The sequence below is a fragment of the Oncorhynchus gorbuscha genome, linkage group LG18 (assembly GCF_021184085.1).
Source record: "Oncorhynchus gorbuscha isolate QuinsamMale2020 ecotype Even-year linkage group LG18, OgorEven_v1.0, whole genome shotgun sequence".
Classification (NCBI taxonomy): Eukaryota; Metazoa; Chordata; class Actinopteri; order Salmoniformes; family Salmonidae; genus Oncorhynchus; species Oncorhynchus gorbuscha.
Window position 1 is genome coordinate 1,512,376 of NC_060190.1, and position 60,948 is coordinate 1,573,323.

Genomic DNA, 60,948 nt, shown 5'->3' on the forward strand with positions numbered 1-60,948 from the left:
TCTAATGGATCTGGTCCAATCACAACCAACACAAACAGATTCTAATGGATCTGGTCCAATCACAACCAACACAAACAGATTCTAATGGATCTGGTCCAATCACAACCAACACAAACAGATTCTAATATGAATGTAGATATTTGGGTCCCAATAATAGTAAATAAATTCCAACATGATATCGATATGGACGTTTCATATTGATGTCCATCACTAGTTACATCACATAGTTCCATAGTTATATAAATAATAAATACATAATATTACAATACAAATATAAATGTACAGATGACAATATCAACATAATCAAATATAAATATAAAACATGTTTACAGTTGAGTTCCCAGAGTCACGTCCAGATTTGATCTTCGCCAGCGAGGCGTAAAAGAAGTCCAAAACCGCAGTCGGGAAGAAAGAAAACTTCATCTTCTCCAAGATCGGACCAGTGAAGGGAAACAAAACTGGAGAAGGAGAGGAGAGGAGGGGAGGAGGAGGGGAGGAGGGGAGGACAGGAGAGTAGATGAGGAGAGGAGAGGAGGACAGGAGAGGAGAAGAGGAGGAGGGGAGAGGAGAAGAGGAGGGGAGGGGAGGAGAAGAGGAGAGGAGGGGAGGAGGAGGGGAGGAGGGGAGGAGGGGAGGGGAGGGGAGGAGGAGGGGAGAGGAGAAGAGGAGGGGAGGGGAGGAGAAGAGGAGAGGAGGGGAGGAGGAGGGGGAGGAGGGGAGGAGGGGAGGGGAGGAGGAGGGGAGGAGGGGAGAGGAGATGAGGGGAGGAGTGGAGGACAGGAGAGGAGAAGAGGAGAGGAGCAGAGGGGAGAGGAGAGAAGGAGAGGAGTGGAGGACCAGAGAGGAGAAGAGGAGGGGAGTAGAGGTCGGGAGAGGAGAGGAGATGAGGAGAGGTGGAGAGGAAAGTTTTATAGAAAGGTAAACATCTTCATGTGATTAAAAATTACAACTTTGTGTCTGTGTGTGTATGTACATATACAGTCTCACAGATTAGTAGCAACAGTGGGTTGAACAGGTCAAACTTGAGCATCTTCTTGACGTTGGAGACAAAGGGGTCTGAAGGGTTGTTCAGAGAGTCAATGTCCACACTGAAAGCTGTGCTGGTGACCACGTCCATACTGTAGGGCCCAAAGAACCTGCAACACAACCACAATTACACACCACACAGCTTTTTTATTTTTATTTCACCTTTATATAACCAGGTAGGCTAGTTGAGAACAAGTTCTCATTTGCAACTGCGACCTGGCCAAGATAAAGCATAGCAGTGTGAACAGACAACACAGAGTTACACATGGAGTAAACAATTAACAAGTCAATAACACAGTAGAAAAAAAAGGGGAGTCTATATACAATGTGTGCAAAAGGCATGAGGAGGTAGGCGAATAATTACAATTTTGCAGATTAACACTGGAGTGATAAATGATCAGATGGTCATGTACAGGTAGAGATATTGGTGTGCAAAAAAGCAGAAAAGAAAATAAATAAAAACAGTATGGGAATGAGGTAGGTGAAAATGGGTGGGCTATTTACCAATAGACTATGTACAGCTGCAGCGATCGGTTAGCTGCTAAGATAGCTGATGTTTGAAGTTGGTGAGGGAGATGAAAGTCTCCAACTTCAGCGATTTTTGCAATTCGTTCCAGTCACAGGCAGCAGAGTACTGGAACGAAAAGCGGCCAAATGAGGTGTTGGCTTTAGGGATGATCAGTGAGATACACCTGCTGGAGCGCGTGCTACGGATGGGTGTTGCCATCGTGACCAGTGAACTGAGATAAGGCGGAGCTTTACCTAGCATGGACTTGTAGATGACCTGGAGCCAGTGGGTCTGGCGACGAATATGGCACTGTGATAAACTGCATCCAGTTTGCTGAGTAGAGTGTTGGAAGCAATTTTGTAGATGACATCGCCGAAGTCGAGGATCGGTAGGATAGTCAAGTTTTACTAGGGTAAGCTTGGCGGCGTGAGTGAAGGAGGCTTTGTTGCGGAATAGAAAGCCGACTCTTGATTTGATTTTCGATTGGAGATGTTTGATATGAGGCTGGAAGGAGAGTTTGCAGTCTTGCCAGACACCTAGGTACTTATAGATGTCCACATATTCAAGGTCGGAACCATCCAGGGTGGTGATGCTAGTCGGGCATGCGGGCGCAGGCAGCGATCGGTTGAAAAGCATGCATTTGGTTTTACTAGCGTTTAAGAGCAGTTGGAGGCCACGGAAGGAGTGTTGTATGGCATTGAAGCTCGTTTGGAGGTTAGTTAACACAGTGTCCAATGACGGGCCGAAAGTATATAGAATGGTGTCGTCAGCGTAGAGGTGGATCAGGGAATCACCTGCAGCAAGAGCAACATCATTGATATATACAGAGAAAAGAGTCGGGCCGAGAAATGAACCCTGTGGCACCCCCATAGAGACTGCCAGAGGACCGGACAGCATGCCGTCCGATTTGACACACTGAACTCTGTCTGCAAAGTAATTGGTGAACCAGGCAAGGCAGTCATCCGAAAAACCGAGGCTACTGAGTCTGCCGATAAGAATATGATGATTGACAGAGTCAAAAGCCTTGGCAAGGTCGATGAAGACGGCTGCACAGTACTGTCTTTTATCGATGGCGGTTACTGACCACACAACTACTGACCACACAACTACTGACCACAACCACAAAACTACTGACCACATAACCACCGACCACACAATCATCAACAACACAACTACTGACCACAACTACAAACCACACAACTACTAACCACAACTACAGACCACAACTGCCGACCACAACTACTGACCACACAACTACACAACTACTGACCGCAACTACTGACCACACAACTACTCACCACACAACTACTGCCAACAACTACTTGTCCACACAACTACTGACCACAACCACTGACCACACATCTACTGTCCACACAACTACTGACCACAACTAAATGAAATCAAATGTATTTGTCACATGCGCCGAATATTACAAATTACAACCTAACTGTGCTTACAAGCCCTTAAGTTAACCAAGAATGCAGTTCAAGAAGAGAGTTAAGAAAATATTTACTAAATAAACTGAAGTAAGAAATATGTAAACAGTTTGGGTGGCAATTTGATTAATTGTTCAGCAGTCTCATGGCTTGCGGCTACAACAGAGCCTGGACTCGAACCAGGATCTCAAGTGGCACAAGGTGAATAGCCAGAGGTTAGGAATCAGGACTCACTCCTTCACTTCGATGGTCTGGTCTTTATCTGCCTGCTTCTTCATTCCGTTCAGCAGGTTAGCAGAGTGCTGCTTCATGATACCAAACATCTAGAGGAGAGAGAAGTAGAGAGAGAGAGGTAGAGAGAGAAAGAGAGAGAGAGAGAGAGGGTGGAGGTAGAGAGGTAGAGAGAGAGGTAGAGAGGGAGAGAGGGTAGAGGTAGAGAGGTAGAGACAGAGAGAGAGAGAGAGAGGTATAGATAGAGAGGTGGAGAAAGAGGTAGAGAGAGAGGTAGAGAGGTAGAGAGAGAGATGGAAAGAATTAATAAAAAACAGAGCAAACTAGAATGCTATTTGGCCCTAAATAGAGACTACACAGTGGCAGAATACCTGACCACTGTGACTGCCCCAAACTTAAGGATGGCTTTGACTATGTACAGACTCAGTGAGCATAGCCTTGCTATTGAGAAAGGCCGTCGTAGGCAGACCTGGCTCTCAAGAGAAGTTTTAACTTCACTGGGGGGCAGTATTTTGACATCCGCATGCAAAGCGAGGCCAAAGTAGCCTTGCTATTGAGAAAGGCCGTCGTAGGCAGACCTGCCTCTCAAGAGAAGTCAGGCTATGTGCTCACTGCCCACAAAATGAGGTGGAAACTGAGCTGCACTTCCTAAGCTCCTGCACAATATATGACCATATTAGAGACACATATTTCCCTTAGATTACACAGATACACAAAGAATTTGAAAACAAGCCCGATTTTGATCTACTGTGTGAAATACCACAGTGTGCCATCACAGCAGCAAGATTTGAGACAGAGAGAGAGAGAGAGAGAGAGAGAGAGAGAGAGAGAGAGAGAGAGAGAGAGAGAGAGAGAGAGAGAGAGAGAGAGAGAGAGAGAGAGAGAGAGAGTGAATACTTTCCGAATGCACTGTATATACTGTTTCTAGTCAAGGCTAGCTATTGCTGTATATACATTTAAACTCAGTTTTTCACAATTCCTAACATTTAATCCAAGTAAAACATTCCCTGTCTTAAGTCAGTTAGGATCACCACTTCATTTTAAGAATGTGAAATGTCACAATAATAGTAAAAAAAAACTAGTTTTAACTTCACCGGGGGGCAGTATTTTGACATCCGCATGCAAAGCGAGGCCAAAGTAAACTGCCTGTTACTCAGGCACAGAAGCTAGGACAAGCATATAATTGGAAGATTTGGATAGAAAACACGCTAAAGTTTCCAAAACATAATGTCTGTGAGTATAAAATAACTGATATGGCCGGTGAAAACCAGAGAAATATCCATCCAGGATTTGTTTAATGTAATGACTGCTGGTTTGATGATTGTCTTGTGTTTGTTTGATTTGGTGCTGTCCTCAGATAATTGCATGGTTTGCTTTCGCCGTAAAGCCTTTTTTGAAATCTGACACAGTGGTTGGATTAACAAGAAGTTCATCTTTAAACCAATGTATAAAACTTGTATGTTTCAATTTCACTGGATGTTGATAATCTCTACCATCTCTATCTTCGTCTACCATCCAACGTTAAAGATAGGGCTGTCCACTGCCCCCTTTGGAGGAATTGCGTGCCCATAGTAAACAAAAAATACATCTGTCAAAAATTAATAATATATGAATATAATAATTATTATTGAATAGAAAACACTCTAAAGCTTCTAAAACCGTTTAAATTATGTCTGTATGTAAAGCAGAACTCTCAGGGCAGTCATTCTCCCAAACTCTCTCTTGTCATCATAAAAGTTGGCCCAACTTTGACGTCATCACTCCCACCCTTCCCAAGCACTTACAGACCTGGGAACAGTCTCTCGGTCTTCAGCGTGATGTCTGCTTTCAATGGGGCTTCTCATTGTGAGAATCTCGCGCTCACAAGAGTTTTGGCAGGCCGAAACCTTTCGGTCACGCGAAAAAACAGGTCACTCTCATGCGCGCTCTCCTCAGGTCCTGTCTTTTTTCCAAGATTGATTAAACGATGCATGTGTTTCTGTTCGTCCTCAGGATTGCTGTGTACCTTTATAGCTAAAGCTTGATTCTGAACATAGTTTGACAAGTTTAGTCGACATATAATATGTAATTTCGACGTTTTGGTGCGCATCCACTTGACTTTTGGCTGCATTTCAACCGAGATATGTCGTGTTTGATAACCGAAAGACACAGACTTCAAAACTAAACGCTGTTTTTGGTAAGTATAATTCCTTCCAGGTCTTCTGATGGAAGAACAGCAAAGGTAAGGGAATATTTATGTGGTAAATTTGGGTTTCTGTGGACTCCAAGATAGAGGAGCCATAATGCTAATTTCTGAGCGCCGTAACGTTAAAAATAAACTTCACTGGATGTTGGTCATCTCTACCATCTCTATCATCGTCTACCATCCAACGTCCCCCAGAGATGTTCATGACTCCAACCTAAGTGCATGTAAACTTCAAACTTCAACTGTATACAATTCTATCCATGTATTCTACAGATTTGCTATATATTCTATCAACATAATGTCCATAATGTCTATACATCACATCACATTAGTGGAGGCAGGTAACCTAGTGGTTAGGTCGTTGGACTAGTAACCGGAAGGTTGCTAGATCGAATCCCCGATCTGACAAGGTACAAATCAGTTGTTCCACTAAAAACAAGACAGTTAACCCACTGTTCCTACGCCGTCATTGTAAATAAGAATTTGTTCATAACTAACTTGCCATGTTAAATAAAGGTAAAATCAATAAAAAATATATGTACTTATATTTATAATTTTATACTCCAGACTTCGACATTGCTCATCCTAATATTTCTATGTTTCATAATTCCATTATTTTACTTTTAGACTTGTGTGTTTTGTTGTGTCTTGTTAGAAATTACTGCACTGTAGGAGCCAGGAACACAAACATTTCACTACACCCATAACTGCTAAATATGTGTTTGTGACTAATACAATTAGATTTGATTTAGGTTTGAGTTTATAACAAGAGATAATGAGTTTATAACAAGCTATAATGAGTTAATTAAGTGTTTATAACAAGAGATAATGAGTTTATAACAAGCTATAATGAGTTTATAGAGTTTATAACGAGCTATAATGAGTTTATAGAGTTTATAACGAGCTATAATGAGTTTATAGTGTTTATAACAATCTATAATGAGTTTATAGTGTTTATAACAATCTATATTGAGTGTATAGAGTTTATAACAAGCTATAATGAGTTTATAGAGGTTATAACAAGCTATAATGAGTTTATAGTGTTTATAACAATCTATAATGAGTTTCTAGAGTTTATAACAAGCTATATTGAGTTTATAGAGTTTATAACAAGCTATAATGAGTTTATAGAGGTTATAACAAGCTATAAAGAGTTTATAACAAGTTGATAAAACACAGAAAGGGAGAGATGGAGGGATGGTTCTACCTCTTTCAGTCGTCCAGAGGTAAAGGAAGGTGAGAGGACACTGCGGATCCGCCTCCATGTATCGTCCTCGGCAACGAACAACGAATCAAACATCTCGCCGTTCAGACGTAAGTTCTAAAACATGGAGGTCAGTTATAATGATAACACCTGTTAATTATATGATTGAATATTGATAACCGTATTTACATAATATTCACCCTACTTTAAAATGTATGAATAATGAATGCTACAAATAATGTATTAATAATATCAGTCACAATGTTAGGATTATTAGTATTCAGATTATTATTAGGGGGATATGTGTGTGTGTGTGTGTGTGTGCGCGTGCGTGCGTGTGTGTGTGTGTGTGTGTGTGTGTGTGTGTGTGTGTGTGTGTGTGTGTGTGTGTGTGTGTGTGTGTGTGTGTGTGTGTGTGTGTGTGTGTGTGTGTGTGTGTGTGTGTGTGTGTGTGTGTGTGTGTGTGTGTGTGTGTCTCACCCTGCGGTTGGTGAAGATGTTGTAACACTCTTTAATCAGGACGGTCTTGATCATGCTTTTGTCCATGATACACAGAATAGGCTGCCTCCCATCATAGATCCTTCACAGAGGAGAAACACACCTGGCTTTAACCACTATATATACACCTACATGTTACACAGAACAGACTGCCTCCCACCATAGATCCTTCACCAGAGGAGAAACACACCTGGCTTTAACCACTATATATACACACTTACATGGTACAGACTGCCTCCCACCATAGATCCTTCACCAGAGGAGAAACACACCTGGCTTTAACCACTATATATACACACCTACATGGTACACAGAACAGACTGCCTCTATATACACAAATACATGGTACACAGAACAGACTGCCTCCCATCATAGATCCTTCACAGAGGAGAAACACACCTGCAGCAGCCAACTAGTAACTGAATGTAATCAGATTACGGTACTGAGTTTGGGGTAATGTTGGACAGGTAAACTAGTAACTGAATGTAATCAGATTACTGAGTTTGGGGTAATGTTGGAAGGTAAACTAGTAACTGAATGTAATCAGATTACGGTACTGAGTTTGGGGTAATGTTGGACAGGTAAACTAGTAACTGAATGTAATCAGATTACAGGTAAACTGAACTGTTTGGGGAGTTTGGGGTAATGTTGGACAGGTAAACTAGTAACTGAATGGGTAAATCAGATTACAGTACTGAGTTTGGGGTAATGTTGGACAGGTAAACTAGTAACTGAATGTAATCAGATTACAGTACTGAGTTTGGGGTAATGTTGGACAGGTAAACTAGTAACTGAATGTAATCAGATTACGGTACTGAGTTTGGGGTAATGTTGGACAGGTAAACTAGTAACTGAATGTAATCAGATTACGGTACTGAGTTTGGGGTAATGTTGAACAGGTAAAATTAGTAACTGATTACATTTAGAAAGTAACCATGGAAACCGACACATTTAACTCTTATAAAACTCTTATAAAACTACATAGAAAACATTGTTCTGGTCGTGGTTGATATTATTACTATTTTTCATGGTCACATCAGCAGGTGATGAACTGAAAGGAAAATGCATAGTAATTGAAAGAGCATAGTACAGTTGTGAGTCATCCTAGTACGGTACAGTCAACTGAACTCACCCCCAGATTCTCCCGTACTTCTGAAAGCACTCTGTGTCAAAGTTAGTGAAGCCCTGCAGAGAGACAGAGAGAGAGAGAGAGAGAGATGGAGGAAGAGAGAGAGAGAGAGAGAGAGAGAGAGAGAGAGAGATGGAGGAAGAGAGAGAGAGAGAGAGAGAGAGAGAGAGAGAGAGAGAGAGAGAGAGATGGAGAGAGAGAGAGAGAGAGAGAGAGATGGAATGAGAGCGAGCGAGAAAAAAAAACATGCCCTAGGAGGTCACGTAGGTGTGTCCAACAGCTGAACAGAGAACACACCTGAAATAGGTGAGGGCTGAGGAGGGTTTGTTATTTTATATTCATGACATATCGTACCAGCCTTATGGGTCTGGGTTCATGACATATCGTACCAGCCTTATGGGTCTGGGTTCATGACATATCGTACCAGCCTTATGGGTCTGGGTTCATGACATATCGTACCAGCCTTATGGATCCTGGGATCATGACATATCGTACCAGCCTTACCCCAGGGTCAAGGAACACAACTTCTAAACTGATCAGGTCTCAAATGACCTTGTATTTATCTATTGTTAAAACAATCGTCTAGTCCTCTTTTTCCTTCTCAATGTATTGTTTTACATGGAGGGAAATAACACTGTTGTTTAAAAGATGAGAGATATGTTTATTCTGAATGGGTACTAACCTTTCTATACTCCATCATTGTGCCAAAGTAAGGTAGGGGTTTGGGACCAGGGATTCCCATCTTAGTGAATACACCATAGGGCCAGTACCCGTACCTACACACACACACACACACACACACACACACACACACACACACACACACACACACACACACACACACACACACACACACACACACACACACACACACACACACACACACACACACACACACACACACACACACACACACACGTTTACTATTAGTATGTTCTAGAGAACTATACAATATATATATATCTTATCTTGCATTGTTGGAAAAGGACCCCTAACTAAGCATTTCACTGTTAGTCTACACCGGTTAACTACGATAAATGTGACAAATAACATTTGACTTGATGTAAGTCCTTACACTACAATGAGGGTGATGAGGAGGGCCAGGAGGGTCCAGGTCTCAGCGGAGAAGTATGGCAGAAAACTCATCATCTTTCCTCCGGTTCGCCTCCCTGCTGCTTCCGAAAACAAAGGCTCCGTTTTCTCTCAGACTCGTTCAAGTTCACTTCTCCGATGGTCTGACAGATTTTGAGTTGAGTTTTTTTTCTGTCCGGTTCTAGTGTGGTTCTTCTGTGACACGGCAGATCTCGAATACCGACCGCTGCTCTTCTCCGTACTCTGTAATACCGACCGTTGCTCTTCTCCGTATTCTGTAATACCGACCGCTGCTCTTCTCCGTACTCTGTAATACCGACCGCTGCTCTTCTCTGTACTCTGTTTGAGACAGTGCAAGTTAACAAGTTGTTATTGTACTCCGTCGGAAAAGCACCTGTGTGATGCTAGCTAGAATAAGGTTGCGCCACAATGGAATTTGCGGTTCGACTTCAAAATAAAAGTCCATTACTGAAACTGATGCAAACGGATAAAAATGGTGGAATAATGCCATATTTGCATTAGATAATGCTAAACAAGGTTTGAATGTTGTTACATTAATTCAACAAAAGACAGTAAGTAGTTCATTTGACACACAACAAATAGTTGAAGTCCCACTGTGGCTGTATTAGAATTGCATTGGGGCAGACTTCTACTGAACTGTACAGCGTTACCTCTGGATCTTGGGTCCATGAAATGTGAAGAGATTACGCAATAATTGTGATCCATAAGGCTGGTACGATGTGTCATGAACCCAGGATCCATAAGGCTGGTACCCCATGTCATGAACCCAGGATGCATAAGGCTGGTACGATATGTCATGAACCCAGGATCCATAAGGCTGGTACGATATGTCATGAACCCAGACCCATAAGGCTGGTACGATATGTCATGAACCCAGGATCTATAAGGCTGGTACGATATGTCATGAACCCAGGACCCATAAGGCTGGTACGATATGTCATGAACCCAGACCCATAAGGCTGGTACGATATGTCATGAACCCAGGATCCATAAGGCTGTTACGATATGTTATGAACCCAGGATCCATAAGGCTGGTACCCCCTGTCATGAACCCAAGACCCATAAGGCTGCACGTTGAAGGTATGTTGCAGTCCTGAATACTAAACATCCACAGAGCAATTTTAACAGATTTTATTTGGTGTCAAATTAACTAATTATTGTATTTTGTTGAATGTATTATATATGTTTAGCAACATAAAGGCCCTCCAGGATTGTTGCATGATTCCACAATTTATTTCCGTTTGCATCCGATTTAATGGGTAACTTTTATTTTGAAAACCGAACCACCGATTCTACTATTGTTGCTCAGGCAAATGTTCACGACACAAACACAATCAGGAGATTATAGGGAGACTGTGTGAGAGGTGAAAAGCGAAACAGGGAGGGATGGTGAATGATTGACAGAGAGATCAGAGGGCAGATTCATTACGCAAACAGTTTAACGTTTAAGAACTAAAAGGAATCAACAAAGTGAGAGTTTCTACTGGGATAAATTCAGGTTTGTCTCTCCATGTTTCGTTACGGAAACAGTTTAACGTTTAAGAACTAAAAGGAATCAACAAAGTGAGAGTTTCTACTGGGATAAATTCAGGTTTGTCTCTCCATGTTTCGTTACGGAAACAGTTTAACGTTTAAGAACTAAAAGGAAGCAACAGAACAAAATGAGAGTTTCTACTGGGATAAACTCAGGTTTGTCTCTCCATGTTTCGTTACGGAAACAGTTTAATGTTTAAGAACTAAAAGGAAGCAACAGAACAAAATGAGAGTTTCTACTGGGATAAACTCAGGTTTGTCTCTCCATGTTTCGTTACGGAAACAGTTTAACGTTTAAGAACTAAAAGGAATCAACAAAGTGAGAGTTTCTACTGGGATAAACTCAGGTTTGTCTTTCCAGGTTTCGTTACGGAAACAGTTTAATGTTTAAGAACTAAAAGGAAGCAACAGAACAAAATGAGAGTTTCTACTGGGATAAACTCAGGTTTGTCTCTCCAGGTTTCGTTACGGAAACAGTTTAATGTTTAAGAACTAAAAGGAAGCAACAGAACAAAATGAGAGTTTCTACTGGGATAAACTCAGGTTTGTCTCTCCATGTTTCGTTACGGAAACAGTTTAATGTTTAAGAACTAAAAGGAATCAAGCAAAATGAGAACAAAATGAGAGTTTCTAAAAGGAATCAACAAACAAAATGAGAGTTTCTACTGGGATAAACTCAGGTTTGTCTCTCCAGGTTTCGTTACGGAAACAGTTTAATGTTTAAGAACTAAAAGGAAGCAACAGAACAAAATGAGAGTTTCTACTGGGATAAACTCAGGTTTGTCTCTCCATGTTTCGTTACGGAAACAGTTTAATGTTTAAGAACTAAAAGGAAGCAACAGAACAAAATGAGAGTTTCTACTGGGATAAACTCAGGTTTGTCTCTCCAGGTTTCGTTACGGAAACAGTTTAATGTTTAAGAACTAAAAGGAAGCAACAAAATGAGAGTTTCTACTGGGATAAACTCAGGTTTGTCTCTCCATGTTTCGTTACGGAAACAGTTTAATGTTTAAGAACTAAAAGGAAGCAACAGAACAAAATGAGAGTTTCTACTGGGATAAACTCAGGTTTGTCTCTCCATGTTTCGTTACGGAAACAGTTTAAAGGCAAAAATAGTTTCATGTGAAAGCACACTGTTATTCTAATCATTAGTTTTATTTAGTATAGTAGAAGTTGGTCTTAAGGATCCTAAATAAGGCCATAGATTACTTTAATAAATGTATTAAACCAGGTGGCACCAGGAGTATGATGTAAGATGCGATCCTGGTGTTCCAATGAGCTGCAAGATTATCTCTGATTCAAAATGTTATTCTTATTTACAAGAGCTGTAAAATGTGGACAGTGGATTAGTAGTTTGTAATGGGACCTAGGCTGTGTATTTACATCCAACGGCCACACAGGGGCGGTATTGGGATCTGAAAAGAAACATTTGTGGATGACCAAGGTCGTAACACTATAATTAGGCCGAGCTGAATGAAATTATAAATACAACATGTCTTGATAAAAAACACAAATCAATCTATATAGATTGTTCTCATGTATATTTCTGTGTGTTTGTGTCTTAAGTTTTGTCTTATAAATGTTAATAAATACACAGACGACCTTGTTCATTAGCGTGATGATTTTATTGGTTTGTGATGATTAAAGTTAAAACCAAGCAGCTGCAGGGATCATCTCAACAGACAGTAAAGATTCTATTTTGGAATGACTGGACAGCAGAACACCCAGAGGAACAGAATGAGAGTACAGTTCTAGAGAACACCAGCTAGAGTTCTACATTCTAGGAGAATTCCAGCCTCCAGCCACCAGTGTCCAGGTTCCAGACATGACATCATGCCATGGATTTAATATTTAATATTTAGTAGCCGATTGACAGATAGATAGATAGATAGATAGATAGATAGATAGATAGATAGATAGATAGATAGATAGATAGGCTGTTGAACAAAAATGTTTCATGAGCTGAAATAACAGATTCCAGAAATGTTAATTAGCGGGGGAGTATTTCTGTTTGTAGTAAAGCCCTTTTGCCTGGGGGGGGGAGAGAGAGAGAGAGAGAGAGGTACTCCACGGTAGGGTAGGGTGGGGGGCTCTAGGGGGGGGCTCTAGGGTAGGGTGGAGGGCTCTAGGGTGGGGCTCTAGGGTAGGGTGGGGTGCTCCTGCATTTGGTCACGTTGTTGGACTCTTCAGAGTGGTGGCGGTGGTGTTGCTAGGGGTGTTTCAACGGGCCTCCAGCCTCAGTTTGATTGGTCGTTTTGGCATCAGCAGACCCTGGTTGTCCATCTCCAGAGGGATCTATAGGGAATAAAATAAAAGAACATAACCCTGGTTGTCCATCTCCAACAGGATCTATAGAGAATAACAGACCATGTTAAACCAGGTGCTGACCATGTTAAACAGGTGCTAACCATGTTAAAACAGGTCCATGTTAAAACAGGTGGTGGCCATGTTAAAACAGGTGGTGACCATGTAAAAACAGGTCCATGTTAAAACAGGTGGTGACCATGTTAAAACAGGTGGTGACCATGTTAAAACAGGTGGTGACCATGTTAAAACAGGTGGTGACCATGTTAAAACAGGTCCATGTTAAAACAGGTGGTGGCCATGTTAAAACAGGTGGTGACCATGTTAAAACAGGTGGTGACCATGTTAAAACAGGTGGTGACCATGTTAAAACAGGTCCATGTTAAAACAGGTCCATGTTAAAACAGGTCCATGTTAAAACAGGTGGTGACCATGTTAAAACAGGTGCTGAACATGTTAAAACAGGTGCTGAACATGTTAAAACAGGTGGTGACCATGTTAAAACAGGTGGTGACCATGTTAAAACAGGTCCATGTTAAAACAGGTGGTGACCGTGTTAAAACAGGTGGTGACTGTGTTAGAACAGGTCCATGTTAAAACTGGTGGTGACCAGGGTAAACAAGTGGTGACCATGTTAAAACAGGTAGTGACCATGCTAAAACAGGTCCATGTTAAAACAGGTAGTGACCATGTTAAAACAGGTGGTGACCATGTTAAAACAGGTGGTGACCATGTTAAAACAGGTGGTGACCATGTTAAAACAGGTGGTGACCATGTTAAAACAGGTGGTGACCATGTTAAAACAGGTGGTGACCATGTTAAAACAGGTGGTGACCATGTTAAAACAGGTGGTGACCATGTTAAAACAGGTGGTGACCATGTTAAAACAGGTGGTGACCATGTTAAAACAGGTCCATGTAAAACAGGTGGTGACCATGTTAAAACAGGTGGTGACCATGTTAAAACAGGTAGCGACCATGTTAAAACAGGTCCATGTTAAAACAGGTGGTGACCAAGTTAAACCAGGTCCATGTTAAAACAGGTAGTGACCATGCTGAAACAGGTGGTGACCATAATAAAACAGGTAGTGACCATGTTAAAACAGGTGGTGACCATGTTAAAACAGGTGGTGACCATGTTAAAACAGGTGGTGACCATGTTAAAACAGGTGGTGACCATGTTAAAACAGGTGGTGACCATGTTAAAACAGGTGGTGACCATGTTAAAACAGGTGGTGACCATGTTAAAACAGGTGGTGACCATGTTAAAACAGGTGGTGACCATGTTAAAACAGGTGGTGACCATGTTAAAACAGGTGGTGACCATGTTAAAACAGGTGGTGACCATGTTAAAACAGGTGGTGACCATGTTAAAACAGGTGGTGACCATGTTAAAACAGGTGGTGACCATGTTAAAACAGGTGGTGACCATGTTAAAACAGGTCCATGTTAAAACAGGTCCATGTTAAAACAGGTAGATGTTAAAACAGGTAGATGTTAAAACAGGTGTTAAAACAGGTGACCATGTTAAAACAGGTGGTGACCATGTTAAAACAGGTCCATGTTAAAACAGGTGGTGACCATGTTAAAACAGGTGGTGATGTTAAAACAGGTGGTGACCATGTTAAAACAGGTGGTGACCATGTTAAAACAGGTGGTGACCATGTTAAAACAGGTGGTGACCATGTTAAAACAGGTGGTGACCATGTTAAAACAGGTGGTGACCATGTTAAAACAGGTGGTGACCATGTTAAAACAGGTGGTGACCATGTTAAAACAGGTGGTGACCATGTTAAAACAGGTCCATGTTAAAACAGGTCCATGTTAAAACAGGTAGATGTTAAAACAGGTAGATGTTAAAACAGGTAGATGTTAAAACAGGTGGTGACCATGTTAAAACAGGTCCATGTTAAAACAGGTGGTGACCATGTTAAAACAGGTGGTGACCATGTTAAAACAGGTGGTGACCATGTTAAAACAGGTGGTGACCATGTTAAAACAGGTCCATGTAAAACAGGTGGTGACCATGTTAAAACAGGTGGTGACCATGTTAAAACAGGTGGTGACCATGTTAAAACAGGTGGTGACCATGTTAAAACAGGTGGTGACCATGTTAAAACAGGTGGTGACCATGTTAAAACAGGTGGTGACCATGTTAAAACAGGTGGTGACCATGTTAAAACAGGTGGTGACCATGTTAAAACAGGTGACCATGTTAAAACAGGTGGTGACCATGTTAAAACAGGTGGTGACCATGTTAAAACAGGTGGTGACCATGTTAAAACAGGTGGTGACCATGTTAAAACAGGTGGTGACCATGTTAAAACAGGTGGTGACCATGTTAAAACAGGTGGTGACCATGTTAAAACAGGTCCATGTTAAAACAGGTGGTGATGTGACCATGTAAAAACAGGTGGTGACCATGTAAAAACAGGTGGTGACCATGCTGAAACAGGTGGTGACCATGTTAAAACAGGTGGTGACCATGTTAAAACAGGTGGTGACCATGTTAAAACAGGTCCATGTAAAACAGGTGGTGACCATGTTAAAACAGGTGGTGACCATGTTAAAACAGGTGGTGACCATGTTAAAACAGGTGGTGACCATGTTAAAACAGGTGGTGACCATGTTAAAACAGGTGTTAAAACAGGTGACCATGCTAAAACAGGTCCATGTTAAAACAGGTGGTGACCATGTTAAAACAGGTCCATGTTAAAACAGGTGGTGACCATGTTAAAACAGGTGGTGACCATGTTAAAACAGGTGGTGACCATGCTAAAACAGGTCCATGTTAAAACAGGTGACCATGTTAAAACAGGTGGTGACCATGTTAAAACAGGTGGTGACCATGTTAAAACAGGTGGTGACCATGTTAAAACAGGTGGTGACCATGTTAAAACAGGTGGTGACCATGTTAAAACAGGTGGTGACCATGTTAAAACAGGTCCATGTTAAAACAGGTAGATGTTAAAACAGGTGGTGACCATGTTAAAACAGGTGGTGACCATGTTAAAACAGGTGGTGACCATGTTAAAACAGGTGGTGACCATGTTAAAACAGGTCCATGTAAAACAGGTGGTGACCATGTTAAAACAGGTGGTGACCATGTTAAAACAGGTGGTGACCATGTTCCATGTTAAAACAGGTGGTGACCAAGTTAAACCAGGTCCATGTTAAAACAGGTAGTGACCATGCTGAAACAGGTGGTGACCATAATAAAACAGGTAGTGACCATGCTGAAACAGGTGGTGACCATAATAAAACAGGTAGTGACCATGTTAAAACAGGTGGTGACCATGTTAAAACAGGTGGTGACCATGTTAAAACAGGTGGTGACCATGTTAAAACAGGTGGTGACCATGTTAAAACAGGTGGTGACCATGTTAAAACAGGTCCATGTAAAACAGGTGGTGACCATGTTAAAACAGGTAGTGACCATGTTAAAACAGGTGGCGACCATGCTAAAACAGGTCCATGTTAAAACAGGTATTGACCATGCTGAAACAGGTGGTGACCATAATAACAGGTAGTGACCATGTTAAAACAGGTGGTGACCATGTTAAAACAGGTGGTGACCATGTTAAAACAGGTGGTGACCATGTTAAAACAGGTGGTGACCATGTTAAAACAGGTGGTGACCATAATAAAACAGGTGGTGACCATGTTAAAACAGGTCCATGTTAAAACAGGTAGATGTTAAAACAGGTGGTGACCATGTTAAAACAGGTCCATGTTAAAACAGGTGGTGACCATGTTAAAACAGGTGGTGACCATGTTAAAACAGGTGGTGACCATGTTAAAACAGGTGGTGACCATGTTAAAACAGGTGGTGACCATGTTAAAACAGGTGGTGACCATGTTAAAACAGGTGGTGACCATGTTAAAACAGGTCCATGTTAAAACAGGTGGTGACCATGTTAAAACAGGTGGTGACCATGTTAAAACAGGTGGTGACCATGTTAAAACAGGTGGTGACCATGTTAAAACAGGTGGTGACCATGTTAAAACAGGTGGTGACCATGTTAAAACAGGTGGTGACCATGTTAAAACAGGTGGTGACCATGTTAAAACAGGTCCATGTTAAAACAGGTGGTGACCATGTTAAAACAGGTGGTGACCATGTTAAAACAGGTTAAAAAACAGGTGGTGACCATGTTAAAACAGGTAGCGACCATGTTAAAACAGGTCCATGTTAAAACAGGTGGTGACCAAGTTAAACCAGGTCCATGTTAAAACAGGTAGTGACCATGCTGAAACAGGTGGTGACCATGTTAAAACAGGTGGTGACCATAATAAAACAGGTGGTGACCATGTTAAAACAGGTGGTGACCATGTTAAAACAGGTGGTGACCATGTTAAAACAGGTGGTGACCATGTTAAAACAGGTCCATGTTAAAACAGGTCCATGTTAAAACAGGTAGATGTTAAAACAGGTGGTGACCATGTTAAAACAGGTCCATGTTAAAACAGGTGGTGACCATGTTAAAACAGGTGGTGACCATGTTAAAACAGGTGGTGACCATGTTAAAACAGGTCCATGTAAAACAGGTGGTGACCATGTTAAAACAGGTGGTGACCATGTTAAAACAGGTGGTGACCATGTTAAAACAGGTGGTGACCATGTAAAAACAGGTGGTGACCATGTAAAAACAGGTGGCGACCATGTAAAAACAGGTGGCGACCATGTAAAAAAAAGTGGTGACCATGTTAAAACAGGTCCATGTAAAAACAGGTGGCGACCATGTAAAAAAAAGTGGTGACCATGTTAAAACAGGTCCATGTTAAAACAGGTGGTGACCATGTTAAAACAGGCGGTGACCATGTTAAAACAGGTGGTGACCATGTTAAAACAGGTCCATGTTAAAACAGGTGGTGACCATGTTAAAACCGGTGGTGACCATGTTAAAACAGGTGGTGACCATGTTAAAACAGGTCCATGTAAAACAGGTGGTGACCATGTTAAAACAGGTGGTGACCATGTTAAAACAGGTGGTGACCATGTTAAAACAGGTGGTGACCATGTTAAAACAGGTGGTGACCATGTAAAAACAGGTGGCGACCATGTAAAAACAGGTGGCGACCATGTAAAAACAGGTGGCGACCATGTAAAAAAAAGTGGTGACCATGTTAAAACAGGTCCATGTTAAAACAGGTGGTGACCATGTTAAAACAGGCGGTGACCATGTTAAAACAGGTGGTGACCATGTTAAAACAGGTCCATGTTAAAACAGGTGGTGACCATGTTAAAACAGGTGGTGACCATGTTAAAACAGGTCCATGTTAAAACAATGGTGACCATGTAAAAACAGGTGGTGACCATGCTGAAACAGGTGGTGACCATAATAAAACAGGTGGTGACCATGTTAAAACAGGTAGTGACCATGTTAAAACAGGTGGTGACCATGTTAAAACAGGTGGTGACCATCTTAAAACAGGTGGTGACCATCTTAAAACAGGTGGTGACCATGTTAAAACAGGTGGTGACCATGCTAAAACAGGTCCATGTTAAAACAGGTAGTGACCATGTTAAAACAGGTGGTGACCATGTTAAAACAGGTCCATGTAAAACAGGTGGTGACCATGTTAAAACAGGTAGTGACCATGTTAAAACAGGTGGTGACCATGCTAAAACAGGTCCATGTTAAAACAGGTAGTGACCATGTTAAAACAGGTGGTGACCATGTTAAAACAGGTGGTGACCATGTTAAAACAGGTGGTGACCATGTTAAAACAGGTGGTGACCATGTTAAAACAGGTGGTGACCATGTTAAAACAGGTGGTGACCATGTTAAAACAGGTGGTGAAAACAGGTGATGTTAAAACAGGTGGTGACCATGTTAAAACAGGTGGTGACCATGTTAAAACAGGTGGTGACCATGTTAAAACAGGTGGTGACCATGTTAAAACAGGTGGTGACCATGAAAACCATGTTAAAACAGGTGTTAAAACAGGTGACCATGTTAAAACAGGTGGTGACCATGTTAAAACAGGTGGTGACCATGTTAAAACAGGTGGTGACCATGTTAAAACAGGTGGTGACCATGTTAAAACAGGTGGTGACCATGTTAAAACAGGTGGTGACCATGTTAAAACAGGTCCATGTAAAACAGGTGGTGACCATGTTAAAACAGGTAGTGACCATGTTAAAACAGGTGGTGACCATGCTAAAACAGGTCCATGTTAAAACAGGTGGTGACCAAGTTAAACCAGGTCCATGTTAAAACAGGTAGTGACCATGCTGAAACAGGTGGTGACCATAATAAAACAGGTAGTGACCATGCTGAAACAGGTGGTGACCATAATAAAACAGGTGGTGACCATGTTAAAACAGGTGGTGACCATGTTAAAACAGGTGGTGACCATGTTAAAACAGGTGGTGACCATGTTAAAACAGGTGGTGACCATGTTAAAACAGGTCCATGTTAAAACAGGTGGTGACCATGTTAAAACAGGTGGTGACCATGTTAAAACAGGTGGCGACCATGCTAAAACAGGTCCATGTTAAAACAGGTATTGACCATGCTGAAACAGGTGGTGACCATAATAACAGGTAGTGACCATGTTAAAACAGGTGGTGACCATGTTAAAACAGGTGGTGACCATGTTAAAACAGGTGGTGACCATGTTAAAACAGGTGGTGACCATGTTAAAACAGGTGGTGACCATAATAAAACAGGTGGTGACCATGTTAAAACAGGTGGTGACCATGTTAAAACAGGTCCATGTTAAAACAGGTGGTGACCATGTTAAAACAGGTGGTGACCATGTTAAAACAGGTGGTGACCATGTTAAAACAGGTGGTGACCATGTTAAAACAGGTGGTGACCATGTTAAAACAGGTGGTGACCATGTTAAAACAGGTGGTGACCATGTTAAAACAGGTGGTGACCATGTTAAAACAGGTGGTGACCATGTTAAAACAGGTGGTGACCATGTTAAAACAGGTGGTGACCATGTTAAAACAGGTGGTGACCATGTTAAAACAGGTGGTGACCATGTTAAAACAGGTGGTGACCATGTTAAAACAGGTGGTGACCATGTTAAAACAGGTGGTGACCATGTTAAAACAGGTGGTGACCATGTTAAAACAGGTGGTGACCATGTTAAAACAGGTGGTGACCATGTTAAAACAGGTGGTGACCATGTTAAAACAGGTGGTGACCATGTTAAAACAGGTGGTGACCATGTTAAAACAGGTGGTGACCATGTTAAAACAGGTGGTGACCATGTTAAAACAGGTGGTGACCATGTTAAAACAGGTGGTGACCATGTTAAAACAGGTGGTGACCATGTTAAAACAGGTGGTGACCATGTTAAAACAGGTGGTGACCATGTTAAAACAGGTGGTGACCATGTTAAAACAGGTGGTGACCATGTTAAAACAGGTGGTGACCATGTTAAAACAGGTCCATGTTAAAACAGGTGGTGACCATGTTAAAACAGGTGGTGACCATGTTAAAACAGGTGGTGACCATGTTAAAACAGGTGGTGACCATGTTAAAAACAGGTGGTGACCATGTTAAAACAGGTGGTGACCATGTTAAAACAGGTGGTGACCATGTTAAAACAGGTGGTGACCATGTTAAAACAGGTGGTGACCATGTTAAAACAGGTGGTGACCATGTTAAAACAGGTGGTGACCATGTTAAAACAGATGGTGACCATGTTAAAACAGGTGGTGACCATGTTAAAACAGGTGGTGACCATGTTAAAACAGGTGGTGACCATGTTAAAACAGGTGGTGACCATGTTAAAACAGGTGGTGACCATGTTAAAACAGGTGGTGACCATGTTAAAACAGGTGGTGACCATGTTAAAACAGGTCCATGTTAAAACAGGTAGATGTTAAAACAGGTGGTGACCATGTTAAAACAGGTCCATGTTAAAACAGGTGGTGACCATGTTAAAACAGGTGGTGACCATGTTAAAACAGGTGGTGACCATGTTAAAACAGGTGTTAAAACAGGTGACCATGTTAAAACAGGTGGTGACCATGTTAAAACAGGTGGTGACCATGTTAAAACAGGTGGTGACCATGTTAAAACAGGTGGTGACCATGTTAAAACAGGTGGTGACCATGTTAAAACAGGTGGTGACCATGTTAAAACAGGTGGTGACCATGTTAAAACAGGTGGTGACCATGTTAAAACAGGTGGTGACCATGTTAAAACAGGTGGTGACCATGTTAAAACAGGTCCATGTAAAACAGGTGGTGAAAACATGTTGTTAAAACAGGTGGTGACCATGTTAAAACAGGTGGTGACCATGTTAAAACAGGTGGTGACCATGTTAAAACAGGTGGTGACCATGTTAAAACAGGTGGTGACCATGTTAAAACAGGTCCATGTTAAAACAGGTGGTGACCATGTTAAAACAGGTGGTGACCATGTTAAAACAGGTGTTAAAACAGGTGTGACCATGTTAAAACAGGTGGTGACCATGTTAAAACAGGTGGTGACCATGTTAAAACAGGTGGTGACCATGTTAAAACAGGTGGTGACCATGTTAAAACAGGTGGTGACCATGTTAAAACAGGTGGTGACCATGTTAAAACAGGTGGTGACCATGTTAAAACAGGTGGTGACCATGTTAAAACAGGTGGTGACCATGTTAAAACAGGTGGTGACCATGTTAAAACAGGTGGTGACCATGTTAAAACAGGTGGTGACCATGTTAAAACAGGTCCATGTTAAAACAGGTGGTGACCATGTTAAAACAGGTGGTGACCATGTTAAAACAGGTGGTGACCATGTTAAAACAGGTCCATGTTAAAACAGGTGGTGACCATGTTGAAACAGGTGGTGACCATAATAAAACAGGTGGTGACCATGTTAAAACAGGTGGTGACCATGTTAAAACAGGTGGTGACCATGTTAAAACAGGTGGTGACCATGTTAAAACAGGTGGTGACCATGTTAAAACAGGTGGTGACCATGTTAAAACAGGTGGTGACCATGTTAAAACAGGTGGTGACCATGTTAAAACAGGTAGACCATGTTAAAACAGGTGGTGACCATGTTAAAACAGGTCCATGTTAAAACAGGTGGTGACCATGTTAAAACAGGTGGTGACCATGTTAAAACAGGTGGTGACCATGTTAAAACAGGTGGTGACCATGTTAAAACAGGTGGTGACCATGTTAAAACAGGTGGTGACCATGTTAAAACAGGTGGTGACCATGTTAAAACAGGTGGTGACCATGTTAAAACAGGTGGTGACCATGTTAAAACAGGTGGTGACCATGTTAAAACAGGTGGTGACCATGTTAAAACAGGTGGTGACCATGTTAAAACAGGTCCATGTTAAAACAGGTGGTGACCATGTTAAACCAGGTCCATGTTAAAACAGGTGTGACCATGTTAAAACAGGTGGTGACCATGTTAAAACAGGTGGTGACCATGTTAAAACAGGTGGTGACCATGTTAAAACAGGTGGTGACCATGTTAAAACCAGGTTAAAACAGTGACCATGTTAAAACAGGTGGTGACCATGTTAAAACAGGTGGTGACCATGTTAAAACAGGTCCATGTTAAAACAGGTCCATGTTAAAACAGGTGGTGACCATGTTAAAACAGGTAGATGTTAAAACAGGTGGTGACCATGTTAAAACAGGTCCATGTTAAAACAGGTGGTGACCATGTTAAAACAGGTGGTGACCATGTTAAAACAGGTGGTGACCATGTTAAAACAGGTCCATGTTAAAACAGGTGGTGACCATGTTAAAACAGGTGGTGACCATGTTAAAACAGGTGGTGACCATGTTAAAACAGGTCCATGTTAAAACAGGTGGTGACCATGTTAAAACAGGTCCATGTTAAAACAGGTGGTGACCATGTTAAAACAGGTCCATGTTAAAACAATGGTGACCATGTAAAAACAGGTGGTGACCATGCTGAAACAGGTGGTGACCATGTTAAAACAGGTGGTGACCATGTTAAAACAGGTGGTGACCATGTTAAAACAGGTGGTGACCATGTTAAAACAGGTGGTGACCATGTTAAAACAGGTGGTGACCATGTTAAAACAGGTGGTGACCATGTTAAAACAGGTGGTGACCATGTTAAAACAGGTCCATGTTAAAACAGGTAGTGACCATGTTAAAACAGGTGGTGACCATGTTAAAACAGGTCCATGTAAAACAGGTGGTGACCATGTTAAAACAGGTAGTGACCATGTTAAAACAGGTGGTGACCATGTTAAAACAGGTCCATGTTAAAACAGGTGTGACCATGTTAAAACAGGTGGTGACCATGTTAAAACAGGTGGTGACCATGTTAAAACAGGTGGTGACCATGTTAAAACAGGTGGTGACCATGTTAAAACAGTGGTGACCATGTTAAAACAGGTGGTGACCATGTTAAAACAGGTGGTGACCATGTTAAAACAGGTCCATGTTAAAACAGGTCCATGTTAAAACAGGTGGTGACCATGTTAAAACAGGTGGTGACCATGTTAAAACAGGTGTTAAAACAGTGACCATGTTAAAACAGGTGGTGACCATGTTAAAACAGGTGGTGACCATGTTAAAACAGGTGGTGTTAAAACCATGTTAAAACAGGTGGTGACCATGTTAAAACAGGTGGTGACCATGTTAAAACAGGTGGTGACCATGTTAAAACAGGTGGTGACCATGTTAAAACAGGTGGTGACCATGTTAAAACAGGTGGTGACCATGTTAAAACAGGTGGTGACCATGTTAAAACAGGTCCATGTAAAACAGGTGGTGACCATGTTAAAACAGGTAGTGACCATGTTAAAACAGGTGGTGACCATGCTAAAACAGGTCCATGTTAAAACAGGTCCATGTTAAAACAGGTCCATGTTAAAACAGGTAGTGACCATGTTGAAACAGGTGGTGACCATGTTAAAACAGGTAGTGACCATGTTAAAACAGGTGGTGACCATGTTAAAACAGGTGGTGACCATGTTAAAACAGGTGGTGACCATGTTAAAACAGGTGGTGACCATGTTAAAACAGGTGGTGACCATGTTAAAACAGGTGGTGACCATGTTAAAACAGGTGGTGACCATGTTAAAACAGGTGGTGACCATGTTAAAACAGGTGGTGACCCATGTTAAAACAGGTGACCATGTTAAAACATGGTGACCATAAAACAGGTGGTGACCATGTTAAAACAGGTGGTGACCATGTTAAAACAGGTCCATGTTAAAACAGGTGGTGACCATGTTAAAACAGGTGGTGACCATGTTAAAACAGGTGGTGACCATGTTAAAACAGGTGGTGACCATGTTAAAACAGGTGGTGACCATGTTAAAACAGGTGGTGACCATGTTAAAACAGGTCCATGTTAAAACAGGTGGTGACCATGTTAAAACAGGTGGTGACCATGTTAAAACAGGTGGTGACCATGTTAAAACAGGTGGTGACCATGTTAAAACAGGTGGTGACCATGTTAAAACAGGTGGTGACCATGTTAAAACAGGTGGTGACCATGTTAAAACAGGTGGTGACCATGTTAAAACAGGTGGTGACCATGTTAAAACAGGTCCATGTTAAAACAGGTGGTGACCATGTTAAAACAGGTGGTGACCATGTTAAAACAGGTGGTGACCATGTTAAAACAGGTGGTGACCATGTTAAAACAGGTGGTGACCATGTTAAAACAGGTGGTGACCATGTTAAAACAGGTCCATGTTAAAACAGGTGGTGACCATGTTAAAACAGGTGGTGACCATGTTAAAACAGGTGGTGACCATGTTAAAACAGGTGGTGACCATGTTAAAACAGGTGGTGACCATGTTAAAACAGGTGGTGACCATGTTAAAACAGGTGGTGACCATGTTAAAACAGGTGGTGACCATGTTAAAACAGGTGGTGACCATGTTAAAACAGGTGGTGACCATGTTAAAACAGGTCCATGTTAAAACAGGTAGATGTGACCATGTTAAAACAGGTGGTGACCATGTTAAAACAGGTAAAACAGGTCCATGTTAAAACAGGTGGTGACCATGTTAAAACAGGTGGTGACCATGTTAAAACAGGTGGTGACCATGTTAAAACAGGTGGTGACCATGTTAAAACAGGTGGTGACCATGTTAAAACAGGTGGTGACCATGTTAAAACAGGTGGTGACCATGTTAAAACAGGTGGTGACCATTAAACCAGGTCCATGTTAAAACAGGTAGTGACCATGCTGAAACAGGTGGTGACCATGTTAAAACAGGTGGTGACCATGTTAAAACAGGTGGTGACCATGTTAAAACAGGTGGTGACCATGTTAAAACAGGTGGTGACCATGTTAAAACAGGTGGTGACCATGTTAAAACAGGTGGTGACCATGTTAAAACAGGTGTTAAAACAGGTGACCATGTTAAAACAGGTGGTGACCATGTTAAAACAGGTGGTGACCATGTTAAAACAGGTCCATGTAAAACAGGTGGTGACCATGTTAAAACAGGTGGTGACCATGTTAAAACAGGTGGTGACCATGTTAAAACAGGTCCATGTTAAAACAGGTATTGACCATGTTAAAACAGGTGGTGACCATGTTAAAACAGGTGGTGACCATGTTAAAACAGGTGGTGACCATGTTAAAACAGGTGGTGACCATGTTAAAACAGGTGGTGACCATGTTAAAACAGGTGGTGACCATGTTAAAACAGGTGGTGACCATGTTAAAACAGGTCCATGTTAAAACAGGTACCATGTTAAAACAGGTGGTGACCATGTTAAAACAGGTGGTGACCATGTTAAAACAGGTCCATGTTAAAACAGGTGGTGACCATGTTAAAACAGGTGGTGACCATGTTAAAACAGGTGGTGACCATGTTAAAACAGGTGGTGACCATGTTAAAACAGGTGGTGACCATGTTAAAACAGGTGGTGACCATGTTAAAACAGGTGGTGACCATGTTAAAACAGGTCCATGTAAAACAGGTGGTGACCATGTTAAAACAGGTGGTGACCATGTTAAAACAGGTGTGACCATGTTAAAACAGGTGGTGATGTTAAAACAGGTGGTGACCATGTTAAAACAGGTGGTGACCATGTTAAAACAGGTGTTAAAACAGTGACCATGTTAAAACAGGTGGTGACCATGTTAAAACAGGTCCATGTTAAAACAGGTGGTGACCATGTTAAAACAGGTGGTGACCATGTTAAAACAGGTGGTGACCATGTTAAAACAGGTGGTGACCATGTTAAAACAGGTGGTGACCATGTTAAAACAGGTGGTGACCATGTTAAAACAGGTGGTGACCATGTTAAAACAGGTGGTGACCATGTTAAAACAGGTGGTGACCATGTTAAAACAGGTGGTGACCATGTTAAAACAGGTGGTGACCATGTTAAAACAGGTCCATGTTAAAACAGGTGGTGACCACCATGTTAAAACAGTTAAAACAGGTGGTGACCATGTTAAAACAGGTGGTGACCATGTTAAAACAGGTGGTGACCATGTTAAAACAGGTGGTGACCATGTTAAAACAGGTGGTGACCATGTTAAAACAGGTCCATGTTAAAACAGGTGGTGACCATGTTAAAACAGGTGGTGACCATGTTAAAACAGGTGGTGACCATGTTAAAACAGGTGGTGACCATGTTAAAACAGGTGGTGACCATGTTAAAACAGGTGGTGACCATGTTAAAACAGGTGGTGACCATGTTAAAACAGGTGGTGACCATGTTAAAACAGGTGGTGACCATGTTAAAACAGGTGGTGACCATGTTAAAACAGGTCCATGTTAAAACAGGTGGTGACCATGTTAAAACAGGTGGTGACCATGTTAAAACAGGTCCATGTTAAAACAGGTGGTGACCATGTTAAAACAGGTGGTGACCATGTTAAAACAGGTCCATGTTAAAACAGGTGGTGACCATGTTAAAACAGGTGGTGACCATGTTAAAACAGGTGGTGACCATGTTAAAACAGGTGGTGACCATGTTAAAACAGGTGGTGACCATGTTAAAACAGGTCCATGTAAAACAGGTGGTGACCATGTTAAAACAGGTGGTGACCATGTTAAAACAGGTGGTGACCATGTTAAAACAGGTGGTGACCATGTTAAAACAGGTGGTGACCATGTTAAAACAGGTGGTGACCATGTTAAAACAGGTGGTGACCATGTTAAAACAGGTGGTGACCATGTTAAAACAGGTGGTGACCATGTTAAAACAGGTGTTAAAACAGGTGGTGACCATGTTAAAACAGGTGGTGACCATGTTAAAACAGGTGGTGACCATGTTAAAACAGGTGGTGACCATGTTAAAACAGGTGGTGACCATGTTAAAACAGGTGGTGACCATGTTAAAACAGGTGGTGACCATGTTAAAACAGGTGGTGACCATGTTAAAACAGGTGGTGACCATGTTAAAACAGGTGGTGACCATGTTAAAACAGGTGGTGACCATGTTAAAACAGGTCCATGTAAAACAGGTGGTGACCATGTTAAAACAGGTGGTGACCATGTTAAAACAGATGGTGACCATGTTAAAACAGGTGGTGACCATGTTAAAACAGGTCCATGTTAAAACAGGTGGTGACCATGTTAAAACAGGTCCATGTTAAAACAGGTAGTGACCATGTTAAAACAGGTAGTGACCATGTTAAAACAGGTGGTGACCATGTTAAAACAGGTGGTGACCATGTTAAAACAGGTGGTGACCATGTTAAAACAGGTGGTGACCATGTTAAAACAGGTGGTGACCATGTTAAAACAGGTCCATGTTAAAACAGGTCCATGTTAAAACAGGTAGATGTTAAAACAGGTGGTGACCATGTTAAAACAGGTCCATGTTAAAACAGGTGGTGACCATGTTAAAACAGGTGGTGACCATGTTAAAACAGGTGGTGACCATGTTAAAACAGGTGGTGACCATGTTAAAACAGGTGGTGACCATGTTAAAACAGGTGGTGACCATGTTAAAACAGGTGGTGACCATGTTAAAACAGGTGGTGACCATGTTAAAACAGGTGGTGACCATGTTAAAACAGGTGGTGACCATGTAAAACAGGTGGTGACCATGTAAAAACAGGTGGTGACCATGTTAAAACAGGTGGTGAAAAACCATGTTAAAACAGGTGGCGACCATGTAAAAAAAAGTGGTGACCATGTTAAAACAGGTCCATGTAAAAACAGGTGGCGACCATGTAAAAAAAAGTGGTGACCATGTTAAAACAGGTCCATGTTAAAACAGGTGGTGACCATGTTAAAACAGGCGGTGACCATGTTAAAACAGGTGGTGACCATGTTAAAACAGGTCCATGTTAAAACAGGTGGTGACCATGTTAAAACAGGTGGTGACCATGTTAAAACAGGTCCATGTTAAAACAATGGTGACCATGTAAAAACAGGTGGTGACCATGTAAAAACAGGTGGTGACCATGCTGAAACAGGTGGTGACCATGTTAAAACAGGTGGTGACCATGTTAAAACAGGTGGTGACCATGTTAAAACAGGTCCATGTAAAACAGGTGGTGACCATGTTAAAACAGGTGGTGACCATGTTAAAACAGGTGGTGACCATGTTAAAACAGGTGGTGACCATGTTAAAACAGGTGGTGACCATGTTAAAACAGGTGGTGACCATGTTAAAACAGGTGGTGACCATGTTAAAACAGGTGGTGACCATGTTAAAACAGGTCCATGTTAAAACAGGTGGTGACCATGTTAAAACAGGTGGTGACCATGTTAAAACAGGTGGTGACCATGTTAAAACAGGTGGTGACCATGTTAAAACAGGTCCATGTTAAAACAGGTGGTGACCATGTTAAAACAGGTGGTGACCATGTTAAAACAGGTAGTGACCATGCTGAAACAGGTGGTGACCATGTTAAAACAGGTGGTGACCATGTTAAAACAGGTGGTGACCATGTTAAAACAGGTGGTGACCATGTTAAAACAGGTGGTGACCATGTGACCATGTTAAAACAGGTGACCATGTTAAAACAGGTGGTGACCATGTTAAAACAGGTCCATGTTAAAACAGGTCCATGTTAAAACAGGTAGATGTTAAAACAGGTGGTGACCATGTTAAAACAGGTCCATGTTAAAACAGGTGGTGACCATGTTAAAACAGGTGGTGACCATGTTAAAACAGGTGGTGACCATGTTAAAACAGGTCCATGTAAAACAGGTGGTGACCATGTTAAAACAGGTGGTGACCATGTTAAAACAGGTGGTGACCATGTTAAAACAGGTGGTGACCATGTTAAAACAGGTGGTGACCATGTTAAAACAGGTGGTGACCATGTAAAAACAGGTGGTGACCATGTAAAAACAGGTGGTGACCATGTAAAAACAGGTGGCGACCATGTAAAAACAGGTGGTGTAAAAAAGGTGGTGACCATGTTAAAACAGGTCCATGTAAAAACAGGTGGCGACCATGTAAAAAAGTGGTGACCATGTTAAAACAGGTCCATGTTAAAACAGGTCAAAAGGTGGTGACCATGTTAAAACAGGTTAAAACAGGTGACCATGTTAAAACAGGTGGTGACCATGTTAAAACAGGTGGTGACCATGTTAAAACAGGTGGTGACCATGTTAAAACAGGTGGTGACCATGTTAAAACAGGTCCATGTTAAAACAGGTGACCATGTAAAACAGGTGGTGACCATGTTAAAACAGGTGGTGACCATGTTAAACAGGTGGTGACCATGTTAAAACAGGTGGTGACCATGTTAAAACAGGTGGTGACCATGTTAAAACAGGTCCATGTAAAACAGGTGGTGACCATGTTAAAACAGGTGGTGACCATGCTGAAACAGGTGGTGACCATAATAAAACAGGTGGTGACCATGTTAAAACAGGTAGTGACCATGTTAAAACAGGTCCATGTAAAACAGGTGACCATGTTAAAACAGGTGGACCATGAAAACAGGTCCATGTTAAAACAGGTGTGACCATGTTAAAACAGGTGGTGACCATGTTAAAACAGGTCCATGTTAAAACAGGTCCTGTAAAACAGGTGGTGACCATGTTAAAACAGGTAGTGACCATGTTAAAACAGGTGGTGACCATGCTAAAACAGGTCCATGTTAAAACAGGTAGTGACCATGTTAAAACAGGTGGTGACCATGTTAAAACAGGTGGTGACCATGTTAAAACAGGTGGTGACCATGTTAAAACAGGTGGTGACCATGTTAAAACAGGTGGTGACCATGTTAAAACAGGTGGTGACCATGTTAAAACAGGTGGTGACCATGTTAAAACAGGTGGTGACCATGTTAAAACAGGTCCATGTTAAAACAGGTAGATGTTAAAACAGGTGGTGACCATGTTAAAACAGGTGGTGACCATGTTAAAACAGGTGGTGACCATGTTAAAACAGGTGGTGACCATGTTAAAACAGGTGGTGACCATGTTAAAACAGGTGGTGACCATGTTAAAACAGGTGGTGACCATGTTAAAACAGGTGGTGACCATGTTAAAACATGTGTAAAACAGGTGGTGACCATGTTAAAACAGGTGGTGACCATGTTAAAACAGGTGGTGACCATGTTAAAACAGGTGGTGACCATGTTAAAACAGGTGGTGACCATGTTAAAACAGGTCCATGTTAAAACAGGTGGTGACCATGTTAAAACAGGTGGTGACCATGTTAAAACAGGTGGTGACCATGTTAAAACAGGTGGTGACCATGTTAAAACAGGTGGTGACCATGTAAAACAGGTCCATGTTAAAACAGGTAGTGACCATGTTAAAACAGGTGGTGACCATGTTAAAACAGGTGGTGACCATGTTAAAACAGGTGGTGACCATGTTAAAACAGGTGGTGACCATGTTAAAACAGGTGGTGACCATGTTAAAACAGGTGGTGACCATGTTAAAACAGGTCCATGTTAAAACAGGTGGTGACCATGTTAAAACAGGTAGTGACCATGTTAAAACAGGTGGTGACCATGTTACCATGTTAAAACAGGTCCATGTTAAAACAGGTGGTGATGTTAAAACAGGTCCATGTTAAAACAGGTATTGACCATGCTGAAACAGGTGGTGACCATAAAACAGGTAGTGACCATGTTAAAACAGGTGGTGACCATGTTAAAACCCATGTTAAAACAGGTGGTGACCATGTTAAAACAGGTGGTGACCATGTTAAAACAGGTGGTGACCATGTTAAAAAACAGGTGGTGACCATGTTAAAACAGGTAAAACAGGTGGTGACCATGTTAAAACAGGTGAAACAGGTGGTGACCATGTTAAAACAGGTGGTGACCATGTTAAAACAGGTCCATGTTAAAACAGGTAGATGTTAAAACAGGTGGTGACCATGTTAAAACAGGTCCATGTTAAAACAGAGGGTGACCATGTTAAAACAGGTGGTGACCATGTTAAAACAGGTGGTGACCATGTTAAAACAGGTGGTGACCATGTTAAAACAGGTCCATGTAAAACAGGTGGTGACCATGTTAAAACAGGTCCATGTAAAACAGGTGGTGACCATGTTAAAACAGGTGGTGACCATGTTAAAACAGGTGGTGACCATGTTAAAACAGGTCCATGTAAAACAGGTGGTGACCATGTTAAAACAGGTGGTGACCATGTTAAAACAGGTGGTGACCATGTTAAAACAGGTGGTGACCATGTTAAAACAGGTGGTGACCATGTTAAAACAGGTGGTGACCATGTTAAAACAGGTCCATGTTAAAACAGGTGGTGACCATGTTAAAACAGGTGGTGACCATGTTAAAACAGGTGGTGACCATGTTAAAACAGGTCCATGTAAAACAGGTGACCATGTTAAAACAGGTGGTGACCATGTTAAAACAGGTGGTGACCATGTTAAAACAGGTGGTGACCATGTTAAAACAGGTGGTGACCATGTTAAAACAGGTCCATGTTAAAACAGGTGGTGACCATGTTAAAACAGGTGGTGACCATGTTAAAACAGGTGGTGACCATGTTAAAACAGGTGGTGACCATGTTAAAACAGGTGGTGACCATGTTAAAACAGGTCCATGTTAAAACAGGTCCATGTTAAAACAGGTCCATGTTAAAACAGGTAGTGACCATGTTAAAACAGGTGACCATGTTAAAACAGGTGACCATGTTAAAACAGGTGGTGACCATGTTAAAACAGGTGGTGATCATGTTAAAACAGGTCCATGTTAAAACAGGTCCATGTTAAAACAGGTAGTGACCATGTTAAAACAGGTGGTGACCATGTTAAAACAGGTGGTGACCATGTTAAAACAGGTGGTGACCATGTTAAAACAGGTGGTGACCATGTTAAAACAGGTGGTGACCATGTTAAAACAGGTGGTGACCATGTTAAAACAGGTCCATGTAAAATAGGTGGTGACCATGTTAAAACAGGTGGTGACCATGTTAAAACAGGTGGTGACCATGTTAAAACAGGTGGTGACCATGTTAAAACAGGTCCATGTTAAAACAGGCGGTGACCATGTTAAAACAGGTGGTGACCATGTTAAAACAGGTGGTGACCATGTTAAAACAGGTCCATGTCAAACAGGTGGTGACCATGTTAAAACAGGTGGTGACCATGTTAAAACAGGTCCATGTTAAAACAGGTAGATGTTAAAACAGGTGGTGACCATGTTAAAACAGGTGGTGACCATGTTAAAACAGGTGCTGACCATGTTAAAACAGGTGCTGACCATGTTAAAACTCGTGGTGACCATAATAAAACACGTGGTGACCATGTTAAAACAGGTGCTGACCATGTTAAAACAGGTGCTGACGATGTTAAAACAGGTGGTGACCATGCTGAAACAGATACTGATGTTTGATGGTGTCATATTCTGTCTGCTCAGGTGAGCGTCTCACCTCGGTCTCGTCGCAGACGGAGAAAGTGAAACCCTGGAGGATCTCGACCATGGCCAGTTTGATCATGATCAGGGCGAAGCGCATCCCGATACAGTTCCTGGGCCCCGCCCCAAACGGCATGTATGTGTACGGATCAATAGGCTCCTTGTTCTCCTTACTGAACCTGGACAGGGGGAGGGCAGACACATTACACATTGTATTGTAGTTGATTTGTGGTTGTGGTTCAGAAACATTAAACATTGTATGATGATATAATGATGCACTGTAGTTAAGTTGAAGCAAAATGTATTAATGATCTTGTGTTTGTATTGTGGTTGTGTTATGGTTGGATTGTGGTTACGGTGCGGTCCAGTACCTCTCTGGTTTGAACTCCTCAGGGTCAGACCAGATCTCTGGGTCACGGTGGAGGGTCCACGTGGGAACCAGGACAATGCAGTCTTTGGGGATGATGATGCCATTGATCTCCACCGTCTTCTTGGCGACCCTCTCCAGTCGCGGGGCGATGGGGTACAGTCTCAGAGACTCGTTCAACACACAGTCCAAATAGTCCATCTGCATCAGAGCTTCGTACTGGATTGGAGCCTGCACCGTGGTTACATACACATCAGTACCTCACCTCATCTGACACCGGGGTTACACACACATCAGTACCTCAACACATCTGGCACCCACACAGGATCTATCTTCATCAGGGGGTGCGTCACCTGAGTGGGTTGATTCACTGTTGTGGTCATCTTGTCTGGGTTGGCGCCCCCCCCCCCCCTTGGGTTGTGCCGTGGCGGAGATCTTTGTGGGCTATACTCAGCCTTGTCTCAGGATGGTAAGTTGGTGGTTGAAGAAATCCCTCTAGTGGTGTGCGGGCTGTGCTTTGGCAAAGTGGGTGGGGTTATATCCTTCCTGTTTGGCCCCGTCCGGGGGTGTCCTCGAATGGGGCCACAGTGTCTCCTGAACCCTCCTGTCTCAGCCTCCAGTATTTATGCTGCAGTAGTTTGTGTCGGGGGCTAGGGTCAGTTTGTTATATCTGGAGTACTTCTCCTGTCCTATTCGGTGTCCTGTGTGAATCTAAGTGTGCGTTCTCTAATTCTCTCCTTCTTTCTTTCTCTCTCTCGGAGGACCTGAGCCCTAGGGCCATGCCCCAGGACTACCTGACATGATGGCTCCTCGCTGTCCCCAGTCCACTTGGCCATGCTGCTGCTCCAATTTCAACTTTTCTGCCTTACTATTATTTGACCATGCTGGTCATTTATGAACATTTGAACATCTTGGCCATGTTCTGTTATAATCTCCACCCGGCACAAACAGAAGAGGACTGGCCACCCCACATAGCCTGGTTCCTCTCTAGGTTTCTTCCTAGGTTTTGGCCTTTCTAGGGAGTTTTTCCTAGCCACCGTGCTTCTACACCTGCATTGCTTGCTGTTTGGGGTTTTAGGCTGGGTTTCTGTACAGCACTTTGAGATATCAGCTGATGTACGAAGGGCTATATAAATAAAATTTGATTGATTGATTGATCTGACACCAGGGTAACACACAAATCACAATATCTATCACCACACAGTATCTATCTCCCCCTGCAGTTTGGTCATGTTGTGCGGGTTACCTTGTTGGGGAACACAGTATCTATCTCCTCCTGCAGTTTGGTCATGGCATGGGGGTTGGTTGCCAGGTTATAGGCTAGGAAACTCATAGTACTGCTGCTGGTCTCGTAGCCAGCGAAGATGAAGATCATGGCCTGAGACAAGATCTCATGGTCAGTCAGTCCTGTTGAGGGAGAGATAGAGAGGAAAGGAGAGAGAGAGAGAGATTCCAGGTGTGTGTAGCAGTAGTTTACAGGCGTGTGTTGGTAACAGTATCTTACAGGTGTGTGTTTGTAACCGGTGTGTGTTTGTAACAGGTGTATGTTTGTAACAGTAGTTTACAGGTGTATGTTTGTAACAGTAGATTACAGGTGTGTGTTTGTAACAGTAGGTTACAGGTGTGTGTTTGTAACAGTAGTTTCCAGGTGTGTGTTTGTAACAGTAGTTTACAGGTGTATGTTTGTAACAGTAGATTACAGGTGTGTGTTTGTAACAGTAGATTACAGGTGTGTGTTTGTAACAGTAGATTACAGGTGTGTGTTTGTAACAGTAGGTTACAGGTGTGTGTTTGTAACAGTAGTTTACAGGTGTGTGTTTGTAACAGTAGTTTCCAGGTGTGTGTTTGTAACAGTAGTTTCCAGGTGTGTGTTTGTAACAGTAGTTTCCAGGTGTTTGTTTGTAACAGTAGTTTCCAGGTGTGTGTTTGTAACAGTAGTTTCCAGGTGTGTGTTTGTAACAGTAGTTTCCAGGTGTTTGTTTGTAACAGTAGTTTCCAGGTGTGTGTTTGTAACAGTAGTTTCCAGGTGTGTGTTTGTAACAGTAGTTTCCAGGTGTTTGTTCGCCAGGTACCTTTAGTCTGTTCCTCTCCTGTCTTTGTGTCGTTGCCTTTCTGAGAGTCGATCATCAGCTGTAAGAAATCCACCCGACTCTGTGAGCAGAAAGACATGAGGTCAAATCCGTCCAATCACATCCAACACAAACAGATTCTACTGGATCTGGACCAATCACAACCAACACAAACATATTCTAATATGAATGTAGATATTTGGGTCCCAATAATAGTCGTTTTAAATTCCAACAAGATATCGATATTGATGTCCATTACTAGTTACGTAGGTTTTCCTAATCGTAATAAATAAATATAGAATATTCCAATACAAATATAAATGTACAGATGAAAATATCAACATAATCAAATATAAATATAAAACATGTTTACAGTTGAGTTCCCAGAGTCACGTCCAGATTTAATCTTTGCCAGCGAGGCGTAAAAGAAGTCTGTCACCGCAGTCGGGAAGAAAGAAAACTTCATCTTCTCCAAGATCGGACCAGTGAAGGGAAACAAAGCTGGAGAAGGAGAGGAGAGGAGGGGAGGAGAGGAGGGGAGAAGGAGAGGAGGGGAGGAGAAGAGGAGAGGAGAGGAGGAGGAGAGGAATGGAGGGGAGGGTGGGAGAGGAGGAGAGGAACGTTTTACAGAAAGTTTTAGTTTAGTTCATTAATTTGACCATTTTACAAAACAAGCACACATAAAACTTGAAAAACCCATACATGCACATGAGTAAAATCATGGAGGATAAGAGACAATACAGTCTGGGACTTATTTCCATTGTTAAATCATGGAGGATAACAGACAATACAGTCTGGGACTTATTTCCATTGTTAAATCATGGAGGATAACAGACAATACAGTCTGGGACTTATTTCCATTGTTAAATCATGGAGGATAAGAGACAATACAGTCTGGGACTTATTTCCATTGTTAAATCATGGAGGATAACAGACAATACAGTCTGGGACTTATTTCCATTGTTAAATCATGGAGGATAACAGACAATAAAGTCTGGGACTTATTTCCATTGTTAAATCATGGAGGATAAGAGACAATACAGTCTGGGACTTATTTCCATTGTTAAATCATGGAGGATAACAGACAATAAAGTCTGGGACTTATTTCCATTGTTAAATCATGGAGGATAACAGACAATAAAGTCTGGGACTTGTTTCCATTGTGTTCCTCTTGAGACAAGATGGCTGGACAAGATCAAACACAGTTCAGCACAGTATGGCAGTTAAATAATAAAACCAAAACAGAGACGAAGAACATCTATCTCATCAAAAACATAGAAGAAGAACATCTATCTCAACATTCCAGTTACATCATAGCGGTTATTCATATGGGCACAGAAGACAAACATATTTTTACTTTATTTTTTAAGTTGCCCAGAGAGGATGTTGTATTTATAGGCAGAGACAACTCATTCCATTCTGAGGCTCCAGTACTGTCATGTATTGTATTGTCATGTCTTGTCCCTGTGCTTTCTCTTCTCTTCGTTTCCCCCTGCTGGTCTTATTAGGTTTCTTTCTCTCTCTCTCTCTCTCTCTATCGTTCCGTTCCTGCTCCCAGCTGTTCCTCATCCTCCTAACGACCTCGTTTACTCTTTCACACCTGTCCCCTATTTTGCCCTCTGATTAAGTCTCTATTTCTCTCTCTGTTTCTGCTTCTGTAGCTCAGTTGGTAGAGCATGGCGCTTGTAACTCCAGGGTAGTGGGTTCGATTCCCGGGACCACCCATACGTAGAATGTATGCACACATGACTGTAAGTCGCTTTGGATAAAAGCGTCTGCTAAATGGCATATATTATTATATTATTCTGTCCTTGTCGGATTCTTGTTTGCTGTATCCTTGTTCCGTCCTGTCGTGTTTTGCCTTATCATCAGATGCTGCGTGTGAGCAGGTGTCTCTGTCCGCTACGGCCCGCGCCTACCCGAAGGGACCTGCAGTCTTGCCGCTTATCCCCTCAACAACTAGAGGATTTATGTTTTCCCCGTTTGGACATTTCCTGTAAAGGATTGAGGATTATGTTATCTCTGTTTGGACTTTAATAAACTCAGTTTCTGTTAAGTCGCTTTTGGGTCCTCACTCACCTGCATAACAGAAGAATCCGACCAAGAATGGACCCAGCGATTTCGGATTCTCTCTACTCAGCCGTCGAGTTCCAGGGAGCGATGCTAGGCAGACACGAACAGGAATTGTCTGCTGCTCGACATGCCGTTGAGACCCTGGCCGCCCAAGTCTCCGGCCTCTCGGAGGATATTCACAATCTCCGCCTCGATCCACCGGTTACCTCCTGGGCTTCCGGGTCTCCGGAGCCCAGAATTAATAACCCACTGTGTTACTCTGGGGAGCCTACTGAATGTCGCTCGTTCCTTACCCAGTGTGATATTGTGTTCTCTCTCCAGCCCAACACGTACTCCAGGGGTACTGCTCGTATCGCCTACGTCATATCTCTCCTTACTGGACGGGCTCGTGAGTGGGGCACGGCTATCTGGGAGGCAAGGGCTGAGTGTACTAACCAGTATCAGAACTTTAAGGAGGAGATGATAAGGGTTTTTGATCGTTCTGTTTTTGGGAAAGAAGCTTCCTGGGCCCTGTCTTCCCTATGTCAAGGTAATCGATCCATAACGGATTACTCTATAGAGTTTCGCACTCTTGCTGCCTCCAGTGACTGGAACGAGCCGGCGTTGCTCGCTCGGTTTCTGGAGGGTCTCCACGCTGAGGTTAAGGATGAGATTCTCTCCCGGGAGGTTCCTTCCAGCGTGGATTCTTTGATTGAACTCGCTATTCGCATAGAACGACGGGTAGATCTTCGTCACCGAGCTCATGGAAGAGAGCTCGCGTTAACAGTGTCCCCCCTCTCCGCATCTCTACCATCTCCCCCCACTGGCACAGGTGTTGAGCCCATGCAGCTGGGGGGTATTCGCATCTCGACTAAGGAGAGGGAACGGAGAATCACCAACCGCCTCTGTCTCTATTGCGGTTCCGCTGGTCATTTTGTCATTTCATGTCCAGTAAAAAGGCCAGAGCTCATCAGTAAGCGGAGGGCTACTGGTGAGCGCTACTACTCTGGTCTCTCCGTCAAGTTCCTGTACTACCTTGTCGGTCCATCTACGCTGGACCGGTTCGGCAGCTTCTTGCAGTGCATTAACCTGTTGGGGAAACCCGTTCCCAGTTAGGAACGTTTCTACATAAATTGCCTAATATGTAATTATCAAAAATATTTAACTTCAATTAAATCAGAAATGCAGCACACCAAATGAAAGCTAAACCTCTTGCTAATCCAGTCACCATGTCAGATTTAAAAAAAAAAAATCCAGCCAATCCGCTTATTGATCAGTAGACAACACATTGGGTAAGTTACAGCAAAGTACATTTTTCACAAAAGTCAAAAATTGCACTAAAATTCATCAATTACCTTTGAATATATTCTTCTTTTGGCAACAGTAAAGGTCACCACGAAACAATAAAGGGTTGTTTTGTTCATATAATCCATTTCTATAGCCTAACCGAAACATTTTGTAAATGGCTTGTGTTGTCATTTTCGTGTCCTCCAATTTTGGATGTAACGTTAGATGTGATTACTCAATCTAAACTGACGTTTATTCAAGTCCTGTTGGATTTCGATGCAGTCCTCTGTTTGTTAGTAGAACAACCCCAACGCATGGTTATTTTCTGTGGCATATTGACCGAATGGGAGTGATGTGAACTCAGCAAACAATGACCCATTTGCGCACCATTGATTGGATCGGTTCTTCATTGATTGACTGTATTTCGGACCAATGACAACTGATCATTTTGAAATTTACCTCAGTAGATAGCCAATGAGCTCAGGTAAACGACAACATGTGATGGTTCTATCAAAGAAGCCTATCTGTTGTGGGAAAGCCATGCGTATCGACAGCCATTCCTCAAAATTATTCAGGACGCACGACTTTCGGTTACGCACAGCATTACTTTTGGAGAGCAGTTTCAACGAGTAAAAATGGCAAATAAATCGCTAAAATCGAAGACCAAGACCAAGTATACAGATCTACATAATATAATTGATGAGATTTGTCGAGATAGTGACACAGATATTCTACAGGAGGAGAGCGAAAGTGACCAATCTTTTGACTCTCTAGCTGAGGCAATGTTTTTAGACGGAGAAGATTCTATTTTGGATCGGTGAGTAACGTTGTTTGAAATTATAATATCACATATTATTCATTTGAGTAGTTTGAGATATTTATATTTTATTTTTTATCTGAGGGGGCTGTATATAGCATGTGTTTTTTTTAATCTGAGGGGGCTGTATATAGCATGTGGTTCGATATCTGAGGGGGCTGTATATAGCATGTGGTTTTTTTTATCTGAGGGGGCTGTATATAGCATGTGGTTCGATATCTGAGGGGGCTGTATATAGCATGTGGTTTTTTTTTATCTGAGGGGGCTGTATATAGCATGTGGTTTTTTTTATCTGAGGGGGCTGTATATAGCATGTGGTTCGATATCTGAGGGGGCTGTATATAGCATGTGGTTTTTTTTATCTGAGGGGGCTGTATATAGCATGTGGTTTTGTTTATCTGAGGGGGCTGTATATAGCATGTGGTTCGATATCTGAGGGGGCTGTATATAGCATGTGGTTTTTTTATCTGAGGGGGCTGTATATAGCATGTGGTTTTTTTTTATCTGAGGGGGCTGTATATAGCATGTGGTTTTTTAGCTGAGGGGGCTGTATATAGCATGTGGTTTTTTAGCTGAGGGGGCCGTATATAGCATGTGGTTTTTTTATCTGAGGGGGCTGTATTTAGCATGTGGTTCGATATCTGAGGGGGCTGTACATAGCATGTGTTTTTTTAGCTGAGGGGCCTATATATACAATGTGGCTTTTCTTTAGCTAGGAGGCCTTTAGGACACGATATATCTTGTACATATAAGTATAATGAAATGTATACAGTAAACATTGCTCTACATTTTGGGTGTATGTCTGTGGCCCTGTATATGGCATGGGTTCTTTTTACATGTGTTTTATCTAAACATGAAATGAACAACACCTCACTTACTCTGTATATAATCTGTGTCTGTTTGTTTGTCTGTCTTTATTTCACAGTCCCAGTGATGCAGAATGGGAGCCCATACTGCCTAGAGGCAAATCCCCCACTGAGGCTGGTCCATCCAGCCGGAGCCATGCTGTCTCTGGCACCACACCTACCCCCGCCCGGCCATCAAGAGGTGTGAAGCCGGTGACAAAGAAGCGGAGGAAGGGAAGTGTAGAACCTGCTTGCAGAGTGGAGGAGGATGTGGCCCCACCCCCTCCATTGTTCAGACCAAAGAGATCACCAGGTCCTCTTCTGGACATGACCTCTAAGTACAGCCCCATTCAACTTTTTCAGTTGTTTTTTACCACACAAGTTGTAGATACCCTGGTTTTGAACACTAATCGGAACGGAGCTAATAGGGCCACCTATTATAAGCACACATCAGCAACACCTGATCTGGTGTGCATCCACGAGGAAAATAGTCACTTAGATATCTGGGCCCAGGACCATAAATACTTCTGTAAACCAAACCAAGTCTAATCTGGGAAACCCTAGCCTCAACAGGCAGCCAGTTTTGTTCCTGAAAGCAGCTCCTGCCTAAGTGAGTATGTTGACTCACCTTCAATACTACCCTGATCAGCTTATTATGGGCTATCTGGAGCTTCCCCTTCATACGTTTAGATAAGCCCCCAAACCAGGAAGTACTAGCATAGTCAAAATGGCATTGAATGAGTAGCAGTAGCTAGCACTTTCATGGAGTCCTTATCAAGCAGCTTGGACGTTCTAGCCAAAAACGTAGTTCTGGCATTAATCTTCCCTAGCACCTTATTGGCCATGCTCACACCTCCCAAGCTTCCATCAAGGATACATCCCAAGTAGCTAACAGAGGTTTTAGTAGTCAGCACCTCACCCCCCTAAGTCCACTCTGATTTTAAAGGACCTACTCAATTTAGGTCTGGATCCAAAAATATTTGCTTCAGGTTTTCCCTAAGTGCAGAGATAGCTCATTATCTCCAAGCTATTTGCTAATGTTAGTAAGCTCTGTGCTAAGTACGCTCTCCAACATAGTTTTACTTTTGTGAGACACCAGAAGTGTCGTCATCCGCATAAAGACAAAGACGGCAAGAACAAGCATCTTTCATATCATTAATATACAATAAAAACAGCAGAGGCCCAAGCACGCTTCCCTGCGGAACACCACAACTAATTGGTTTTGCCTGAGGCAGTGGACCATTAACCTCTACTACTTGCTCCCTTCCTGATGAATATAACTTTACCCAGCCGAGTGGGATACTGCTTAACCCCAGTGCCTCCAGTTTGGAGATTAGGAGACAAGTGGTTGACTGTATCAAAGGCCTTCTGTAGGTCAAGCAGTACCATTCCACACAAATTTCCCTCATCAATCTCTTTCCTGATGAAGTCAGTCAAGTAAAGTAGACATGAATCAGTGTTTTTCTAAAACACGACTGAAAATCATACATTAGAACCTGTTTGGGAAAGGCGTGCGGTGCCGCTAGTACCTCGACAACATCCGCTGAAATTGCAGAGCGCCAAATTCTAATGAAATTACTATAAATATTTAACTTTCATAAAATCACAAGTGTAATACATCAAAATAAAGCTTAACTTCTAATCCAGCCGCCGTGTCAGATTTCCAAAAGGCTTTACGGGCAAAAGCAAACCGTGCAATTATCTGAGGACGGCGCCCCGCAAACCAACACATGAAAAACATATTTCAACCAGGCATGAGCGACACGAAAGTCAGAAATAGCGATATAAAAAATGCCTTACCTTTGATGATCTTCTTCTGTTGGCACTCTAAAAGGTCCTTAGTTACATCACAAACGGTCCCTTTGTTAGATAATGTCCTTCTTTATATCCATAAATACTCAGTTTAGCTGGCGCGCTTCCTCCATCAAAATGCATACAAAATTAATCCCAAACGTTACTAATAAACTTTTCCAAACAAGTCAAACAACATTTAAAATCAAATACGCAAATAAATAATACAATTTAAAACGGAGAATAGTATGTTCATTACCGCCGATAAATAAGAAAGAGCGCGCTTTCTTCCAAACGCTTGGAAACACTACAGCCAAAATGGGAGCCACCTGGAAAAACTACAATTTCTGTGTCCTTTTTCCAAAAACCAGCCTGAAACTCTTTCTAAAGACTGTTGACATCTAGTGGAAGCCCTAGAAACTGCAATCTGGGAGGACTTGGGCTTATAATTATAGTACTAGCCATTGAAAATAGTGGTAAGCTGAAAATCTTTTTTGGGGGATGGTTTGTCCTCAGGGGCTTTGCCTGCCATATCATTTAACAGTTTTAGAAACTTTAGAGTGTTTTCTATCTACATTTACCAATTATATGCATATTCTAGCTTCTGGGCCTGAGTATCAGGCAGTTTCCTTTGGGCACGCTTCACATCCGGAGGAGACAATACTGCCCCCTTTCCCAAACAGGTTTAACATATTCATACATTTGCTCATGTACAATTCTCTCCACGATTTTGATGTTGCATAGAGGATAGATACAGGCCTATAATTCCCAGGGTCAGATTTTATACCCTTCTTATACAGAGCTATACAACTTTATCGGATTCAAAAGTAAACTTTGCGTCCGTGTGTGTCTGCGCATGCGTGTGTGTGTGTGGTCTCACCGACTAGGAGGAACAGTGGGTTGAACAGGTCGAACTTGAGCATCTTCTTGACGTTGGAGACGAAGGGGTCTGAAGGGTTGTTCAGAGAGTCAATGTCCACACTGAAAGCTGTGCTGGTGACCACGTCCATACTGTAGGGCCCAAAGAACCTGCAACACAACCACAATTACACAACTGACCACAACTACTAACCACAACCAAACAGTTACTGACCACACAACGACTGACCACACAACTACTGACCACAACCACACAACTATTGACCACAACCAAACAGTTACTGACCACTCAACTATTGACCACAACTACTGAACACAACCACACAACTACTGACCACAATCACTCAGTTACTGACCACACAACTACTGACCACAATCACACAGTTACTGACCACACAACTACTGAACACACAACTACTGACCACAACTACTCACCACACAACTACTGACCACAATCACACAGTTACTGACCACAACCAAACAGTTACTGACCACTCAACTATTGACCACAACTACTGAACACAACCACACAACTACTGACCACAATCACTCAGTTACTGACCACACAACTACTGACCACAATCACACAGTTACTGACCACACAACTACTGAACACACAACTACTGACCACAACTACTGACCACACAACTACTCACCACACAACTACTGACCACAATCACACAGTTACTGACCACAACCAAACAACTACTGACCACAACCAAACAGTTACTGACCACACAACAACTGACCACAACTACTGACCACAACCACTCAACTATTGACCACAACTACTGACCACAAATCTACCGACCACACATCTACTGAGCACACAACTACATTGGCAAGACAAAGTACGTGACCCGTTTGGAATTACCTGGATTTCTGCATAAATTAGTTATACAATTTGATCTGATATTCATCAAAGTCACAACAATAGACAAACAGTCTACTTAAACTAATAACACAAATTATTGTATTTTTCTTGTCTATTTTGAATACGTAATTTAAACATTCACAGTGTAGTTTGGAAAAAGTATGTGAACCCCCCTAGGCTAATGACTTCTCCAAAAACAAATTGGAGTCAGGAGTCAGCTAACCTGGAGTCCAATCAATGAGATGAAATTGGGGATGTTGTTTTGAGCTGCCCTGCCCTATAAAAAAATACACAAAATGTGAGTTTGCTATTCACAAGAAGCATTGCCTTATGTGAACCATGCCTCAAACAAAAGATATCTCAGAAGACCTAAGATTAAGACTGCTGACTTGCATAACACTGGAATGGGTTACAAAAGTATCTCTAAAAGCCTTGATGTTCATCAGTCCACGGTCAGACAAATTGTCTATAAATGGAGAAAGTTCAGCACTGTTGCTACTCTCCCTAGGAGTGGCCGTCCTGCAAAGATGACTGCAAGAGCACAGTGCAGAATGCTCAATGAGGTTAAGAAGAATCCTAGAGTGTCAGCTAAAGACTTACAGAAACCTCTGGAACATATTAACATCTCTGTTGATGAGTCTTTGATACGTAAAACAATAAGCAAGAATGGTGTTCATGAAGAAGAAGAAGAAGCCACTGCTGTCAAAAAAACATTGCTGCACGTCTGAAGTTCGCAGAAGTGCACCTGGGTGTTCCACAACGCTACCGGCAAAATATTCTGTGGACAGATTAAACTAAAGTTTAGTTGATTGGAAGGATCAAACAACACTATGTGTGGAGAAAAAAAGGCACAGCACACCAACATAAAAACCTCATCCCAACTGTAAAGTCTGGTGGAGGGAGCCTCATGGTTTGGGGCTGCTTTGCTGCCTCAGGGCCTGGACAGCTTGCTATCATCAACGGAAAAATGTATTCCCAAGTTTATCAAGACATTTTGCAGGAGAATGGAAGGCTATCTGTTCGCCAATTGAAGGTCAACAGAAGTCGGGTGATGCAACAGGACAATGACCCAAAACGCAGAAGTAAATCAACAACAGAATTGTTGTGACTTAGAGGAAGATCAGATCAAATTCGATTACCATTTATGCAGAAATACAGGTCATTCCAAACGGTTCACATACTTTTTCTTGCCACTGTATGTATTACAATTAAGACTCAGAGGTGTAAGTTGAAATGTCAGAGGTAAGAGGTTAGAGGTCAGGACTCACTCCTTCAGTTCAATGGTCTGGTCTTTATCTGCCTGCTTCTTCATTCCGCTCAGCAGGGTAGAAGAGTGCTGCTTCATGATACCAAACATCTAGAGGAGAGAGAGGTAGAGAGAGAGAGAGAGAGGGTGGAGGTAGAGAGGTAGAGAGAGAGGTAGAGAGAGAGGTAGAGAGAGAGGTAGAGAGGTAGAGACAGAGAGAGAGAGAGAGGGAGAGAGAGAGAGAGAGGGAGAGAGAGAGGGAGAGGGGGAGAGGGAGAGAGAGAGAGGTAGAGAGAGAGGTAGAGGGAGAGAGAGAGAGGTAGAGGGAGAGAGAGAGGGAGAGAGAGAGAGAGGTAGAGGGAGAGAGAGAGGGAGAGAGGTAGAGGTAGAGAGTGTTGCTTCATGATTAGGGTTGAATGGCCATAACCCGGTTACCGAGATTAACGCGCAAAACCACTCCCTTTTCCCGGGATGAATAACTAAGAGAAACCAGTCAATTACATTCCTTAACGCTTGGAATCCCATTCAGGAAAAGCTAGACTAGAATAGCTTGCTAGACATTTTTGTTGTTGTGGCATTTCCTATACAAATAGACTAATCGAAGAGAGATGCAAGCTCCTGTTTGCTGATTGTTAAATACAACAGTCAATAGAAATCACTGGTAGAAATCACGGGAAGTTTGAAAGAAGAGTGAACGCGCAATGGTGGTAGGCTATAGCAGTTATTAATTCAGACCCATAACCATACAGATGGTGGTAGACTATAGCAGTTATTAATTCAGACCCATAACCACTCAGACCCATAACCATTCAGATGGTGGTAGACTATAGCAGTTATTAATTCAGACCCATAACCATCCAGATGGTGGTAGACTATAGCAGTTATTAATTCAGACCCATAACCATTCAGATGGTGGTAGACTATAGCAGTTATTAATTCAGACCCATAACCATTCAGATGGTGGTAGACTATAGCAGTTATTAATTCAGACCCATAACCATTCAGACCCATAACCATTCAGACCCATAACCATTCAGATGGTGGTAGACTATAGCAGTTATTAATTCAGACCCATAACCATTCAGATGGTGGTAGACTATAGCAGTTATTAATTCAGACCCATAACCATTCAGATGGTGGTAGACTATAGCAGTTATTAATTCAGACCCATAACCATTCAGACCCATAACCATTCAGATGGTGGTAGACTATAGCAGTTATTAATTCAGACCCATAACCATTCAGATGGTGGTAGACTATAGCAGTTATTAATTCAGACCCATAACCATTCAGACCCATAACCATTCAGATGGTGGTAGACTATAGCAGTTATTAATTCAGACCCATAACCATTCAGATGGTGGTAGACTATAGCAGTTATTAATTCAGACCCATAACCATTCAGATGGTGGTAGACTATAGCAGTTATTAATTCAGACCAATAACATTTACATTTAAGTCATTTAGCAGACGCTCTTAACCATTCAGATGGTGGTAGACTATAGCAGTTATTAATTCAGACCCATAACCATTCAGACCCATAACCATTCAGATGGTGGTAGACTATAGCAGTTATTCATTCAGACCCATAACCATTCAGATGGTGGTAGACTATAGCAGTTATTAATTCAGACCCATAACCATTCAGATGGTGGTAGACTATAGCAGTTATTAATTCAGACCCATAACCATTCAGATGGTGGTAGACTATAGCAGTTATTAATTCAGACCCATAACCATTCAGACCCATAACCATTCAGATGGTGGTAGACTATAGCAGTTATTAATTCAGACCCATAACCATTCAGATGGTGGTAGACTATAGCAGTTATTAATTCAGACCCATAACCATTCAGATGGTGGTAGACTATAGCAGTTATTAATTCAGACCCATAACCATTCAGACCCATAACCATTCAGATGGTGGTAGACTATAGCAGTTATTAATTCAGACCCATAACCATTCAGATGGTGGTAGACTATAGCAGTTATTAATTCAGACCCATAACCATTCAGATGGTGGTAGACTATAGCAGTTATTAATTCAGACCCATAACCATTCAGATGGTGGTAGACTATAGCAGTTATTAATTCAGACCCATAACCATTCAGATGGTGGTAGACTATAGCAGTTATTAATTCAGACCCATAACCATTCAGACCCATAACCATTCAGATGGTGGTAGACTATAGCAGTTATTAATTCAGACCCATAACCATTCAGATGGTGGTAGACTATAGCAGTTATTAATTCAGACCCATAACCATTCAGATGGTGGTAGACTATAGCAGTTATTAATTCAGACCCATAACCATTCAGACCCATAACCATTCAGACCCATAACCATTCAGATGGTGGTAGACTATAGCAGTTATTAATTCAGACCCATAACCATTCAGATGGTGGTAGACTATAGCAGTTATTAATTCAGACCCATAACCATTCAGATGGTGGTAGACTATAGCAGTTATTAATTCACACCCATAACCATCCAGATGGTGGTAGACTATAGCAGTTATTAATTCAGACCCATAACCATTCAGATGGTGGTAGACTATAGCAGTTATTAATTCAGACCCATAACCATTCAGATGGTGGTAGACTATAGCAGTTATTAATTCAGACCCATAACCATTCAGATGGTGGTAGACTATAGCAGTTATTAATTCAGACCCATAACCATTCAGATGGTGGTAGACTATAGCAGTTATTAATTCAGACCCATAACCATTCAGATGGTGGTAGACTATAGCAGTTATTAATTCAGACCCATAACCATTCAGACCCATAACCATTCAGATGGTGGTAGACTATAGCAGTTATTAATTCAGACCCATAACCATTCAGACCCATAACCATTCAGATGGTGGTAGACTATAGCAGTTATTAATTCAGACCCATAACCATTCAGATGGTGGTAGACTATAGCAGTTATTAATTCAGACCCATAACCATTCAGATGGTGGTAGACTATAGCAGTTATTAATTCACACCCATAACCATCCAGATGGTGGTAGACTATAGCAGTTATTAATTCAGACCCATAACCATTCAGATGGTGGTAGACTATAGCAGTTATTAATTCAGACCCATAACCATTCAGATGGTGGTAGACTATAGCAGTTATTAATTCAGACCCATAACCATTCAGATGGTGGTAGACTATAGCAGTTATTAATTCAGACCCATAACCATTCAGACCCATAACCATTCAGATGGTGGTAGACTATAGCAGTTATTAATTCAGACCCATAACCATTCAGATGGTGGTAGACTATAGCAGTTATTAATTCAGACCCATAACCATTCAGATGGTGGTAGACTATAGCAGTTATTAATTCAGACCCATAACCATTCAGATGGTGGTAGACTATAGCAGTTATTAATTCAGACCCATAACCATTCAGACCCATAACCATTCAGATGGTGGTAGACTATAGCAGTTATTAATTCAGACCCATAACCATTCAGACCCATAACCATTCAGATGGTGGTAGACTATAGCAGTTATTAATTCAGACCCATAACCATTCAGATGGTGGTAGACTATAGCAGTTATTAATTCAGACCCATAACCATTCAGATGGTGGTAGACTATAGCAGTTATTAATTCACACCCATAACCATCCAGATGGTGGTAGACTATAGCAGTTATTAATTCAGACCCATAACCATTCAGATGGTGGTAGACTATAGCAGTTATTAATTCAGACCCATAACCATTCAGATGGTGGTAGACTATAGCAGTTATTAATTCAGACCCATAACCATTCAGACCCATAACCATCCAGATGGTGGTAGACTATAGCAGTTATTAATTCAGACCCATAACCATCCAGATGGTGGTAGACTATAGCAGTTATTAATTCAGACCCATAACCATTCAGACCCATAACCATTCAGATGGTGGTAGACTATAGCAGTTATTAATTCAGACCCATAACCATTCAGATGGTGGTAGACTATAGCAGTTATTAATTCAGACCCATAACATTTACATTTAAGTCATTTAGCAGACGCTCTTAACCATTCAGATGGTGGTAGACTATAGCAGTTATTAATTCAGACCCATAACCATTCAGACCCATAACCATTCAGATGGTGGTAGACTATAGCAGTTATTAATTCAGACCCATAACCATTCAGATGGTGGTAGACTATAGCAGTTATTAATTCAGACCCATAACCATTCAGATGGTGGTAGACTATAGCAGTTATTAATTCAGACCCATAACCATTCAGACCCATAACCATTCAGATGGTGGTAGACTATAGCAGTTATTAATTCAGACCCATAACCATTCAGATGGTGGTAGACTATAGCAGTTATTAATTCAGACCCATAACCATTCAGATGGTGGTAGACTATAGCAGTTATTAATTCAGACCCATAACCATTCAGACCCATAACCATTCAGATGGTGGTAGACTATAGCAGTTATTAATTCAGACCCATAACCATTCAGATGGTGGTAGACTATAGCAGTTATTAATTCAGACCCATAACCATTCAGATGGTGGTAGACTATAGCAGTTATTAATTCAGACCCATAACCATTCAGATGGTGGTAGACTATAGCAGTTATTAATTCAGACCCATAACCATTCAGATGGTGGTAGACTATAGCAGTTATTAATTCAGACCCATAACCATTCAGATGGTGGTAGACTATAGCAGTTATTAATTCAGACCCATAACCATTCAGATGGTGGTAGACTATAGCAGTTATTAATTCAGACCCATAACCATTCAGATGGTGGTAGACTATAGCAGTTATTAATTCAGACCCATAACCATTCAGATGGTGGTAGACTATAGCAGTTATTAATTCAGACCCATAACCATTCAGACCCATAACCATTCAGATGGTGGTAGACTATAGCAGTTATTAATTCAGACCCATAACCATTCAGATGGTGGTAGACTATAGCAGTTATTAATTCAGACCCAGAACCACAACTGTGGTTTTTTAGCTGAGGGGGCTGTATATAGCATGTGGTTCGATATCTGAGGGGGCTGTATGTAGCATGTGGTTTTTTTATCTGAGGGGGCTGTATATAGCATGTGGTTCGATATCTGAGGGGGCTGTATATAGCATGTGGTTCGATATCTGAGGGGGCTGTATATAGCATGTGGTTTTGTTTATCTGAGGGGGCTGTATGTAGCATGTGGTTCGATATCTGAGGGGGCTGTACATAGCATGTGTTTTTTTTATCTGAGGGGCCTATATATACAATGTGGCTTTTCTTTAGCTAGGAGGCCTTTAGGACACGATATATCTTGTACATATAAGTATAATGAAATGTATACAGTAAACATTGCTCTACATTTTGGGTGTATGTCTGTGGCCCTGTATATGGCGTGGGTTCTTTTTACATGTGTTTTATCTAAACATGAAATGAACAACACCTCACTTACTCTGTATATAATCTGTGTCTGTTTGTTTGTCTGTCTTTATTTCACAGTCCCAGTGATGCAAAATGGGAGCCCATACTGCCTAGAGGCAAATCCCCCACTGAGGCTGGTCCATCCAGCCGGAGCCATGCTGTCTCTGGCACCACACCTACCCCCGCCCGGCCATCAAGAGGTGTGAAGCCGGTGACAAAGAAGCGGAGGAAGGGTGACAAAGAAGCGGAGGAAGGGAAGTGTAGAACCTGCTTGCAGAGTGGAGGAGGATGTGGCCCCACCCCCTCCATTGTTCAGACCAAAGAGATCACCAGGTCCTCTTCTGGACATGACCTCTAAGTACAGCCCCATTCAACTTTTTCAGTTGTTTTTTACCACACAAGTTGTAGATACCCTGGTTTTGAACACTAATCGGAACGGAGCTAATAGGCAGGAAGGCAAGAAAGAGGCATGGAAGCCCATTTCTGTGTCAGATATTTTGTGTTTCTTTTCTATGGTCATTTACATGGGTCTAATAAAGCTAAAAACCCTGAAAGGCTACTGGAAAACTGATTCACTATATCAACTGCCTTTTCCCTCCACGGTCATGTCATGCAAAAAGTTTTGACAATTTCACGGGCACTTCATCTCAGTGACCCAGAAGTTGATAAGGTCAATGAGATGAAACGAGGCACGGCGGGGTTTGATAAGCTATGCAAAATTAAACCTCTCTACCTCGACATCATTGAGGCCTGCAAAACCTATTTTCAGCCTGGCCAGAACATTTCCATAGATGAGAGAATGGTAGCCTCAAAGGCCAGAATCGGCATAAAACAGTACATGTGTAACAAACCGACTAAATGGGGTTACAAACTGTTTGTTTTGGCCGATTCTGCGTGTGCATACACGTGCAATTTTTTTGTCTATGAAGGGAAGAACAGTTGTGCGACCGGGAAGGGACTGAGCTACGACTCTGTTATGCAGCTATTAGATTTTCAGCTGCTAGGGAAGGGCTACAAACTCTTTGTAGATAACTTCTACACAAGCCCTGCCCTGTTTGCAGACCTGAGAAAGCTGAAGATGTGGGCCTGTGGCACCATCCGTTCCAACAGAGTGGGCTTTCCAAAGACCAAGGTAAATGACATGCCTAAGCGGGCTGAGCGGGGGGCCATGCGATGGATCCGACAAGATGGCCTGCTGTTTGTGAAGTGGATGGACACCAGAGAGGTGGTGATGTGCTCCACTATACACAAGTCCTTCACTGGTGATCACGTCGCCAGGCATGTGAAGGACACTAAAGGGGCATGGACCACAAAAAATGTCCCCATTCCAACAGCAGTGAAGGACTACAATAAGAGCATGGGAGGAGTCGACCTGTCAGATGCACTTATTGGTTACTATAATGTTCTTCACAAAACCATGAAATGGTACAAGACATTCTTTTACCATTTCATGGACATTGCTGTGGTGAATTCCTTCATCCTCCATAACGAAATGGCCAAGAGCTGTGGACAGCCCCCCATGTCACAGCTGGTATTCAGGGAGCAGCTCGTCCGTGAGCTTGCTAGCTACAGCAGGTCCACTGCAGCACCTTCAGTCCCCTCTACCTCTGTCCCCTCTACCTCTGTCCCTTCTGCTCCTTCAACCAGTGGTTTGCACATGCTGAAATTCCTTATTGCAGGCGAGAAGGAGTGCAAAAGGAATTCAGTAAGGAGGCTTCGTTGTGCTCTTTGCCACAAGAAATCCTCTGTCGGCTGCAGCACCTGTGAAGTGACCCTCTGCTTCACAGCAGAAAGAGACTGCTATGCGCTGTGGCATCAGCAGCACAATATTGTGTAGAGGGTCTTCACATTATTGAACATTGAGTGTAAATAGTTACCCATGTTTTTTTTTTTTTTTGGAAATGTTCATTTTTTTCTTCAATTTTCCAAAATATATGTTTTCGGGTATGTGTGAATATTTTTTTTAAATTTTGTATATAGTTATTTTCAGCAATGTACCCATGTACCAATTCGGCCACTTGGGTACATTTGGGAAACTTGTGAGGGACACCTGGGTGACTACATACCCAATGGCATGTACCTCACTCATTCCTAGAGGCATCTGTCTGACACTTTGGGGAAATACTGTTGCCTGGTTATTCTCTCATGTAAAAGTATCCAGAGTATCATAACTGAATATGTTGATGTTCTAGTTGATTTTAAAGATGCTACAACAATAAAATAACTGAAAAACGCCTGTTTATTTCCTTGTATTTTCTTCTACCAGATCTATTGTGTTATATTCTCCTACATTCAATTCACATTTACACAAACTTCAGAGTGTTTTTAATCAAATGGTAACAAGAATATGCATATCCTTGCTTCTGGGCCTGAGCTACAAGCTGTTAGAATAGGGTATGTCTTCTGCTTCTGGGCCTGAGCTACAGGCTGTTAGAATAGGGTATGTCTTCTGCTTCTGGGCCTGAGCTACAAGCTGTTAGAATAGGGTATGTCTTCTGCTTCTGGGTCTGAGCTACAAGCTGTTAGAATAGGGTATGTCTTCTGCTTCTGGGCCTGAGCTACAGGCTGTTAGAATAGGGTATGTCTTCTGCTTCTGGGCCTGAGCTACAGGCTGTTAGAATAGGGTATGTCTTCAGAATCAAATCAAATCTGATTTGATTTGATTTGGTATGTCTTCAGGCGGAAATTGCACAAAGTGGGGGGGTATCTTTAACAGGATAACAAGCTATAATGAGTTTATGAAGAGCTTAGAGTTTACAACAAGCTATAATGAGTTTATAAAGAGTTTAGAGTTTATAACAAGCTATAATGAGTTTATAGAGTTTATAACAAGCTATAATGAGTTTATAGAGTTTATAACAAGCTAATATGAGTTTATAGCGTTTATAACAAGCTATAATGAGTTTATAACAAGCTATAATGAGTTTTTATAGTGTTTATAAAAAGCTATAATGAGTTTATATAGTGTTTATAAAGAGTTTATAGAGTTTATAACAAGCTATAATGAGTTTATAGAGTTTATAACAAGCTATAATGAGTTTATAAAGAGTTTATAACAAGCTATAATGAGTTTATAGAGTTTATAGAGTTTATAACAAGCTATAATGAGTTTATAGAGTTTATAACACGCTATAATGAGTTTATAGAGTTTATAACACGCTATATTGAGTTTATAGAGTGTTTATACAGAGTTTAGAGTTTATAACAAGCTATAATGAGTTTATAAAGAGTTTAGAGTTTATAACAAGCTATAATGAGTTTATAAAGAGTTTAGAGTTTATAACAAGCTATAATGAGTTTATAAAGAGTTTAGAGTTTATAACAAGCTATAATGAGTTTATAAAGAGTTTAGAGTTTATAACAAGCTATAATGAGTTTATAGAGTTTATAACAACCTATATTGAGTTTATAGAATTTATAACAAGCTATGATGAGTTTATAAATAGTTTATAAAGAGTTTATAACAAGCTATAATGAGTTAATAGTTTATAACAAGCTATAATGAGTTTATAAATAGTTTATAACAAGCTATAATGAGTTTATAGAGTTTATAACAAGCTATAATGAGTTTATAGAGTTTATAACAAGCTATAATGAGTTTATAGAGTTTATAACAAGCTATAATGAGTTTATAGAGTTTATAACAAGCTATAATGAGTTTATAGAGTTTAGAGTTTATAACAAGCTATAATGAGTTTATAGAGTTTAGAGTTTATAACAAGCTATAATGAGTTAATAAAGATATTATAACAAGCTATAATGAGTTTATAGAGTTTATAACAAGCTATAATGAGTTTATAGAGTTTAGAGTTTATAACAAGCTATAATGAGTTTATAGAGTTTATAACAAGCTATAATGAGTTTATAGAGTTTATAACAAGCTATAATGAGTTTATAAAGAGTTTATAACAAGCTATAATGAGTTAATAAAGATATTATAACAAGCTATAATGAGTTTATAGAGTTTATAACAAGCTATAATGAGTTTATAAAGTTTAGAGTTTATAACAAGCTATAATGAGTTAATAGAGTTTATAAAAAGCTATAATGAGTTTATAGAGTTTATAACAACCTATAATGAGTTTATAGAGTTTATAACAAGCTATAATGAGTTTATAGAGTTTATAACAAGCTATAATGAGTTTATAGAGTTTAGAGTTTATAACAAGCTATAATGAGTTTATAGAGTTTATAACAACCTATAATGAGTTTATAGAGTTTATAACAAGCTATAATGAGTTTATAGAGTTTATAACAAGCTATAATGAGTTTATAGAGTTTATAACAAGCTATAATGAGTTTATAGAGTTAATAGAGTTTATAACAAGCTATAATGAGTTTATAGAGTTTATAACAAGCTATAATGAGTTTATAGAGTTTATAACAAGCTATAATGAGTTTATAGAGTTTATAATAAGCTATAATGAGTTTATAGAGTGTTTATAAAGAGTTTAGAGTTTATAACAACCTATATTGAGTTTATAGAATTTATAACAAGCTATAATGAGTTTATAAATAGTTTATAAAGAGTTTATAACAAGCTATAATGAGTTAGTTTATAACAAGCTATAATGAGTTTATAGAGTTTATAACAAGCTATAATTAGTTTATAGAGTTTATAACAAGCTATAATGAGTTTATAAATAGTTTATAACAAGCTATAATGAGTTTATAACAAGCTATAATGAGTTTATAGAGTTTATAACAAGCTATAATAGAGTTTAGAGTTTATAACAAGCTATAATGAGTTTATAGAGTTTATAACAAGCTATAATGAGTTTATAGAGTTTATAACAAGCTATAATGAGTTTATAGAGTTTATAACAAGCTATAATGAGTTTATAGAGTTTATAACAAGCTATAATGAGTTTATAAAGAGTTTATAACAAGCTATAATGAGTTAGAGTTTATAACAAGCTATAATGAGTTTATAGAGTTTATAACAAGCTATAATGAGTTTATAGAGTTTATAACAAGCTATAATGAGTTTATAGAGTTTATAACAAGCTATAATGAGTTTATAGAGTTTATAACAAGCTATAATGAGTTTATAACAAGCTATAATGAGTTTATAGAGTTTAGAGTTTATAACAAGCTATAATGAGTTTATAGAGTTTATAACAAGCTATAATGAGTTTATAGAGTTTATAACAAGCTATAATGAGTTTATAACAAGCTATAATGAGTTTATAGAGTTTATAACAAGCTATAATGAGTTTATAGAGTTTATAACAAGCTATAATGAGTTTATAGAGTTTATAACAAGCTATAATGAGTTTATAGAGTTTATAACAAGCTATAATGAGTTTATAACAAGCTATAATGAGTTTATAGAGTTTATAACAAGCTATAATGAGTTTATAGAGTTTATAACAAGCTATAATGAGTTTATAAAGAGTTTATAAAGAGTTTATAACAAGCTATAATGAGTTAATAGAGTTTATAACAAGCTATAATGAGTTTCTAGAGTTTATAACAAGCTATAATGAGTTTATAGAGTTTATAACAAGCTATAATGAGTTTATATAACAAGCTATAATGAGTTTATAGAGTTTATAACAAGCTATAATGAGTTTATAGAGTTTATAACAAGCTATACTGAGTTTATAGAGTTTATAACAAGCTATAAATAGTTTATAGAGTTTATAACAAGCTATAATGAGTTTATAGAGTTTATAACAAGCTATAATGAGTTTATAACAAGCTATAATGAGTTTATAGAGTTTATAACAAGCTATAATGAGTTTATAGAGTTTATAACAAGCTATAATGAGTTTATAACAAGCTATAATGAGTTTATAGAGTTTATAACAAGCTATAATGAGTTTATAGAGGTTATAACAAGCTATAATGAGTTTCTAGAGTTTATAACAAGCTATAAATAGTTTATAGAGTTTATAACAAGCTATACTGAGTTTATAGAGTTTATAACAAGCTATACTGAGTTTATAGAGTTTATAACAAGCTATAAATAGTTTATAGAGTTTATAACAAGCTATATGAGTTTAGAGTTTATAACAAGCTATAATGAGTTTCTAGAGTTTATAACAAGCTATAATGAGTTTATAGAGTTTATAACAAGCTATAATGAGTTTATAACAAGCTATAATGAGTTTATAGAGTTTATAACAAGCTATAATGAGTTTATAGAGGTTATAACAAGCTATAATGACTTTATAACAAGTTGATAAAACACAGAAAGGGAGAGATGGAGGGATGGTTCTACCTCTTTCAGTCGTCCAGAGGTAAAGGAAGGTGAGAGGACACTGCGGATCCGTCTCCATGTATCGTCCTCTGCAACGGACACCGCGTCAAACAGCTCACCATTCAGATGGAAGTTCTAGAACATGGAGGACAGTTGTATTAATTATCAAACAGATCACCATTCAGACAGACGTTCTAGAACATGGAGAACAGTTGTATTAATTATCAAACAGATCACCATTCAGACAGACGTTCTAGAACATGGAGAACAGTTGTATTAATTATCAAACAGATCACCATTCAGACAGACGTTCTAGAACATGGAGGACAGTTGTATTAATTATCAAACAGATCACCATTCAGACAGACGTTCTAGAACATGGAGGACAGTTGTATTAATTATCAAACAGATCACCATTCAGACAGACGTTCTAGAACATGGAGGACAGTTGTATTAATTATCAAACAGATCACCACGTTCAGAATTAATTTCTGAAACACAAATAATGTATTAATAATATCAGTCATAATGTTAGGATTATTATTATTCAGATTATTATTAGGTGTGTGTGTGTGTGTGTGTGTGTGTGTGTGTGTGTGTGTGTGTGTGTGTGTGTGTGTGTGTGTGTGTGTGTGTGTGTGTGTGTGTGTGTGTGTGTGTGTGTGTGTGTGTGTGTGTGTGTGTGTGTGTGTGTGTGTGTGTGTCTCACCCTGCGGTTGGTGAAGATGCTGTAACACTCTTTAATCAGGACGGTCTTGATCATGCTTTTATCCATGATACACAGAACAGGCTGCCTCCCATCATAGATCCTTCACAGAGGAGAAACACACTGATTACATGTAAAGGAGATAGATTTTTTTTTAAACCGTAACTGTAAACTTTTAAATTAAAAGCAAAAAATATTACAATCAGATTTCAGATATTTTTGAAAAACTAGATGATAACTCTGAGGATTACTTTACGTTCAGAAAAGGATGTTTGCGAAAAAAATATATCATTGACACCTCTTGTAGAAAAGGCCCATGGAGTTGGTGGAATACTCCTTTAATTCATTGCCATTTACTCAGCTGGGCCAGGGGCGCTTTAATTAGGTCAGGTGGAAATGTCCTACAGATCTCAACTCCATAAAAGGAGGAAATTGCCATCGCCTGATCTCGCTGCTTTCTCTTCCCTAAATCCATCTGATCCAGAAGTTCTGTGCGTCCATGAATCCACGTAAGTCCACCGACTCTTACCTTTCATCTGAATGATCTGTGGTGATCGGGAGAGTGGGCCATTCAGTTATTGTTTATAGTTATCACCGCGGAGCGCGGCTTGGAGCGCACGCTTCAAACATATTGTGTAATGTGAATTGTCAATGATCACGGCCCTACAGATCCTCATAGGCCAATTACACAATCGATATGGTTCATGTGTATTGAAATTAATTATATGTACACATGAAGACTATTGAAAGCGTGAAATGAGAAACGTCATTGTTTGCTAACTGATTGACTTTGATCACGGGGATTATAGATTGTATAACCATTCACTGTTTGTATTTCATGATTTATGATAAATAGTTATGAGTCTAAATGACTCTCTGATTACTATTGACATGTTAATGAACTGGACTGTTGAATTCCTTAACTTATGTTAATAATGACTGCTATGATTTGATCTTTGATTATGAATTTGATTGTATACATGTTATTTGTTTCCTTTGTGATGCAGCACAGACTACCCAGTAAATATACCACTTTATGGTTTAAAGGAATTCCTGCCTCAGTCTCATACATTCCTCTGTCACCTGACACGTGACCACCTGTTCACCTTCACTGTCAGTCATCCTACCTGTCCAGCAACCCACACAGATTCCACTAATCTTTCAATGGTCCTTTGAGCCGGATGATGACTGAACCAAACCAAAGACAGGTGAAAAGGAAATGGAGGCGGAGAGGGAAGAATTGTCTCCACTGGAAGGAAGAAGAGAGGAGGAGAGAGCAGCTGAGGGAAAGGTCTTGGAACAAAGGAAATATCCAGGAGCTAAGCCTAAAGCAACAAAGGCTTCATCCTCAACCACCAGCGGCACCAGAAGAACCAGGCAAGGTAACTCCCACTGCACAGGTCGACCAGCTTCCAGAGGCAGGCTCCGCTCACCCCTTAACTAATGGGAAATCGTCGAAGCACTCTAGACGGAGTGGGAGTTCGACCAGTGGATACCCCTTCACTGTCAGTCATCCTACCTGTCCAGCAACCCACACAGATTCCACTAATCTCTCTGTTTTCTCAATGACATTCTTACCAGCGTTGAAAAGAGGCGCAAGTTTTTAAATTTGTTTAATCGTGTTATTATATATAGTAGTGTTGGGCTCTGATTTCTTGACCCTATGAAATATATCCAGTCACTGATGGGAAAGAGGGGAAATTATAAATGTTTATGTTCCTGTTTTGTCAGGATATGTTGTCGTTATCAGGGATCCTATTGGAGGAGAAGAGACACAGTCTGGTACCAGTCACCATGACAACCGGGATTACGTTACTGTGTTTGGGGTAATGTTGGACAGGTAAACTAGTAACTGAATGTAATCAGATTACGGTACTGAGTTTGGGGTAATGTTGGACAGGTAAACTAGTAACTGAATGTAATCAGATTACGGTACTGAGTTTGGGGTAATGTTGGACAGGTAAACTAGTAACTGAATGGAATCAGATTACGGTACTGAGTTTGGGGTAATGTTGGACAGGTAAACTAGTAAATGAATGAATTGAAAGAGCATAGTACAGTTGTGAGTCATCGTAGTACGGTACAGTCGACTGAACTCACCCCCAGATTCTCCCGTACTTCTGAAAGCACTCTGTGTCAAAGTTAGTGAAGCCCTGCAGAGAGACAGAGAGAGAGAGAGAGAAACAGCTGATTCATGCCTGGGCATGCCCTTGGAGGTCATGTAGGTTTGTCCTACACCTGAACAGAGAACACACCTGAAACAGGTGAGAGTTAAAGAGGGTTTGTTATTTTCTATGGTCCCAGGGTCAAGGAACACAACTTCTAGACTGATCAAGTCTCATATTACCTTGTATTTATCTATTGTTAAAACAACCGGCTAGTCCTCTTTTTCCTTCTCAATGTATTGTTTTACATGGGGGGAAATAACACTATTGTTTAAAATATCAGAGAGATATTTATTCTGAATGGGGTACTAACCTTTTTATACTCCATCATTGTGCCAAAGTAAGGTAGGGGTTTGGGACCAGGGATACCCATCTTAGTGAATACACCATAGGGCCAGTACCCATACCTGGACACACACGCGCACGCACACGCACACGCACACACACACACACGTTAACTATCAGTATGTTCTTGAGAATTATACAATATATATCACATCTTGCGTTGTTGGAAAAGGACCCCTAACTAAGCATTTCACTGTTAGTCTACACTGGTTAACTATGATAAATGTGACAAATAACATTTGATTTGATGTAAGTCCTTACACTACAATGAGGGTGATGAGGAGGGCCAGGAGGGTCCAGGTCTCAGCGGAGAAATATGGCAGAAAACTCATCATCTTTCTTCCGGTTCGCCTCCCTGCTGCTTCCGAAAACAAAGGCTCCGTTTTCTCTCGGGTTCGTTCGAGTTCACTTCTTGTTTTGAGTTGTTTTTTTTTCTGTTGAGGTTCGAGTGTGATTCTTCTGTGACGCGGCAGATCTCGAATACCGACCGCTGCTCTTCTCCGTACTCTGTAATACCGACCGCTGCTCTTCTCCGTATTCTGTAATACCGACCGCTGCTCTTCTCCGTACTCTGTAATACCGACCGCTGCTCTTCTCCGTACTCTGTTTGAGACCGTGCAAGTTACAAGCGATTATTGTACTCCGTCGGAAAAGCACCTGTGTGATGCTAGCTAGAATAATGTTGAGCAAAAATGGAATTTGCGGTTCGACTTCAAAATAAAAGTCCATTACTGAAACTGATGCAAACGGATAAAAATGGTGGAATAATGCCATATTTGGATTAGATAATGCTGAACAAGGTTTGAATGTTGTTATATGAATTAAACAAAAGACAGTAAGTAGTTCATTTGACACACACAAAAATAGTTGAAGTCCCACTGTGGCTGTTTTAGAATTGCATTGGGGCAGACTTCTATTGCACTGTACAGCGTTACCTCTGGATCTTGGGACCACGAAATGTGAAGAGTTTACATTACCCCGGCCTACCCACGGCCAAACCCAGATGATGCTG

At 40.9% G+C, this 60,948-nt stretch overlaps 1 protein-coding gene and 1 pseudogene across 1 annotated transcript; both read right to left on the bottom strand.

Moving 5' to 3' along the window:
• Nucleotides 1-9,646, bottom strand: part of LOC124002723 — a 27,233-nt pseudogene extending 17,587 nt beyond the window's left edge.
• A 2,823-nt stretch (nt 9,647-12,469) lies between these two features.
• LOC124002708 (cytochrome P450 3A27) lies at nt 12,470-60,539 on the bottom strand. The gene is made up of 13 exons (XM_046310392.1): nt 60,198-60,539; nt 59,905-59,998; nt 59,527-59,579; nt 57,430-57,529; nt 56,742-56,855; nt 45,149-45,237; nt 43,008-43,156; nt 35,709-35,836; nt 35,339-35,417; nt 34,513-34,673; nt 33,271-33,497; nt 32,916-33,078; nt 12,470-13,158 (listed from the first exon to the last, which is right to left on the bottom strand). The coding sequence occupies exons 1-13, from the start codon at nt 60,269-60,271 to the stop codon at nt 13,084-13,086; spliced, it is 1,506 nt and encodes a 501-aa protein (XP_046166348.1). The 5' UTR covers nt 60,272-60,539; the 3' UTR covers nt 12,470-13,083.
• Nucleotides 60,540-60,948: the final 409 nt, after the last annotated feature.

Coding starts and splice junctions, on each gene's coding strand:
- LOC124002708 (XM_046310392.1), bottom strand. CDS start 60,271: ATGATGAGTTTTCTGCCATATTTCTCCGCTGAGACCTGGACCCTCCTG. Junction 57,530..59,526: donor AAGTACGGGAGAATCTGGGG/GTGAGTTCAGTC, acceptor TCCTCTGTGAAG/GATCTATGATGGGAGGCAGC. Junction 43,157..45,148: donor CAGACCATTGAACTGAAGGA/GTGAGTCCTGAC, acceptor GTTGTGTTGCAG/GTTCTTTGGGCCCTACAGTA.